This window comes from Pollachius pollachius, assembly GCF_949987615.1.
Source record: "Pollachius pollachius genome assembly, chromosome: 3".
Lineage (NCBI taxonomy): Eukaryota > Metazoa > Chordata > Actinopteri > Gadiformes > Gadidae > Pollachius > Pollachius pollachius.
In genome coordinates, this window is record NC_136936.1 from 18,848,406 (window position 1) to 18,920,061 (window position 71,656).

Sequence of the window (71,656 nt, forward strand, 5' to 3'; positions counted from 1 at the left end):
CTATATTAGTGAAATGAAAGGCAATCTACGCAGTTATATATGCTAGGTGACATCAACTGCAAACAATTCACGATATTTAGGTTTATTGCATTGGGAAATTAAAAATAAGGTAGAAGTATATGTTTTTTGACTGAGCTGGAATGTTTTGGGCTGTAGAAGATCAAAGCAAACCATTAGTGATGGTGACTGATATTTATCTTATCTCCACTTGAAAGCCCGACTAGAAGGCGACCAGATGCGTAGACACGTGATGCGTAGACACGTCAAAATGAACGTGAAACTGGCTTCTCATATATATATTTATTCATTTTGATTTGCAACAGCAGTGTTTGGGATTTTAAAAAACATAACAAAACAATATTTAAATTAACAAAAAAAAAAGGTGGTGAAAATGTGTAAACGTGAAAGTCTGCATTAAACCATTACAGTGGAAGTTCCTCCCCTTGTCCACTAGAGGGCGCACCGAGCGACTCACCCCGCACACACTGATGCTGCTTCCGAAGGAGCAGCGTTGCGTGGTCTGCCAACCATAACTCAGCTGGATGGAAACGGAGGAGGACTAGGAGCTCAATCCGTTTCCCTCTTGACCAAAAAAAATGTGTAGTTGTACTTCAGAAATGGAGTAGTTAAGCGGGGGAAAAGGGCTATTGGCTACCGAGGGTCAGAAGACTGCTTAAAGTGTATGATCCAGAGCATGGAAGCGGGGTTGTGCCGTTGGGTAAAGTAACAACGAGATGACTGTCCGGCAGCAGGCGAACCGACTGTAGGCTCTCGTCTAACTTTGGGGTAAGTACTTGCAATCGAAACGTCCAAGAAACTAACGCAAACTGGAGTAAACTTGTTTGTCTGGGTTTGTCTTTTTTTTCCCTAAAGCCACTGAATCTTCGATCTCGTAGTTTGGAAACTACAGTCAAACTTCATAATCCTCTTGGATCATATTTCAAATTTGCTGGTTTTTGGAAAACGCCTTTGGTTTTTGATCTTGATTAAAAAACAAAAACAAGTAGGCTAGTGTTTAGTTGTTTGACCACATGGATCTAGTCTTCTGGATTATTATTGTCATAAACAACGTATTTTATTGTTTGATTCTTCCCTAACTCTCCGTTAACTCTTCTGAATGATGCATGCAGTTGGGACAAGCGAGTAGTGACTGACAGTCAAAAAGGGGCGGAGATCGAAGTACTAGCCACAATGTAGTGTCATTAAAACCTATGGTAATTTGTTCAACTCATTTTAGGTTTTATTTTTTTATTTTTCGCCCCACAAAGTTAGCTGCAGTGTGCTCTAGAGGGATTGCCACGGCTGCAAAAGAAATTTGATCTGTAGAGGTACCCGGTGTCTAATTGCCCGCCTCCAACTTCCCAGCGCATGGCAGGGGTCTAGGGGCTCCTGTTGTTGGAGGGGGGGGGGCGTGCATTGATTACACATGTCTGTCGCTTATTTATATTCAAGTTTCCAGTGATTCAATCTTTTTTTAAAGCTCAAGCGAAACCACGAAGCACCCAAGCCTAATTGGCTCAATCACTGAATTATGAGCTCTGCCTGAGGAAATGCATGGACATGCAAACACACCGACAAATACTTGTTCAAAGGTTGTGTAAGAAAGAGAAGAAAAGAGAATGAAGTTGATTGTTGTTAATTGTTTTTATGTTCAGTGTCAGATTCATGAAGCATTTAAGCTAAAAGCAGGAGTGTTCCCTTGCTGTTGCCCAAGGTTGGTGTGCCAGTCCTTTATCAGAGACCATCATATCTTTTGTTGCCTTCCCTTATGGATCAGGTTAATTACTGAAAAAAAAGAGAATTGTGATCTAAATTCTAAGAAAGAAAATCGTGATTCTCATTTTATCAAGAATCATGCAGCCCTACCTCCATCCCTATACAAATAAAAAGTTTAGTGGATAAAACAAACCTGTGTTGTCTGTGCATGGGGACCTTTCTAATTGTACTAATTTGCCCTTAATTTACTCAGGGACCCATTGAGACCAATGTCTGGTTTTCAAGGGTGAAAACTAATCAACCAACAATACATAATAGCTTACATAAATTCAAACAAGGCTCTGATTAAAAAAAAAAAGGCAACCCTTCATGAAGATAGAAGCACCTCTAAAGTCTGCTGTGTAGGCCTGGTATGTCTGCTCTGAATCGATAACATTGACCTCTGCCTCTTCAGGCACATGACGTCAGCTTGTACGGAAAGGCATGGCAAAATTACAAAAAGCAAATAATGACTCTAATCCTTCACATTAACTGTTGCCTAGCTGAAAACAAGTTGGGTGAGTGTTAAATGGATGAGCATTGTAGTTCACCACACTATTGCCTCACTCTCGACTTATCAGGCTGTTCATCCATGTAAACACATCCATGGTGTAATCCCCGGTAATGCAATCCCCGGTTATTCGTGCACGGCCAGGACGTTAGAGAGAGTCTTCCTGGGAGTCTTTCCCAGGTGTAGGGTGGACTCCTGGATGTGACAAGGTGTTGCGGTGCAAGTTTCTCAGGCCGTCGCCAATTGTTCACTTAGTGGGGGGCTGGCCTTTCCCGTCGCTGGGGGCTCTGGCTAATTACAGCTGTTTAGGGCCGGCCGTGATTTGAGGTCGGCGCTCGCAGCACTTCACAGTTAGCTGAGATTTATTGGTGATGTAGTCTGTGAGGAACACCTGGTGCTGTAAGTTCACAATTATAAAAAAAGAAACATAGAGAGCAGATGGTGCCGTAGCTTCAGAGGGGGAGAAAGAGAGAGGGAGGAGGATCTCCCCCCGCACCCCCCCCCCCCCCCCCCCCCCGATCCCCGAATGCCATCCAAGCAAGGGCCGTGGACGTATTAAGCTAATGACTACTTGGGATTCGACCAACTTGTTCCCCCGTGGTTAACCTCTGTATCGTTTGTCAGGGGGCTCTGTAATGAAGGGGATAACACACTTCAAAGGGCCCTGTGTGCGCCACAGGAACTGAGGGAAAGTTCCGTTGGTGGGGCTCCAGAGGTATGGACACTTAACCTGCATGAATGGTAGAGGACTTCATAAGAGTCGACTTATCCAAACGCTTAACGCCTGGAAGCATCCGCATACACACTCACGTATATGTTCATGCACGCACCCTAAAAAAGGTGGTGTCTAAAATGTAGGCATAACAGCCTTAAATGAATGAAAACTATGTGGCGTTGGTCTGCAACCGTTTTTCCTTCTGTGTTAACCTAAATGTTGCATACCTCAATGAAATGTGCTCAGTTTAGCGACCGAAACATCATCCATCAGAACACACACGCATAAAGGGACAGATAAGTGGGCCTGTTTTGATAACAGCCCATGCATGTTTAACTTACCCATCACCTACTAAGTCAGCCTTTGGTCAGAGCGACCTGTGATTGCCAGGGCAGGTTTATTGTGCAAGGCCTGCACGAAAACACTAGAAAGGAAGGAAAGGGTCACGGCGCGGGAAAAGCGTACAAAATGTTCCGCTAATTCGACTTTGAGCTTTGGAAGAATCCAGCTTTTTACCACATGGTCACTTGGTTACGCCATAACCTTATCTTCTTACATCAACTAACTGATCTGTGCTCAGGGCAGGGCAATGCATGACATATCAGAAATGTCTTGACTTTAAACAGTGTTTTATGATTTTGTTATCTCTCAACTTTTTAATTAGTCTAATGACTACTAATTTTGTGTTTGGCAGCTTCAGGTAATAGCTTTCTCCAGATAATACTTGTCCCTATTTTGGTGCACAAGGCATTGTGATTTGCTGTTCCTACATATTGCCTCCTTGTTGAACATGTTTTCTGTTACACGATTTTTGATACATAGTTTGAAGGGTTGAGCAACGTACGTGTCCTGGGGCTTGAAAGGGCCTGTTTATACTTTATCTGATCTTCACATTATATCTTGAAGATTTATTTTGCTGTTTTATTAACACACACACACAATGTGTGTGTGTGTGTGTGTGTGTGTGTGTGTGTGTGTGTGTGTGTGTGTGTGTGTGTGTGTGTGTGTGTGTGTGTGTGTGTGTGTGTGTGTGTGTGTGTGTGTAGCTCTGATTATACATGTTTTGATGTAGTATGTCAAACCCCTCAATAAATGATAATTGTAAATGGAAGAACCTCTGCCGTACATCTTTAACATAAGCTGTTTGCAATCTAAATAGTTGTGTGATGCCTAAGCCTTTTGAATAAGTGTTTATCTCGAAGATATTTCTCGGAGATCAAGAGTATTTTTTCTCTGTTGTTGGAATACAAAACAACCTAGCGCTTATGTTTTTAAGGTAAAATAGATTTTTCTAATCCCTTAAGTAGTGACGCAAATCATGTCATATTTATAACCCTTGGTCAGAGTTGAAAGTTATGTGTTTGTGCTAAGGTCCATCCCTGGGTCATGTTTCCATGCATGCTAGCCTGTCTGTATATTTGTTTGTGTTGATTGGATGATTAATTATACTTTTTGCATGTTTAAAGTGTGGGTGTGATCCCTACTTGACAGGTGGCAGCTAGGTTTAAAAATCAATAGTGGACCACACCTGTTGTGGTCCAGGTGTTTTGTGTTCATCTGAGTTTGTGTCCTCACAAGTTCCGTTCAGTTTATTGTAAAATAAGTGCCTAGCTGTCTGTGTTCAAACCCTGTTTGGGTGGCTTTATTTATGGGAATCTGAGAGTTTATTTAAAAGAAACGGTTTATTATAGACTTTTCACTTTCACTTAAATTTCACACCCTTTCACGATATATATTGCCAGTACATTCCAGTTGTATCTTACTGGCAATCACGCATGATTATAATGAGTCCGTTTATTTTTGCTTTTTTTTTGAAAAATGAATGTATCATCTACTTCCTATCTTGAAGCTTTCCGGTAGTTAAAAAGGGTGAAAATCAATTATTTATCAAGTATAAATACCAAAATTAATTTAAAAAATAATCATGAGTCGAAGCCGTAAGCCGTGAATTATCCTCGTATCGGCCCAGTTGGAAGCTAAAAACTTCTGTGCCTCTCCCCCCCCCCCCCCCCCCCCCCCCCCCCCCCCCAGGCAAGATGCTGCGCCTGCTGTGCCATGTCCTGTCTCTGCTGGTGGCGGGGCACTGCACTGCGGTCAAGAACTGCCACCCCGGGTGCCGCTGCGAGGTGGAGAACTTTGGCCAGTTTGACAGCTTCAGCCTGACCAGGGTGGACTGCAGCGGGCTGGGCCCCGCCGCCTCTGTGCCTGTCCCCATCCCCCTGGACACCACACACCTGGACCTGTCGTCCAACGCCATGGGCCCGCTGAGCGACTCCATGCTCACCGGGCCGGGCTACACCACCCTGATCAGCCTGGACCTCAGCAGCAACCACATCACCGAGGTGAGGCGCCAACATGGCTGGGCAGTGGGACGACCAAGCCAACAAATGGAGTGCTAAAGTCGGATGCAAGGTTCACTCATTGTTTATGTGACTGGCTGGACTTTCTAGTGGATTCTCCTCGGTTTCTCCTCTCACACTCCTTCCATTGTTCCCTGATCTCCAGGTCAGCCCGAATGCCTTGCGCAGGCTGCGTTACCTGGAGAACCTGGACCTGAGGGACAACTCCCTGGAGAGCCTTTCCTCCAGGGCCCTGGCCGGACTCCCTCTGGCGGAGGTGGACCTCAGCTACAACCGCTTCCAGAACTTTGACATGGACGTGTTTGCCACCAAAGTCAACGGCGAGCCGGTCATCGTGGATCTGTCTCACAACCAGATCCGCAGTGTTACCCGGGGCGACCAGGGGGGCGTGCCCTTCATCCAGAGCTTATCTCTGTCGGCCAACCACCTGGCGGACATCCCCGCGCTGGGGGCCCTCCCGCTGCGCTACCTGAACCTGGACGACAACCCCATCGCCTCTATCCCGGGGGGGGCCTTCTCGCAGCTCAAGGACCTGGTCCACCTGTCCCTCAGCGGGATGGGCCAGCTGCGGGACATCCAGCCCTATGGGTTCGAGGGCCTCCAGAGCCTGCAGGTGCTGGACCTCTCGGAGAACCCCGAGCTCAAGACGCTGAGTCTGGCCGTTTTCAGCGGGCTGGGGTCCCTCCAGGAACTGAACCTTTCCTACTCTGGGGTGCTGTCGCTGCCGGGGAACATGCTGGCCCACCTGCCCAGCATCAAGAGCATCACGCTGGGACAGGGCATCCATTGCCGGAGGACGCAGAAACAGGGGCAGTTCCACTGGCAGCTGGGCCAGGTGTCGCACAATGATGTGCTGACCTGTAATGTGGATGGTGTGATGGTGTGAGGCGGGGGAGGAAAGACGAGATGTCACAGAGGAGAGATTTCGGTGGTCAAACACTTTGACATTGAACAATGTCTTTTGAGATCGATGAAAACCTCCCTCTCTGTAAATGTTATAGGTCTACAATGCTATAGATATTTATTTTGTTTAAGAAAAAAGTATCTCTCCCTGAAATCTGATGAAACAGTGTTGCAAAATAGATATATTTAATTATGTTGAAATTACACCATTTTAGATGCTGGTGTTTAATTTTTTATGATTTTGTAATTTGCACCTTTATAATTTATCCGGGATTTTATTAACCCACACATTGCCAAAGAGTACCGCAATGTAACTTCGGAACATTGCTTTAAATATCCACATTGGGGAATGTCTACACATTTTGACCACTAAGGATTGTTCTCAATATCCATATTTACACTGAGACACATTTACACATAGACCATGAGAAAGTTACATACTCCGTTGCCACACATTGCCAAAGAGTGCCGCAATGTAACTTCGGAACATTGCTTTAAATATCCACATTGGGGAATGTCTACACATTTTGACCACTAAGGATTGTTCTCAATATCCATATTTACACTGAGACACATTTACACATAGACCATGAGAAAGTTACATACTCCGTTGCCTCGACATTTCACAGAGCCCGTCATTGAGGATTTCTGACGCACAGGATTCTCCAAATAGCTGTCATAGTTACTGCAAACATCAAACTGTATGCACATGTGTCGAATACAAGAATCTTCTTTAAATATGTCATCTGAAGGCTGATACGTTCTGTGTTGAGCGCAATTCATATATGTTACATTTAAAATGTTCAAATGTGTACTCAAAACTAAAAGGTTGTGCCCAAAAGCGTATTATTACTCTGATATTTGTAATTGGTTGGGAAAATCAGGAAATACTGGTATGAAAGTACCGGGAATAATGGCATGGAAATACCTCAAAATATCTGTATTTTCAATAGAAACACAATGATAAGCCTTTAAGACTTTAGTTGTTCAAATACTTACCGAATAATAATTCAGATTTCATTCTGCCATAGCATTGCATAACAAAACGTTGTTAAAGAGTGTAGTCTAACACTAGAAACAAAGAAGCATCACACACCAATTCGAGCCAATCAAAAACTGCTGTAGCAATGAACCGTGTTCACCGGAGAGTGCCGTCCTTAAGGTTTTATATCAGTGTTTGAACAATCTTTAACTACTGTTTCCATTTCTCACTCATCAGTTCAATTGGAAATTAACTAATCTCTAATGTGGTGTAAACTGTTACATTTGCATTGTGTTCTTAAAAATAAAAAAATCGAAGTAATAAAGAGACTATTGTCAACACTTTGATCTTTGAATGTACATCAACCATTGGTTGGTAACTGAAAGAAAGTAAAGATAAGGTTTGGTTTGAAACTAATCATAGACAATATAATCTGCTTGATCTTCGTATTTCAGACAAGATATTTATCGTACTGGTGACCATCATGAATCAGCAGGGTGACCTTATCTTACAGCACATTGAGGGAAAAATAAAGACCAATTTAGCCTTCGGCAGCTAATTTAGGAGACACAATTCACAATTGTGTATGAACACACGCATACATGCATACTATCCCTGGGATCTTAAGATGGTCCCTTATAAATGAAGTGTGAAGACACACGAGGGTTTGGCAGGTTGCTGTGCTTTGCTGGTCAGCGTGGTTATGGAGAACCAGTTGAGTAGGAGAGCAACGGTATCAAATTAAATGGAGAAACACACAAACATGAGCAAAGTGCAGAGCCTGTACGGCCATCTTGAAGATCTGTGTGTGTGTGTGTGTGTGTGTGTGTGTGTGTGTGTGTGTGCCTGGGCGTAAGGGTCCCATTGTGTATTCCCTCAGAGACAGAGACGCATTCACATTAGCCCCCCTCTCTCCCGCTCCCCCCACCTCTTCTCTCCCTCTGTGTCTTCTCTCGATGTGGCAGGGCCAATTCTGAGTTCCTCTGAAACTTAGACGACCCTAGTCTGAAAAGGGGGGCTGAATAAACAATGTGTTTTTTCAGGGATTGCGCAATGGTGATACGTGTTAGACGGCCATGTTGTAAGGGAGACATTTACAGCTCAAATTCAACTTGGGTTGAGAGGGAGGGGCAGGGGGAGGGCAGTTGTTTGGGGTGTGGGGGGACACCCCAGAGAGAGAGAGAGAGAGAGAGAGAGAGAGAGAGAGAGAGAGAGAGAGAGAGAGAGAAACCGAGAGAGAAGGGGGGAAGAGTGAGAGAGAGAGAGATAGAGAGAGAGAGAGAGAGAGAGAGAGAGAGAGTGAGAGAGAGAGAGAGAGAGAGAGAGAGCGAGAGAGAGAGAGAGAGAGAGACTGAGAGTAAGAGAGACAAACAGAGAGACAGAGTGAGAACCATGCAGAGAGAGAGAGAGGGAGAGACCCTGAGTGAGTTTGACTCGGAGCCATGTTCTTTAGAAGATGACCCTTGCGAGTTAAAGCGTTCCAGATGTCTCCACTAGCTCGTGCGTCTGCTGACGCGCTGCCATGTTGTGACGAGCAGAGCCAGCCATCCATCAAACCTAGCGCTGTTCTGTTGCGCTAGGATCAATGCTTAACTAGACTGTGAAATTGCAATGTCATCCATGTCATGCAACGGCACCGCAAAGCATAATCAGATGTGACCATGTCCAAAGATCTAAATACTGTGGCCTTTGCCTCCCTGTTGGCAAACGTAGAAATGTGCTTCATTAGAAGTCTTCTGGTCGCCACTGGTTGCCACTCAACAGCGGCGTAGCTAAAGAGATCACTTCGATAAGTGGAAAAGTTTCCCACTTGCAAGTTGCAACCTTCTTACTTTGAAATATGAACAACTCTCCCATTGGAGTCATCCGTTATACGTAAATAAAGATGTGTATGAATCGTCATTTACCTTCTTGCTTTCCTTAGCTTTCGGAGGGGGGGCATTTTTAGTATTCCTCTAGCTAAAAAGATAAGAAAATCTCTGAACAGTACACTGCTGTTTGGTACTGATTTGTTTTCTATTACACATATATAAAAAACCGTGATAATATATGAAGCTCCGTAATCATTATTTTGTACACATTGATGTTAAGAATGTAAAAGAAACGACATTAACCGGGGTTGTCAAGTTTATTCATATTTAATCTCATCTACAGTATGTTTAAACCAAGGTGCTGGTGGAAATAGTTAAAATGTGATCAATATACGTAACTTCAGCAACTTTTCTTGTTAATTTTCTAAAGTGGTGCTGATTATATCTTTCCTCGGTTAGTTCCCTAACTGACGACAACAAGAGTTAATCACTTGATTTCTCGGCAGTGGTCTCGCCCTGAAATGTAATTACTCAACTGCAAAGGGGAACGCTTTGAAGTGTGTATAATAACTTCAGGCAACCAGAACCAGGGTTTCTTTATTAACTGTTCAATGCTCACTTGAAAGGCTATCACACAAATGTAATCTGACCTTCCCAGGCCCAATTTCAGAGGATCAAGTAATCCAAGCGGCTACTATACTTTATTTAACTCACCTCCACACTGACCTTATATTTCTTTGCCAAGGTTCATGTCCCTTTGCCAAGATGAACCTAGAATAAGATTACATAATGTAATATAACTTTTATTTTTTATTTTCTTTCTTTCTTTCTTTCTTTCTTTCTTTCTTTCTTTCTTTCTTTCTTTCATTCTTTCTTTCTTTCTTTCATTCTTTCTTTCCTAGGTTCTTCTTTCTTTCTTTGTTTCCTTTTGTCTGATTCTTGCCATGGCACAGATTACCCTTTTTCTAGTCAAACAAAAGTCACATTGTACCTCTTGTTGAAGAGCCTGGTCATGTGCAGAGTGCGGTCAGGTAGCTTTGACAGACAGGTGGGCCATCCAATAACTTGTTTCGGGCCGATTTTATTACAGGCCTGCAGCGTTTGATTTGTTGATCGCTGGCTGGATGTAAAGAGATTTTCAACAAATATTACCAAAAGGCTTCTCAACTGAATTGGCTATCCTTATTTTGGACCCACATGAACCTTTTGGTATAGTAGTGCCATTAATGTACTTAACTTACTTCCCGTTGCTGAAAGTTACACTTGAAAAGGACATCACATAATAGAGGAGGGCGTACAAAATCTCCCAAATATTCCTGCGCTTTGAAACTATGATTTTTCTTTTGTTTATTTCTGTGTATGATTTGTTCAAAAAGTGTGTGCATGGTAACATGAGTCAGCAGGTCTCCTTGGTGAGCATGACTTTCATAACACTGTCAACCCGTCCCTTGGGCTTTTTGTGTCACTGTTTGACCACAGAGAGCTGGATATCATGGAACTTCAAACAGCTAGGAAACAAACAAGATTTTTTCACCCATCCATTGTATTCTGTTCTTTTATATCCTGTTGTACTCTGTTCTGGTCTCTGATATGAGAGAATAGAATGGCTATGGAGATGAAGGGATATCATTTATTCCTCTTCCTATTATCACACACACACACACACACACACACACACACACACACACACACACACACACACACACACACACACACACACAGAAACACATAAACCACTGATTTGTGTGTTTCCTCTTATTTTGAATGCTGCATCACCAGGGCATGCCAGGACATGTTCCTGGTCCATGTGTGGACTCTGCTTCATGCGGCAGCATGCTGGCCAGTTGGTGAAAGTATACAGGTAACCAGGAGGTTACACTGGGACAGAACTCACACACACACACACACGTAGGCATGCACGCACAAAAATGCCTGCTCACACGTACACACATACAAAAAAAACACACATCTGCCCCAGGGACACTGCCACTGATTCACCCTACAAGGAAATGTGTCTGTGCTTGTGTTGAGAGCAAGTAAAAGTAATCCTTTTTAAATGATAAATGCTCCAAATGATCTTAAACAAGGGAGAAGTTGCCTGAAATCAGCTTGTGGATGATGCAATGGTGGATTCCCAGCCGAGGCAAGAAGGGCTGATTGCTGCTGGAGTGATTCACCCTAACAACTCACGTAACTTATCCACACACACATCCGGCGCCCTCCTCCCATAGCGACGCCAGCCGCTCTGCCCGGGCATGGGCTGCAGCAGAGAGAGGGGCCTCACATCAACCCCTCCCGGTCCCTCCGTTTCCTCCAGGGAAAGGGATGTATCTTGTGATAGGGGCCCACGCTGAATTTCTCCAACATCTGGTTCTCATCAGGTCCCGCCCGCCCCCCCACACACATGGCCTCCTCGTCTTGACCTACTTCAGGGAACATTTCTTGTTGTAAGCCTTGACCCATCTGAACAAGAAGGTTGTGGGATTTTATTATTTTAAGCATTATCCCCATCATTATCGTGTCAATAATAAATATAATTGTTTGTGTCCATCCATGAACAATATTATTGATTTACAGTATATCTTATAGTAGTAGTAGCAGTAGTGGAAGAAATAGCAATAGTTATAATAATTGTATACAAAAAAGAATATAGAATTGAATGTAGTACTGGTCAGGTCTGTCAGCATTGTGCAGGATAGCTGAAGGTTCAGACCTGGTGGTCTCTGTGCTTGTTCTGCTCCAACACAAAGAGCTCTCTTGTTCTTTTCTTTAAGGCCTTCCTGGGGGGGGGGGGGGGGGGGGGGCAAACTTCTCTTTGTGGGGAAAAATTATGGTTCATTGTGGCCCTGAATTGGACATGTTTATGGTCTAAACAATACTACTGTTAAAAACAAGTCAACTCGGCCACTTCATTATTTCTGCTGTCGCCCCTCATTGAGCTCCTCTTTCTTTACAAGGGGACCTGTACAATGCCTACCAACGCATTCTCGTCCTGAAGGGTAGTGAGTGGAAGACGGCATTCAACGCCCCACTTGGAGACTTTGAATATCTAGTAATGCCTTTTGGATTAACAAACTGCTTCAACAAACAAATTATTTGTGAAGACTCTCAGGTGTGAGTTTTATGTCCCCACTGTGTCCGTTCTTGTGGTACGTTATCACCCCAGCCCAAGCTCAAACGGACCCTGTCAGGTTTCTGCTCTGACCGGGTGGCCAACACCATCAGACCTAAATCAATTGTGGCAATTTCTTGATTTTGCGAATTTCTATTGCAGGTTCATCCGGAACAACAGACGCTTTGCTGCCCCTCTAACAAATCGCACTCCAAAAAGCGCTGGAAGCAAAAGCCTCCCTCATTGAACTAGGGCTGATCCAGTCCTGCTGTTTATTGTGGAGGGGGACGCGTTGGACACGGGGGCAGGGGCCTTTCTCTCTCAGTCGTCTTCTAAGGACAACCAGCCATGTCTCTTTTATCACCCCAAACTCTGATAAGGCCCCCAGGCCAACCTCCACCGTGGATGGATTTCAGTCTCGAAGGCACGGTATGAGCAGGGTACGATAGGTAGCCTCATAAAAGCACAGATGCACCGACCTTGTTCTATCATTTGGTATTTAATTTGTAAGCAAATCTTTTTCTTTACGACATACTTGATTTATGAATTTTACCCATAGGATGTCGACTGGGATTTATATCTAATCAAAATATGTATTGATATTGATGATATTTTCCCATAGATTTGTCCTTTCTTTAAAATTGTATCACACATAGATCAAATCTTAAAAATGGGTTCTGAATACGGCTAGAATCAATCTTGGTTTAGATCTGAATCAAAAAAGATACAAATTATAATAAAAGAGAAATGAAGGGGATGTTTATATTGTTTTATTGTGCTGTTTCTGTCTCATCAAATAATAAACTATAAACTTAATAATAATAAACTTTTAAATTTAAAAGACTGCCACTTTTGTTCTTTACATATTACATAGGCATAGGCTGCATTGTGATGTGTAGCCTAGTCCCATTTAGAGCACTGTAATCCGGATTTGGTAATGCTGAAAAGAAACTGGGATGCCTTTTCCCCAGGTGGAGTCAACAATTGTATCTCATAGCAATGTTTATTAGCAAAGATTACAATCTCTTAGGCGGAGGTACTGTGTAGAGGGCTAAATGGAGTTTCTGCTGACTCAATCTGAAATACTTAAGAAGATTGCCTCCTAGTGGGGAACATTAAGTAACACATCATAGCAAACGCCCACACCATTACCTCAGGATCAAAATAATCATTAAAGGCTATCATGTTATGATAGCTATAATATATTTTTTTGTTTTCCTGAATTGGCAGTTCTGACAGGAACCAATGAGGCAGTCTTTGGAAGATTAAATACATTCTATATAAAGAGTTGTGCGTGTCTAACATTTTACTCCTTGGCACAACACACTCAAACACTAGGATTACCGTATTTCCCGCACTATAACGCGCACCGGATTATAAGGCGCACCTTCAATGAATGACCTATTTTAGAACTTTTTTCATAAATAGGGCGCACCGGATTATAAAGCGCATAGCATAGAAGATACTGTGAGTGTGATACTGTGAGATACTGGGACTGTGAGTAAGCGCAGTAAAATGCTGTGTGCACTGACTACGATAGCCGTAATGCTGCAAGCGGTGTGGCTTTATCGTAGTCGTAGTGAAACATTTTATTATTATTATTAAATTGTTTTTATTGGTTTTTCATACTGAAACATTTTGACAGAGCGCCGTTTACAACCAGTATGGATCAACCAATTAACCAATTGATCCATATATAAGGCGCTCCGGATTATAAGGCGCACTGTCGTTTTTTGAGAAAATTACCGGTTTTTAAGTGCGCCTTATAATGCGGAAAATACGGTATTTAGAACCTTATAATTTGTCGACCTTGATGACTACAGAATCATGTATTCAGAAACAATATTCAAGATTGCCTAAAAAGTGTTTTTAAAGTACTAAGCACTCGTTTCTATTTCCTTACTAATTCATACAAAGCACACATCATTTGTTTTTGTACCTTTATTTTGTGTTACCTTTTTCCAAGAAACAAAACAATCTTCCTTAGCACAAATGTCACAGCAGGGTACATATAAAGGGGTATGTTCTTTTTTCTGTAAAGCACTTTGTAACTCTGTTTAGAAAAGTGCTGTATAAATCAAGATTATTATTATTATTATTATTATATATATATAGAAATAGACATATATATTTAAAACATCTTAAAATATCTGAAATAAATAAATAGCTAAAAAGCATTCAGCAGTTGTAGAATTGACCAGAATTCTGTGTCTGACAACATTGACTTTACAAGTGTCCAGCACAAAAAAACTAACAAATTAACTTAACAAATTAAAAATAGACTTTCAACTATTGTATATCATATTATTGTATTTAACAAATGGTTTCTCAAGAAGGCAGGGAGATTCTCTTAACGTTGTCAGCAGTTGAGAATGGAGTTGGCTCTCAGAATAGAAATTACCTTCCTTGACCTGTACCTGTACTCAAACCTCATGTAGTCGTGGAAGAAATACAAGGTACCTGTGAATGGGAAGAGAACAGATTCATTCAATAACTGGCAAATGGAATATGTGCTCTTCAATCTTGGTAATCAAAATCGAAGGACAATATTATAGAATTGAGGTTTCTTCACTATAAACTCATTTCTTTATTAGGATACATGAAATCATAGAGCAGGTAGGACTATGATTTCAAGACATTGGGAATTGAACACAGAACCTTTCGGCTGGGAGTCAAAACAGAACTAAGCACTAGCAGACTATGCGTCCCCCTTACCAGATTCATAAACCGCTGCATCAACCTCCTTTCCTATTCCAGGGAAGTCGGACTCAATTGCTCTCGGGAAGCCAACATCCATGGTGCTGGTTCTTTCATCGTAGCTGTGTTGGATGGAACAAGCACAAACCCGATATAGAAAAGATGCATAGAGGCGATGTCCAGGGGAACAACTAACCCTCAGGTGAAATCCCAGAAATCCCACAAACCTCCAGTACTGTTCGTCGGTGAAGAGCAGTGTTTTGCCCGTTTCGGGGATGTGCACTGCAGCGTCAATCTCCCTCACTTTCTTGGGAAGACCCAATTTGTGGATGTACTTCGGATAACCCTCCATCACATTGTATCCACTCAGTGCCCACATCTTGATTCCTGTCGGGTAGAACAAAACCAAAAAAAGGCCCAGCTGAGCAAAGACAACACGTTGCTTTCTATTTTTTGTAACGAGGACTCACACTCATGCATGTTTTCCTCCTTCCACGCGAAACGACCAAACACTCTAGAGAGCTTGGGGGGACCCACCACTGAATATGACGACCATGTCCTTGTCAGAGTTCTCGTAGGCCGCGTCCACCTCCTTGGGCAGGGAGGGCCAGGTGGAACGGATCAGCGACTGCTCCGGCTCTGCCATCTGGGGGTGGATACGCCAGTAGAACCTACCAGGACACCACACCAAACCATCAACACACGTGACTCCTCTAAGGGACGGGAAACACGATACTTGGACAAGAGGAATCGTTCATGTCGAGTGTCTGCTTATCTGTAGCATTGTCATGTAAGGCCTGAAGTGATTATATGGTTAGGCTAAATGACTCACAGTGATGCAGTTGGTTTGGTTTCAGACCGACACACACATTACGTGGTACAGATAGGCTATTAAGGAAGAAATGTTTGGACAGTTTCACAGTTTGGAATGCGTAGCAGCTTTAAACATCAAAAGAAAAAGATTTAATCCAACTTCTCCTAAACAACATCAGCATAGTGGTGCGGATCCTCAAAATACCTAAATTGTATCACTTGTTTGAGTTTCCAGCTCAACGTTTTTCTTTCTTTCATTTTGAATCATGGTTTTCATTTTTTCTTTCTCTACCTGTCTTTGAAGAGGATGGTTTCCCCTCTCAACTCTGTGATGGCATCAAAGCTCAACATGGGGTCACATCTCTTTGGTGTGTCAGGTTTGGGCTTCACTTTCCTGTTGGGGTTTGGCCCTATATGGTTGGATACAGCACATGTCACTTGTCTGACATAAATCATAAAATCAACATTGACAAGATCTTTACGGATAATAAATACAAATACAAGTAGTATTTGTATCTGACTGATATGTCATTTTAAAAAGTACTCACCATAAAGTTCTTGAATACCATCAATATCGTCCTTAGACAGGGGGAATCCCGGGCTGTATGAGTAGGTGGGAAACATCAATGACCCTGTGTCGCTGGAATGTTCCAAGCCAAGGGCATGTCCAAACTCGTGTGCCGCGACCAAAAACAAATTGTAGTCTATTTTAGAGAAACAAAAGGTACATTAGCTCAACAGTAGATTAGCTAAAATACAGCATTGTGACTTTGTTTTGACCGGGACATTCATATAATAGTGTACAGCTGAGGGCCAAAAAATAGGCTATTTGTTGTGGTAACGTTGGTGTTTAACGGATGTCTCATCACTTGCCGTTTGAGTCTTTGGTCCAGTTTTCATCCTCGTCAAAGTGTGTATCCCCGCCGATGCCCTTGCTAGGGGCATAGGCATGGGCCAGTAAGCCATTAGGCCCGTCAAAACTATTAAAATCTCCATGTTCTGGGGAATCAAGAGTAGGACAAAAATAAATACAAAAAGCCTCCATGTCGCAATCGCCATACTAATCCCTTATATTAAACACAACTATAACATAACACTAAAATATAACTATAAACACTTTGAGTCAGCAGAATGATATTGATTAACTAAGATGCATTTTTCAGTTCTATGGGAAATGCAAAAAATGCATCACTAACACACACTGAGCCATTTAAAAGCCAATATCACAGATTCTCACAGAAAATTACAGGCTCAGAGCTACAGTGGACCCCAGTTGTGAAGACACGTACCACGTGCTGCGAAGCTGATCATGATGTCAGCGATACCACTGTGGAGCCTCTTGAAAGTAAGGGGGGTGACTGAGGACCACACGTTGAAGGCCTTCCGGATGGCTCTCTCAACGTCCGCCTTCTTCATGTCGGGGGTGAAGTTTTCTATCCTGGATCATGGGGAGAGAATATAACATTTGAGCGACAAGACAAGAATCGTAGAAACATATGTCTTGCTTAAAAACCAAGAAAACAAAGAATGAATCAAGACTTATTTTTACGGTTTTGCCAACCTGAAGGTGAGATTGTTGTTGGGCCACTTGAGCTTCCTTGGGGAGTGGTTGTATTCCCCCACATCTGGGACTCCACATCTGGGCAGCTTCATCGTGTCAAAGGTTTCGGCATCTAGTTTCCCAGTCACCTAAAATATGCCAAAATATTTATGTACTACTATTTAAATTACATGTTGTGCCTCTTTGTGTGGTCTAAAAATAACTTAAACACTATTTTGTACAACCCCAATACTGCTTGGTTTACCTTTAAAGTATGTATAGATTAAAGGTGTTAAACTATGCTAGACAGTCATAGTGTAACAGAACAGCCTTTTACCTTTAGGTTGAAGAAAGCCTGCATCTGCTTTAATTTGGCCTGCAGAACGTCTGAAGATTTCCTTGCTCCAAGCAGACCAACGGGAAGATTGTAGAAATGGCGAAGGTATTTCTGTACATTTAAAAGAAGTGAGGCCATTCTTAAACAACAATTTCCTGCAAAAATGTGTGGAAAAATTGCCATCACATTAATAATATTACACATAAACACTTGAATAGGTTTAAATGAGTTCTAAGTGAGAATAACCTTTTTAGCAATGGCAATCATGAAATGACAAAGGTAAAATAATGCTGCAAAATACAACGCCTTAGTGTTGGTGTGTTACCTCTGCTTGTAGCCTCTTGTCCGTCTCGTCGCTGGGCATAGGCACAGCGATGCAGTGAGCGACCATCACCAGGAGCAAGAGAGCAGTCATTGTCATGTTGACTCTGTGTTGCCCAGACCAGTGATGGGAATAGAGCCTCTGTGAGGGGTATTTAAAGCATTTTGTCTTTCCTTTTTTTCTACCTCAACTGGCCCTAGTGAATCATGTGTAAAACCACGTATAACCACTTCCTCCTTGACCAATTTATTTCCTTAGAATTTCAGTCTGGGATTGTGGTTTGAGCGGACGTGCGATTTCCCAACAAAATCTGCTCACAAGATAGCTAAGGTAGGAAGTTGATTGACAAAGCCGTTTCCCAGCAGATTTGTAAAACAAAATCACCCACATACACATGGACATATTATATAGTATATTTTAGAATTGCATTATGCTGTTTCTCAAGGCATGGTTCCTGTCTGCAAGGTAAAGGTTTAGTGTTCACTTTTAATCAATCAATTAGGAAATGATGAATTAAACAATACAGTAGAAAATGGCAAACATTAGGGGACACAAACTCCTGAGTTGTTAAACATTGACATGTTCATTTTCATTCACTGAGGTGCATTCCCCAATCATATGCACGCCAGATGGCATTCTAGGATGACACATGTTGTGTGACAGACCCATAGACACATCTGATGTGAGTGACCGAGTGACACATCTGATGTGAGTGACCAAGAGACACAGCTGTTGGGACGGACCAAAGGGAAGTGATGCATAAAAGACAATTCAATCGGAAATAAATCTAAATAGAAACCAAATTGTTTTGTCTATTCATGATATAGGTACATTTGTACCCATTCTGTACGAGAAAACCCTTAACTTATGGGTGGTGGTCACAAATGTTAACCACCACTCACAACTGATCATTTGTCCACAAAACCCCCGTGGAATGTTGGAGGAAAAAGGCGTTGTGCTCCCACTCCATGTTCAGAAGAGCCCTTTGAAAGGTTTGGTTTGTAACAGTTTACCTATGGATACATTAATTAACCATTAATTACCATCAGTTAATGTATTAATAAACATTATTATATGGCATTAAGGTTAAGGATATGTGGGTTCAGATTAAACCTAACCCTAATAAATAATATATCAATTAATACCGTAGTTAACATGAGTGTATTGAAGAACAGTATGAGTTAACTGTTATTTTACTGTTAGTTAATTCTTATTAATGAATTAACCTTTATTACTTGATAAAAGTTTTAACTTATGATGCATAACCTATGTCAGGGCTCTGATATCCACTCATACCCTGTTCACACGATATTATGCAATGTCAAAATATTTCATCATTTAGAGGTTTCAACCTTAACTAGGAGCGGGTCTGTCCTAGCAGGTCAAAATAATACATTTCTTTATACAGTGCATTTAAGGTGCTCAAAGACACTTACAAAACATAGCAATTTTAAAACATTAAATAGGTCAATATAACATCACATTATAATCGTATTAGTGTGTTATTTATATAATACTGGCTCTAGTCTTTTATTTACCTACTTGTTGGGCAAGAGTAGAGCAGCAAGATGACTTCCCATTCCTGCTTAATCTGCATACAAACTTCAGAAATATTTAATTGTGGGCCTTTTCTGGATTATCGTCATGACAATATGTAATTTGTTGTGATGAATAAATGTCTCTTCATCTTAACTCCATATCTGGAGTTAAAGCAGGCCGGGACATGCTGTCTGTAGACGTGCTGTCTGTAGACATGCTGTGTGTAGACATGCTTTTTTTTGTGTGTGTGTGTATGTGCATGTGTTTATTTGTGCTTGTGAGACTATTGTTAAATAGCATTAACAAGGAATTCCTCAACACAAACACACACACACACACACACACACACACACACACACACACACACACACACACACACATTATAGCATTCCATCATATGTATCTCACAGGACCCATTTTGAAATACCTTACAGACATTCCTAAGTATTTTCCACTGAAAACCAAAACAAACTGCAAATGGGTAAGGATGCACAAAACAGATTGTCAAGTTAGACAAACGCTATTATCATTCCCTCCTTCGTCCGCAGCAAGAGAAGAAAATTACATCATAATGCTTTTGTTGACTAAAACAAACCACTAATTAGTTCAGGCTTGTCTGTCGGTTAGACACTGGAGGAACAGCAAAAAACGAAAAAATCCCCTCACCCCAAACTTCCTGTGAAATGACTCCGGAGTCGTAATCTCACCCCCATCTACTCTCAGTAAGGATGGCACTGCAGGCAAATCATTTTATTTATTTTATATTAAAAAATAGATAACAATAGTAGACATTGTTTAACTACACAGATGCATTTTTTACACTGCTGCTTTCATAATGATTCGTTTCTCATCATTTTTCATAATAAATCTGAAAACAGTTTTCTGGGCTATGTTTAGGTTTTTTTAAAACAGAAATAGTCGGTTCCCTGCTGGTATCCAGATGCATTTCCCGGAACTTTTCCACAAGTAAATACTGGGATGGGATAGAATCACTTTATGATTTTACATGGAATGTTTGACAGAGACAACAGTGAGAAGGAAGGAACCGTCTTTCTAGCTATTGATTTAATTGACCTGTCTCTAAGCTCCACCCAGTAACTATGTTGCTTTTTGTGTGACTTTGGATTTTCTTATCCTAATATCGTTGGTCCCAACATGAATTACAATGTTGCTAAAACTAGTGTGTGTTGGGTTTCTCTAATCCCAACTCTGTGTTTGGTCTGACCACATGCCAGCACCCTAAGATTAGTTTCCATGTCATTTGATAATAGCCTACTTGATAGGCCTTCTTGAATACATGCAACAACACACATAAAGCTCCTACACAACAAAAATTATCACAAATGGGCTATAGCCATGGATGTAACACGCCCAACACCTTCCTAGAACTCCATGAGCCATGGCTGTGCAACATGGCGGCCTCCATCAAAGAGGACCCGCTCCCAATGAAGATATAAAGGCCTCAAAGTAAGGTAATGAAACCACAAGGATTTCTATTTTCATGGGATTGTCAACTAATTAAAAAAATTACTTCTGTTATATTCCATTTCTGCCTTGTCTGTTCCGCCAGATGATACTAAATTCTAAACGTTGAACCTTTAAGAAGTTGCATTTATTAAGGACACTGATTGAGCATTGATGCGACACACCTGTCTTTAATTTACCTGTCCTTTTGCATCGGTGCCATCAACCTAACTCACATGAAATAAACCTGAGGCAGGTCAGGGGTTTGGTTTTCTTTTAAATAATTTCCAGTTCCAATGCCCATATAGTTAAGTGGGCTACTACACTGTTTAGGCAGCAGTCCGACCCCTAACATGGAAAGACATTTGTCTACTTTGAGCCACACTTGGAAGGAGGGAGGAGATATTTCCATACAATATGCAGTAGGCCCTACTTAACAATATCACTGGAGGGCAGCAAAGCTTCTATAAGAACAAGAGCAATTGCTCCGTCGTTACATTCCCCCAAACGTGCGTTTGTTTCCAGAGTTTGACTTGGCAACATGACGACGTATCACGGTGGATGTTCGGGATAACCTTAGAAAACACAATTACCTTAACGAAAGTCTTGCATCCAGTGTCCAAAAGAGATACTTTCACAACCTGCGATTCCTCTTGTTTTCTGATCCCCGGGCCACACTCAGTATGTGAGAAACTTGAGGTTGTTTGTATTTTTCCTTTTTTCATGTTTAAAGGTCCCATGGGTACTACTTTATGAATGCTTTTATATAGCTTTTAGTGGTCCCCTAATACAGTACTTGAAGACGTTCAAGAAATTTAGCCTTGGTGCAGAATTACAGCCACTACGAGCCAGTCCCACGGACGATATTATGAATCCCAGGCGATATTATGAATCTCATACGACTGCGTCGGGTTCTCCGACGTCTCTGGTTCTTTGGATTGACTCCCTGAAGTACATGAACCACGACATGGAGGAGAAAGTTATTTCTCCATCATGCGGGCGCATGATGGAGCCCATGCCCACCGCCTCGGCAGCGGACAGCAGGGCTCCGGCGGGAGACAATCGCGGGCAACAATCCCTTTCTCCTGGCGGTTCATGTACTTCAGCGAGTCAAAGCCAAAGTTCCTTTGCACCTTCTCAACCATGGCTGAGATAACCCCCACTACAAGTCTTGTTGTGGAAATACCAGAGACGTCAGAGAACCTGACATGTTATGCGCCATAACATCAACAGCAGAACGGTTATCCAAATAACAAAGAACACTTGCGCTACAGTGTGTGTATTCACAGACACACACACACACACACACACACACACACACACACACACACACACACACACACACACGTGGTGCACGCATGGTCGTAGCTCAATGTCTCATTGGCGGGCCAAATTCTCTAGGCGGGCAAGGCAGAGAAAGCGGAGGTAACTTGGCCCCTTATGACGACATATGGGGCCAAATTCAAAATCGGAGCGTCTGAGCTTTCATTTTTCAAAGGCGGAGCAGACACCTAACACCATTTCTAGCTACTGGGGGATGAAAGGCAGGCTAAGGGAACTCATATTCATGTTAGAACCTCATAAAGTGAAGTTCATGTGAAGGGCTTTAATTGTTTTGTGTTTTGTTTGAGTGGGGGGATGAGGTGAATGAATTGAATGCCTTTCACTAGTTCTTACGAGTTGTTTTGATGGCAGAAATAAATAGAGAAATTCATGAGGAAGAATTGTTTTTTATTAAGGAGTGAAGAAGTGTTTGGTTTTTTGTCACTATATGTTTTGATGTGTAGACGTGAAGATAGGTATGTATACATGTAATATATATAGACAATGATTTTATTGCTTTTCCTTTTCCATACAGATGTGTAAATAGAGAAAGGGTGCTATGTTTCCTTTTTCCAAAAATGACTTTAAGAGTCTTGCTTCATTTGGAATGTATCGATGTATAGCCAAAATCCACTCCCTCTTTTATTCAGCAACATGAACTGTTACGTATTAAAAGTGGTGAGTAGGTTGAATATATATATATATATATATATATATATATATATATATACACACACACATACACAGACACACAATACAGGCACACCTGGAGAAGCACTACAACCTCAACAAAGAAGCACTCATGGGGTGTTTGAAGCGTGGCCTGCAAAACATGTGTTTTTTTTTAATTTTCCCTCGTATAACATCAATGTTGCATGCTCTTAAATTTAAAATGTAGTAGGAAAGAGTTCCATTCAACCTGCTGATTTAATTAGGTGGACACATGATTGTTTTGCATCACAGAGACGGTGTTTAGGTAAAATTATGGATATAATAGGATGTTTGGGAATGCTCTTGCCCATGCAAAGCGTTCAATCTCCTCCCTGGGGTTTTGTGCTGCAGCATTTGTCGGTAAACCAGGGACTTGCCATGCATTTCTGGAATCAATGGTTGACTCAGCTCTCAGGGTTTGGGCCTGTGCCTTCTGGTCACCCGTGGTGGGTAAGACTTTTACTTCAAATAGTGAAAAACAAAGGTAGGAGGTACTGGGGTGATCTCTTAACTTTCTATTTGTGTGTGGTGGAATAAAATAACATGGTTTTTATCTTTTTGATTGACCCAGGGGCACCCAGAGCAGGAGGTGTAATATTAGGCCTAATGAGATTTCCTGAATGTGGGTGTGGTGATGGCTGGTTCAACCTGTGTGCATTGATTAGTCAATTCACAACAGGTGTGAAGCCCCACCCAGCACCAGGGTCCAATCAGTCTGACCTGGGCCAGGTGAGGCTGCTTAGACCAGCCATAATCCACACACATTCCACAATTGTATTGTCTTGTTCTTGCAGGATTCAATTGGAACTTAGTTGATGCACACAAGTTCGGTCATTCATTGGGTTTGAAGAACTCAAGACACCCTGATGCATCCGACCTACACACACTCTTTGCAGGTCAACCCTCAGTCCACGTAGGATGTAGCAAATATCAACACACTTTACCGTAAACCCGTTCTGAATCACGACTCACAAGTTAGTTTTGACACTGCAGGCACGATGCCTGAAAAAGCCTTGTTTCGTTCAAAATACTGACTTTAGTTTCGAAACAAAAATCTCTACCGTGGCCTCCGCCTACTTATCACCACTTCCATACAAAAGAATTTGACCATGTCATTTACAAGTCTTAAGTGCTATGACTGCAGGCATAACTGCAGCGTTTGGAAACATATACTTAGAGTGAATCCAAAATGGCATCCATCGTGTTTCTGCCGAGATGAGATAACCTTTGACCTTTTCAACATGGCGCGAGCAAAAACAAAATACTATTCATGATCTATAAAATATAATAAATCCTCTTCTTGCTGTAGCAGAAGACTTAGGCAGTCTCAAATTGTTTTTTTAAGTAACAGGTAAGGATCTGTGAGTTTGCCATGTTTCATTTCACTACGACAACAAAACCACACAACGCACTCATAATTTCCATTTCACAAATGGAAAGGAGCAGTTAACGCAGCAGTGGACGCAGCCGTGCACATCACCAACAACAGTCGCACACTCTTCTTCATCCATGACGTTTACTTGAGGTGGGTCAGCAATTAAACATCACTTCCACAGAGCCAATGCAACGTATTTTTGTCATATAGTCATACAAGGTTTTTATGGCAAATATCAGATGTAAAATACAATTTAACACAATACCATATAGATTACTATGATGCTGGCCTGGTGGGCCCTTAAATGTCCCTGTTTAAATCTTGTTAAAACAAAAAGCACGAAGAACATGTGGCCACCATATAACTTCCACCATAAGAATGAAACATTTTATAATTTAGTGTGGCTTTGGTTGTAGATCAGTCTACTAGGATTAGTCTGACCTTAGCTTGGAACATCTGACCACTTGAAAGATTGTTTATTTGCTTGATAACTCAACACAAATACATCTATTTATAAAGCTATATATATATATATATAGCTTTATAAATATAAACATATATTCAACATATATTATATATACATATAAAAAACAACTATATATATATATATATATATATATATATATATATATATATATATATATATATATATATAAAGAGCACATAAGTATACTGTTCTTATATCTACATCTTCATTGTATGTCTTGTGTGATCGATTGATAACGTTTTTGGTTTACTACCTCCATCAGATAATTGGCATATAACATTTTGATGATATCACTTTTGCATTAGTTGTGCGGTCATTTGAAGGAGGGCCTTCCATACAAAACGGCTTTATGGGAAATTCGGCAACAAGTCGCTTGTCTACGTACATCGATGACTATTTCTGACGTTGAAGGATATTGCAGGGAATTTCAGAGGGGAGGATTGCAACCAACGAACTAACCAGCCAAAAATAAGAAATATAGATACCATATAGATTACTATGATGCTGGCCTGGTGGCCCTTTAAATGTCCCTGTTTAAATCTTGTTAAAACAAAAAGCATGAAGAATATATTGCGGGGCGTCACGAGTGCATTTTCATTTTCCCGTTGGGCTAAGACCAGGATGTTCGAGTTGTCTTGAACGCGCCGTCAGTTTTCAATTCAAGTTCCCATGACTCGTGAGACCATCCTGATCTCGCGAGTTCAGATGTCGGTTTCTCGATCCTTCCAGATCCGGACTTGGTGAAGGCAAATGTCTCCCGTTGAGGATACAGCGCCCCCATGTGTCCGAGGATAACGATCAACTATTATTGCTCCAATAAACCGAAAAGGAACTTTGGCCGTAAGGGATACCGTACAAGGAAGTACTGACGAGTTTGGATTGTACCCAGTCCGGTTTGGATACGGCGAATTAGTAAAATGTATAAATCCTTTATTTAGAAGTGATTACGTTTATATACTTTTAAAACAAAAGGTGTCTGCTGTTTGGACACCATAGTCCGGTTTGGATACGGCGAATTAGTAAAATGTATAAATCCTTTATTTAGAAGTGACTACGTTTAAATACTTTTAAAACAAAAGGTGTCTGCTGTTTGGACACCATATGCTTTTTAGGGAACATGACAACTTGGTACGGAAACAAACTTCCCGCTTGATCGCCTGACGAAACAATTCAACTTAAATATAAGACGACAGATAAGGGAAAACGGCCAGTTTACTACAGTCCGGACAATAACTCAAGTTCAGCCCACCTTCTGGCAGCTATGGACTCGGATTCAGAAGTTGAAAGGTTTGTCATATCGGGGTTGGCCTTCATGTCAACTCAAATATTTGAACTCGTTCCAGACTTGTTCTATATTAGGCTATTACATGATCAAGATGGTTAATGTAGTATATCAAATATTTTTCAATTTATACTAGACTCACTTCACCTGAGTTCACCTGGATTCTGCATGGCCTCCTCCTTTACCCCCTACTGCTCTTTCACCTCTGTACTCTCACCTCTCTTACGCACATTATTGTATGTTCTACGTCCTGGCACTTAAAAAAGGACTTAGCATTGTGTAGAATCTTATCCTAGCTATTGTTGGGGCAAAATAACCTGCTGAGCACATCACATGTACATTATAAATATAGCTAACTCCTACCTTAGCTTAATGAGCACATCACATGGCAGTCACCTTATAATATAGTCAACTTTTAACACATAACACATACATGAGAATATAGTCAGGTCAGGGCCGGAGCCAGGGCCCCATATCTCCTCCCGGCAGATAGTAGACACTCAGACAATGCACCAGTCATCCTCAAGGACGGGAGGACCACAACGGGTGAATGCTCTGAAGCTCTCCCCCGTAAGGAGGAACACAAGAAGATATACATGCATACACTAGTGCCTGGGAACCAAGGTCAAGTAAAAACACACAGAACCACACACATCTAAAACGCACACACCTCATCACGAGGAGATACAGCATAAAACTATCACTCTGAGACTCTTCACTTTCTTCCGAAGCAGACCTTCCACGGAGGCGAAGCTCCGGACGAACCATCAGCGCTGATTAGGGACTTAGACATATTCGATTTCTCACGCTTATGACTCTGTATAACCGTTGCCACTTTACTTAATAAATCCAAGGTCCTCGTGCCGATAGACTTTATTACCTCTCCGTCTCATTTCATCTGGTCCAGTAACTAGCCAGACCGTTTTTCCCAACACTATCTTTGTTGTATACAGGGAATGGGTTAACCTAGCAATTCTTGGTGCTTGGCACTTGTTTCTATAACCATCCTTACTGTACCGAGTGATATATTGTTGTTTCCATTTCCTCTGACAAATGTACGTATTGTAAGTCACTTTGGATAAATCGTCTGCTAAATGCGCTAAATGTAAATGTAATACCTTGTATCATACGTTCTGGTTATTAGAATACTGCATGGAACAGGTCGTCCCCCGTCAAGTTATGGATCAATGAGAAGCGATGAGGAAGAAGAAGAAGAAGAGGACTTTGAGAGGGACTCACCTATCACTTCCAATGAACCCACCGGGTAGGTTGGAGTTATACTCAAACTACTATCCATGTATACTTGCATATATATCATGAAAGGTACTCTATGAGGAATATTACATCAAAAAAAAAGTATCAACTGTACGCTGGTCAGTAGTACTGCAGTGCCTTTCGATAGTAATTATTAGGTGATCCACTCTGTGAACCTTCTCTTGATCTAATTCTTGGCAGGTTGCAACTTATACGTCATGACTATCCAGAGACAGTCCACACCCAGGCCACACAGCAGACCAAACAACAAGATGCCTGCATCATACATAGCGGGTTGGTACATAGGCTAGCATGCTTATCAGTGCACTCATGTATCACATGACAGAGACTTAAATACGTACTTACGTACCCGGGGGTCTCCTGCACTTTTGTCGCTCCCTCAGAAATGAGGAAGTGGTTGAAGAGAACCGGGAGGAGGAGGAGGAGGAGGAGGAGGAGGAAGAGTACTATAGAATTAATTCTCCAGAACCGCCGCCACCTGTGGAGGATGGAGATCAGATGGACTATGACGAGGCCCAGTTAGGGATTCTCCACTCAGAGCTTGGAATGCCTCACGTATTCAAGGTGCCATGTTGTGCTGTTTATAAAAGAAAGAAAAAATCCAATCCTTAAGATTACAAACAGTCCTTCCTATTATTCTCTGTACCATCGTACAACACGGCACAATTACCTCACCAGTCTGTCTTTGTTCTCCTCACTGTGTAGAACATCATGGGGGTTCTGTCGAGACTTTCTCAGGAAGACATAGGAAACTTAAAGATCCGCCTTAGTCGAGAAGAGAAACTTTTCAAGCTGCAAGAACTGTTTCAATGGGACATTCTGAACCTAGTGGACAAGATGATTGAAGTACTTGGTAAGAACACTTTCAGATAGTTATTATTAATTAATAACTAGTTAAATTATTATTATTATTATTAGTTAGTCTTCACTGTCAGGAGTAGTACATCCCTTTATATACATATATATGTAAAGCATATAATCAAACATGATTGTATTGGCTGCTGTAAACATTGTCATACTGAGCAACCTATGCCAATTAATCATTGCTCACTTTTGTCATGCAGGTCATGAGTGTGCCTTAAAACAATCCATCATGGGCTTAGACAGCATAAAAAAAATTACTGAAGCCCGGGACCTGGAGAAAAAATGCGAGAGAGGTAAGGCCGTCAGCTAAAGAGAAAAAAAAAATACCTGCATGTAGATATAATAGTAATGGTTGAAATAATGGTCGCAATGTAAATAATCAACCATTTGTTAAGCTTGTTAATTCTTACTTTGGAACACGACTAGCCAGCCAAGATGAATTCTGAATTTCTCGTCATCAAAGTGCATATTTCCCCCTCACCTCCTCTCCATCCTCTCTCACCCCAGTGTTGCTCCGGTTCCAGCTGAAGCAGCACATCCTGCGGAGGTTCAAGGTAATCTACGAGGGCGTGCCCCGGCCCGGGAAGCAGCAGCTCCTGGACACTGTCTACGTCCAGCCCCAGATCTCCAGGCGCCCAGGCAACGGGATCCATCTGGCACCCGGCGACGGCGGCGACGGCGGCAGTAGCTTCCTGGACGTGAAGGATCTGCTCCGACTGACAAAGGCCAGCGGGGAGCCCGTGAGGACGCTGGTGACCACAGGGGTCGCGGGGATCGGGATGTCCGTAGTGGCGGCCAGGTTCTCCATGGACTGGGCGGAGGATGCCGCCAACAAGGTCCGCTAAATGCAGGAACTCGGCACTCCTGAGTGTACCACTCATTTTATTTTTTTACATTTCATCAGTGGGGAAGGGAGAAGTAGCTCTATTTGGGAACTTTTATGCTGCTGAAATGTTTTTGACAACATCATGTAATTGGGGATTTTGAGCATATGGATATTTAACAAAGGGGGGTATCTTAACCTGCGTTGAGTGTAGGGCTGTCCCCGACTCTGATTTTTCTGAGTCAAATCAGATCTGCCTTTTCAGTCCAGAGATTCGACTATTCGGCGGCCGTGCAGGGCAGGTGTTTTGGAGGTTTAAAAAATGAATTTTCTTTCTATCAACACTCTGTTTTGGTAGGCTATAGGCCTTTTATATATGCTTGCGCGTTGCGCTCATTACGTTCTCACCTGAACAGTTTTCTATCAATCAAACTCGTCGGAATTGTAGCCAACTTATTCCTGTCGGGTTTTAATTAGGCTCCTGCCCATAATGCGGTCCGATAATGAACACGGGGCTCATGTATAGGCTACTGGATAATCCATTATATGAGCCCTGTGTTCACGATCTGATTGCATTTATTGAGCCCGAAAGAATACACAGCGCTTTTTCGCCACACTGACTGCGCTCCTAGAGAAAATGTAGCAATAATGTAAGGGGAGACAGCCGCTTCCCACTGCGAGATTCTGTCTAGCAAACAAAGTTACAATGAATCAATCGCCACAGTGACATGGACAGTGTCTAAATAAAGCTTCTCTTTATTAGTATCATTCGAGCTATGATGCAAATGGTGAATATTAAGCCTGCGTGGCATCTGTACGTGCAGTTTGCAATTTATTTTCAGCACCAACTGCCGCTGCAGATGAATAATAAAAAGTCACAATAAATGTCTCGATTCATGCATATGGTCTGGCACGTCTACACTATAGTTTGGGTCTTTTAAATAAATAAAAGAAGACGATGATGATTCAAATCATCGACTTTCAGGGGACAGCCCTAGTTGAGTGTATTTTATTGTTCCATTGCCAATGTCCCCATGAACAATCGTATCTGTGTAAAGCTACAGCAACCAGTATGAGGTTACACCATGTATAGTAATTGAGTTGTTGAATCTGTGATTGTGTTTCTTTTGTTTTATATACAGGATATACAGTTTGTGATCCCACTCTCACTCGAGAGTCTCTGGTCTCTCCAGAAGTTCCAACTTCCTCCAACTAAGAAGATGTCCATCATGGAGGTGATCGAACATTACTACCATGGGTTTGGTGCCGTAGGCTACCTGGAAGATCTCAACTGCAGATTTCTCATCCTAATGGACTCCTTCGATTATTACCTCGATACGCTGGACTGGAAGGTATATTTCCCAAAGCAGAAAGTGGCTCTATGTTTAATGCACACCAGGTCCTAGGAGGATCGAATTTTAAGGGCATTTTTGTTATAGAGCATTTCTAGGCATCTGCTATACTTATAAATTGTCCCTATGTAATTCTCCCTTCCAAAAGCAACAACCAACTGCCATCTGCTTGCTCCTTACTCCAGAATACTCCGGTCCTGTGTGACAGCCATACTCCTGCACATCTGGATGTTCTGATTGTTAATCTAATCCGGGGTAAACTGCTGCCCTCTGCCTGCATCTGGATCCTTGGCAGACAAGCAGCCGTCTCAACCATCCCACCTGAACTCATCGACGCGATCACAGATATTCATGGCTTTAGGTCTGTCTTTGTGGCGGTCGGAGCCCACTATCATATTCTGCTCTACAATCCTATCTTCTGTCTGCCTGTCTTCCCGCCATGCTACTATCTCCCCTTCCTAACCGTTGCCTCAGTTTTAATGTGTGCTGTGTTGAATCACCACCACCACTAGGTTTCACTTACCTTTCCCCCCTCGCCGATCAACAGTGACGAGATGAAGGACGATTACCTGAGCAAACGCTTCCAGGACAAGGAGCTGGCGGAGAACATTGTTTCCCATTACAAGCGCTCGCCGGCCCTCAGCGCGCTGTGTCAGCAGCCCTTCGTCTGCTGGTTGGCCGCCACGGCCTTCGAGCGCTGCTTCCGCTACCAGGGCTACGGGATGCAACCCCCCAGGCTCACGCCCTTCTACATCCACGTGATGGTCATCCAGACCAACCGCAAGCTCCAGCGCTACCGCGGCCAGTCGGAGAACCACCTGGTGAGCTGGTTGATGCATGCATAGAAAGGGTTGATAGCATCATGTTAGGGTTATATCCTGTCATGGTTATAATGCATGTCATGTCATGGTTACGATGGCCAAACCGGCATTTTCCTATGACATGGCGACGTTAAATGACAGCATTCTATATGAATCACAGGGGCGATTTACCTGATAATTTTGTTCATATAAAACACGTACACAAAACTAAAATCAGCACAAGGGTAGAAATGTAATGTATTGAAGTTTCAAAGTCTTAACCGTTTTTTTCTGTCTCCTCTTGTGTGTGTCAGAAATGGTCCGAGGATGACATCGACACACTGCTAAACCTGGGGAAGCTTGCCCTGGCTATGGTGGAGAAGCAGGTGTGGGTCTTCTCCCAACAGGACCTCAAGGAGCATAGACTGGACATGAAGGAGATAACTGTCTTCTCCGGCCTCTGCGTTGAGCATCCCTCGCTGGACATCACTAAGAGAAAGCAGTTCAGCTTTTTGCACAAAACCTTCCAGGTGAAAACCAACGCCATTATTTATATCTTGGAAATATGTTCTTTGTAGCATAAACCACTAATAATCAGACGTTTCACTATATATATATATATATATATATGTGTCTTCTATGTAGTGTAAAAGTCAGATTGTGTGAGACTGAGCCCCTCCCAGTAAGTACATGGGAGAACTCACAAATCAGATCTAAAGTATTTTGGCAGATGTGCTTAAATCTGCATGAACGGGGTGTTTTGATTCAAATTAGTTTAGACCAGTGGTTTTCAAACTGTGAGGCGCGCCTCCCCTGGGGGACGCCAGAGTTCCTCAGGGGGGGCGCGACGTGAGAAAAAAATATACCAGAAAAAGTAACGCAAAAAAAACGCAAAGACGAAGATGCGCTGTGTTCGAAATCGTTCCCTATTCACTCACTCACTATTCCCTATATAGTGTTTATGATATAGTGCACTATATAGGGAACGAACAAACGAGAATTCGGACACTACGCTGAACGTTTCTAAACGTCATTTGCGTCAGTAAATGCGCCGGGTATTTGTGTAACGCAGACAGCTGCGTTGAACATGTGAACATGTAAACAAACCGGGCAACCACGAGGAAAACTGGAGGTTGTATTGATGTTGAATGTTACATTTCCTTGATCAAGGTTCTTTTAAATTAATTTTGAATGTTACATTTTCTATGTTAAATCCCAAATAAATTGTTGACATTTCTATTCGTTTTCGCGGTTATTCAGCTTCTTCTCCGGAAAACACTGCATTGAATTGTGGTATATGGGAGTAACATGTACGGAACATCGTATGTTGACTCAAATTTGGGGTATTTTAAGTCCACTATATAGTGCATGAAATTTACCACTGAGAATTCGAACACCACAAAAAAATTATAGTGCACTATATAGTGCACTATATCTGTGATAGGGAACTATTTCGAACACAGCTTCGCAAACTCATTGCCACCACTAAAGTTGAGGTGAGCTAAAAAGGAGGCTAAACTGGCAGTTTATAGATTAAGATGTTCAAATGTATTTTAAAAACGTTAAGCAAAAACTTGCTTAGATAAAGATGTTAAAATGTGTTAAGAAATGTGTTTAAAAACGCACAGAGATGTTTAGAACGTTTCAAAAATATATGATCAGAGATCTTTAAAATGTGTAAAATAATTAAAAGATCTTTCAAAACACAGGGATTTAGAAAAAAATAAATTGTGTGTGGGGGGGGGCTCAGCTGAAATTTGTTCTCTGGGGGGGGGCTCACTCTCTCATACTTTGAAGACCCCTGGTTTAGACCAATCATGTTCCCAGGGACCGGGATGCGTAAGCGTGCGGTTGTCTCGACTGGAACCTAAGCAAATGTGAAATGAAAAAAAAGTGATCTTTAAGTTGCCCCGGCCCCTAACCCCACTTGACTTTGAATCTTCTGGATTTTTGACTTTACCTTGACATCTGTATTCCCTGGAGTGTTGTGTTTTAGTTTTTCCATATACCTAAACCTGTAATGTATTTATCGACCTTAGATGTCACAACACCTTTAGCGCAACCTTAAAATGTTATTCTTCTGTGCCTGTGAAGGAGTTCATGGCCGCCGTGTACGTGTTCGCCATGTTCAACCTGGAGGGCCGGGTCCTCCTGCCAGAGCCCGGGTCCCAGGCCCGCACCAAGCTGCCCAGAGTAGCGGAGTCCCCCCGGTCAGCCGAGGACCTGCTGCGGGGCGCGGTCCGGGGGACCATGGGCTCGCCACACCTGGACATGGTGCTCCGCTTCCTGTGCGGCATGATGTCCCGCGGCAGCCACAACCACATGCTGAGAGTGAGGCTCTTCCAGGCACCGCACCCCCCGCTGGCCAAGCCGGAGAAGGCTCAGCAACTGCTGGAGCGGGAGTTGGAGAGTGTGCCGGCGGACAGGCGGGCCAACCTGCAGGAGTGCCTCAGGGAAATGGTGCAGGAGGACGAGTGAGGTGGATCACGGACGAGGTGTTTGCCTGGTACCCAGTCTGAGGAATGTTTTAAGATGACTTTTTTTGTTGCTGATGAGACATATTTATCCAGAGACCTACTGTGAATTCGGATACATGTCATTTAGCAGGTAGAGGTTGCACAGAGGTAGGCTGCCCGTTACTGGGGATGGAAACTAATCCGTTTGGCTGGTAGTCTTAACACTTTAACCCCTATACTGTCCTTTTAATACATGTGCTTTTTATGTTGTTTTGTTTGGCAATTATTGTGGATCAAAGAAAATAGCTAACTGCTTCTCAAGAATGTTTGGAATACATAGGGACTCTGCACTACTGTCCTCCTGAACGCCTCAGCCCTCCCTAAGCCCAAAGGGTGAAGAGCGTGTACGCTTGTGATTTGTTTGTCTCATATTGATGCACAACAAACAAGAACAAATGATTGATAATAGCTACTGCTAATAGCAAGTATATAGGGCTGTATTAGCATGGTCCTACCAGAATCTCGTGCTTCATTTCGTTTACACAGAGTCTGGCCTCTCTCCATTGACACACGTTAAATCACTTGAAGGCGGGTGTCTGTTGGAGTTTCAAACTATTGGATCTGCCCAGTGCCACTCTGGATCTGCCAATCAATCGCTAACGTTTGACTACAACTCAAACTAGTGCACGACCTCAACGTCGTTGCTCTCAGCCACTCCCTCTGTTCGCTGATTGGACCAGCAAAATTTGGCCGGAGAAAACCCACGAATATACAGCAAACCCAGTACGTATGGGGGCAGAGCCAGGCTAGGGCTGTATGGTATTTGCATGGGAATTCTAGTACAAGTATAAAATAAAAATATTGTGTTTTTTAACATCTCCCTCGTTACTCATGTAATTATTGGAAAACAAATATTCCAACAAACTAAACATATAATTGCAATTTGATGTCTGTAGAGTCAGTAAGATACACCATGTCCTTTATAGGTTTAATCAAGTTAATCAAGTCAAAGGTTCAATTGATGTTTGTCATCTGAATTACACTACATTTCCACATTATTTCATTCAATAACATGTAGATTTACAGGACATTCAGAATGGAAATTCAAACCAATTATATACAGACAGTGAATTATTTAGTGACTTATTAAATTCAGTCATATTAGTTGAGAACATTTCTAGACAAATTATTGAATGAAGGCCCATTCTTTTCTAATATCTACAAGTAATTGTATTCTTTAGGTAAACAAATTATTACCACTGTATATACCTCAAAAGCGATCACATTTCTTGTTATATAATTGATTGCTTTAGTCAAAAATACACCACAAAGTATCGTATTGTGTATGTTTCATTATCTATACTTTCGTGGCTGCTTTCAAAGCCGACAAGCTAATTTAAGAACCAGAATTCATAGACATATTCATATTTATTTGACTGGAAAATGTAAAGTCCTCCTCAAAATTACTAAAAAAATTACTAAAAACTAAGCAGGTTTAGGTACGCTGACAGATAAAAGGTAGGTGCTCGAAGCAGTGGGCGTCCGACCAGTTTGACTGAATTCTCATAAAGGATCTTGCGCAGTGGTAGTTGTGTCGCCAGCACTGATATTAAACCTGTGGACCCCCTGTCCACACCCAGGGGGCGCTGAAGTTAAAGATGGGTCGCTCCAGGCCAATCCACACGCTTTTGACCAAGGGTGCCTGAGCAGACAGGAGTTCATCCACATAGCGTCCCAGTGTTTCATTGGTGGCGTGTAACAACATAGTGCTGTGGCTGAAACAGAACTCCAAGGCCTCGATCCAGGTTTTAGACTTGCTGTAGAACGTGAGACCTGCATCATGTCAATGACAACAAATCAACAACAAAAACAACACACACATACAAATATAAATACTGGGTTCTGATGATTAACAAGCTGTATATACTGTATTTAGATAGCCTGTTATACATGAGTAAGTCTTAAAATAGTAACTATAGGTTTACTAAACTGCCCCAGTAGCATCTGCCTTTTAAAAAAAACATTTCCTTTTAAAAATCCACAAAGATCTATGAATCTATCTCTTTTGCTGTCACTTTTAAGTCTTCCAGTACTGAATGTCATGCTTTTAACTCACCATTGACGTTGTGGAATATCATATAATCGTTGGGGACGTTGAGGACGTCCCCTACACACACACCCTCTCTTTGTCAAAACGTGGTACATCTTTAAGCTAGAGTACCCCTACTCTACCTGTCCCGGCTGAACTCCTGGGCTCATCTGTGGTGCTTGATGCAGCATCCTGACCAGTGGTGACTGGGAAGGTTGAACCTGGTGTCTCAGAGACTGCCAAAGATACAAAAACACCTTTAAACTTAAATGGTTATATCAAATACTCAAATATAAATACTGACGACTCATGATCAGCTAGGTGTACATCATGTTTTTAGATAGCCTGTAATACATGTCGTTCTAGGGCAACTAAACCGTCAGAAAAGCATCTGCTTTGCTCTGGCCCAAACATATTATTTTGAATTCCACAAAGATCTATGAATCTATCTTTCTCCTTTGCTCTCACCTCAAGTCCTCCAGTACCTAATGATTTATACCCACCATGGACGACCCCAACTACACACACCCTCTTTTTCCCAAAAAGTGGTACATCTTTCACCAAGACCTCTGCTCTACCTGTCCCGGCTGAACCCCTTGGCTCATGTGTGGTCCCTGATGCAGCATCCTGATCAGTGGAGACTGGGGGAGTTGAGCCAGTCACCACTCACATTCCGCGCTGCCCATAGGGCAGCAACTGCTGGAGGCGGAACTGCACCACAATTAGGATCATCGTCATAATAATCACATTGATTCATTATTCAAATTTAAGATCAAGCACTACTACATTCGGAATCATTGATTACATGATTAGAGGCATTTGGCAATACAATGATATGCATATTTCCTCCAATAATTATATTAATTATGCTGCCCTTAGTTATTCTTACTAATAGCTCATCTTGGCTGGCCTCAGTGTCAATCGCTCCTGCTTCAAAATAACCATTGGCTTGCCGACCGATCCAGATTCCCTTTTTAGAAAAGCATTTAACGTTACACAAGTTTACTTGGCGTATTTATTTCGGAAAATAAATAACTATGTGACATGACAAATTAACCATCTAGTCATTACACCTTAGGGGCACCACTAAGCAATCATGCATTGGGCACCCAAATAGCTAGCAGCAGCACTGTCTCTCAGAGACTGCAAAATATTTCAAAATGCCTTTTTAACAAAGCTGTTCATGTACATGTTGTTTTTATAGTCAAATATTTTTGTCTGCTAGGTGTTTATTTTCTTTTGATAGTCTGTACTTCATGAAGAAGAATGTAAGGCCATGTTTAGTCATGGTTCTGAATGCACTGCTTGGTGTTTTTGAAGAATGTCATGTTTAATGGAGACATATTATGGTGTTTTCCCAACAAGTAAACATAGTATATGAGTTCCAGAAAACATGTTTTTGAAGCTGTTTGTTAGAAATAGCTTTTAGGAAAAAAGAAAAATCTCGCCTACCGCTATTCCCCTCTGTTTCAGTCCCTTCAGAATACTGTTTCTGGTGTCTGTAGCTTTAATGCAAATGAGCTGCTGCCCATTGACCAATGAGCTGTCAACAGTGTACCACAGCATGGAGGAGAAGTGATTGTGGCGTTTGCGGACTCCTGGAGCTCTTATCTATATAATATAATATAATAATATTGTATAATATATAGGTATTTATATAATATTATATCTAATTTCACGGCCAAAAACTATGCGTCTCGGATAATATTATGAATCATAAAGACTGCGTCTGACGTCTCTGGTACTTCCACAAAAAGTAAAGACTCGTAGTGGGGGTTATCTCGGCTATGGTTGAGAATAATTGTGGGAAAGGAACTTTGGCCTTGACTCTCTGAAGTCCATATTGAACCACGACCTGGAGGAGAAAGGGATTGTACTCCCACAGCTGAGCTGCCGGACTGCCGTCGAGCTCCCCCCGCCGGAGCTGCCGCCGAGACAATCCCTTTCTCCTCCATGTCTCCACCGCCGGACTCGCCGAAGCTTCGGCGGCAGTCTGGCGGCTCCGGCGGGGGGAGCTTGGCGGCAGTCCGGCAACGCTCGTCTGCTGGTCCACAAAATCATAGCTATGCTCTGATTGTAGGGGGTGGGGAAGTGGGAGGTAATATTCAAATGCGCCGAAACTGACTCGCTCGTTTGCTAACTGTAGGCGGGGTTCTTTCAGAAATGCTTATCTCACTCAAAAAAACATGTACAGACTTTTTTCAAAGTTTGTATGCGTCTGGGAACACCAGAGACCCAAAACAACACCCCAAATCCCAGGAAAAGTGTTGTTTTCATAATATGTCCCCTTTAAACCATCTTGCTAGCGTTTGCCTGCTGGTCCTTAATAAAAAATGAGCATGGCTCCTTTGTATGAATACATTCTTCAGATACTTACTTGTACCACTGCAATTGTGTAGAGAAAACCCAGAAATTGACGCCTTTGTATAACGAATGACAGGCCTGTCAATCTCGCTAAGGTAACAGGTTTTGAATCTGTTGGGGGGAAAAATACGATAAGGCTAGCAATGATATATCACACATTTGTATGCATTTTTAAAATTATTTATATTTGTGCAAGCATGATCAAGTATCAAATATTAGGACTTACTCTGTGTCGATTGAAAAATATCGACAGCTGATGTTGGTACATCTCTGGTGACAGATCTGCTGGTCTGGACTGGACACTGAGCTTCCTTTGCTATCTCAAAGAAATCCTCTTGTTCATGCAAATTAAAATTGCAGCCTGATGGATCTATAGATCGGATATAATTTGATACATAATATGATTCATGTAGAAATAAATGTGAAATGTAAATTCAGGAGATTATAATACACAATTATATATTTAAATTATTATGGCCTACACAGCATCTGCTAGTGTCTTATAATATAGATTACTCCTAATTAGGAATATTAGGCCTTCATGTGGACATCCTTAAATTACCATGTAGCATTTTCAGATGACATGAAATACTATCAGCGTGACCAGCGGATACACAACAAGTGTACTCCCTGATGCCGCTGGGCCTTAGGTCGTTAAAGCTTAGGTACGCAACGTGTCTCCACATCCACATAAACGTTGTATTTGCTCTTGTTGTTTGTCGCTGTGATCTCATCATCTTGGATAGATCCCATTTGGTCTTCTTCAATACAATTGCACCCAGTCAACCACTAGCACACCTCCATGACCCATCCCTTTGTGCGTGTTTGGACTCCAGATCCCTCTGGGACAGATATCTGCATTCCATAGTGCAGGCAAAAGAGGCCTGCTGCGAAGGGAGAACATAATTATTGTTAGAGAACATTATTATAATTATTATTAGAGAGCATAGGTTATTATAAGAGAAAAACATATATTTTTTATTGATATAAAACAAAGCTAATGCATGTTTAATGTCCCGCACAGGAAACATACCTAGCAGCAGTAAGGTAGTGCACAGTTGGTCCATGGCTTCCTAACAAATACAAAATATGGTTGGAATATTTAAAGGAATATCTTAATACTTATTTCGTTTTCATACAATCACAGTTGACAAAATGTAGATCCATCATTGAATCTTCATATTAACAATGAAACACATTTGATTGGCCATCATATCTTGTAAAGAGTGAGGGTGTGGCCACACCAGACTACAACTACTGCCATTCAATCATTTTTTATGAGAACAAAGATAAAGAAGGAAAAATAGTAGGTAGTAGTTGGAAAAGTGGAACCACTCTGGATGTGGTTCGTGAAGCATCTCTCAAACACAGGTAAGAATTCATTTTATATTGGAAATGGGCGGAATGGTTAATAAGCCACGCCTACAGGTTTTAAATTATCCAGGTAAACCTTCAGTCTTTCTTGGCTTGGGCGGAAATGGCAGGAGGCCATGTTTGTAGTGTCTGACTTATGTTGTAACACATAAAACTTAATTTGTTGTTGTGTCGACCACTTTATGTGTAGAAGCTATTCAGGACTGGTGTTAGCACTACAAATGTGTTTTCCAATGAGGTACTGATATAAGCTTGACTTAAATAATTTACATCATAGGTTAATTATTGAAATTGCCATGCTCTGATTCCCGAGAATGCCGCTAAATGCTTAATTCAGATAGTGCACACTGTCAACTAAATGTAAGATAATTTATTCTATGCCGTTGCAAAGCTTACACAATACATCAATATGTTATGCAGAACAGAGACCAAACTCCATGTAAAGTCTGAGCTCCACACATGATCACAAACACAATATACTGTTGGTTACTCCTCCTTCGACCTGTCTCCTCCTGCTGTTCTTCTCCCCTGTCCATGCCGATGCCTCAGACACAGCTGAGTTGCAAGAGTACTACATTGCAAGAGTAAATGGGCCTTCTAAGGCCTGGTTATTCTATGAGTTTAGAACTCCTTATCTATCTATGTTAACCTTACAGCAAGTAAAAATGGAAAATATTATAAAAATATTATGACTTACATGACTTACATACATAGATATTGCTATAGCATAACTTTTACTACCTGATTGATTTTACTTAATACTTAATAAAAGTACATTAAAATATAAATCTCACAGATACCATAAGGACATTGAATTTCACCAGCCCGGTGGTGCCTTGACACAAAATAGGGTTGACTGTGGAACATATTTTATTTAAGAATCATCATTATCTCATATGTATATTTTTCGAATTTTCAATCAATTTATATGAACATAATTTTGACATCCTTGAGTTGCAGATGTTGCAGAGGAAGTCTTATATCTGCATTATCCCATTTATCCAGTCAGTGTGTTCTTTGGAAAGCAAGGTATACACTCCAGGTTTGGTCCGTAGAGCGCAGCGCCTGCCAAAGGAAGTTATTCCTACTTGCACACCGTTGCACATCAGAGGTCCTCCAGAGTCTCCCTGTAGAGAAAAATATGAAATCAGGAATGCTTTTCAAATCCTCTTTTAGCCTACCAAATCCGAAACAAGATATTGATAGAAATGATAGATCAATTACCCTACAAGTATCCTGATCTTTCTCGTTCTCTCCTACAGTTCCGGCACATACCATGTTGGCAGTGATGACAGGGTCAGAATTGTAATATGTGGGCGAGTTGCACGTTTTTCTTTTGATAACAGTGACGGTGGCCGACATCAGATCATCTCCCATTATTAAGTTTGAAGCATTGACGGCTCCCCAACCAGCCACCATGCATTTGGTACCTTCCTGGGGGTCTGGAATATCATTGGCCAATTCCAAAAACTTTACGCAATTGTTCAAATTCACCTCTTGGTCGAGCTGCATCAAAGAAAGTACAAAGTAACTTTTATCATCAATAGTGCAACAACACTTATGTTGGATGTGATATGAGTATTAATCACACAGTAATTAGCTCACCTTAAGCAGCTGGAGATCATGGATATGCGTGGTCTTGTTAAAGGCATGATGGGGGTGATACTCTGCGACATTCCGGACCTGAACAGATTCATCCGTCTTGCTGTTTTTAATGGTGTCCACCCCAAGACGCACAGTAGATATTCTGTTGAAAAATCCAAAATAGGGTTTACTAATGAATACCAAACAACAGCATGTAATAGTACACAACAAAGCTCAACAACATAAATGCTTAAGGTAGTGTAAATAAGATTTAAGACTTGTAAGGAGAGCAGAAAATAGCAGAAGAGGGAAGAGAAGGACGGATTTGGCTGGGAGTGTCTATTATCTAAATAGTCTCATACAGAGGAAGGCCCCCAGTCAACCAGAAAACATCTTCCCAGTGATTCACTCATTAACAGCAGAAGGATCGTTATTTCATCTCTTACAAATGACTCCCAAATGATAGGTCTTAAATCGTGGCTACAGCCCCTTGCCTAAAGCTTCTTACCTACAGCTAAATCCAACAACAAAAACTGTTCATGAGATTATGAGCAGAAGTGTATTGTTGGATGAACGATGTGATGAAATTCCTACCTAGAACAGTGGGCCGCGGTCAGCACCCATCTGGAGGAGAGGAGGGCTCCTCCGCAGATGGGCTTTCCTGTGCTATTTATCAGGAGAGCCATGTAGGGCAGAGAATGAGCCTTCACCTTCTTCCCTCCGATGATCTCTGCCTCTCCACAAGCACCTGTGGTTAAACACAGCACAGCTGAAAGATATCTGTTATCCGTACAAAAACAATGCTAGTTTGTCCAGGATTATTCGTATCTTAATAGGGATGCTTCGCCCCCGGCTGAACGGTTTTTGGTTCAAACCCCTGCTTGTGTCCATCCTTGAGCAAGATGCTCCAACTCAATGAATAAATAGTAAATCAATCCAAAATAAATGTAACACTGAATATTTTGTGTTCTACTTACATGACTGCACATGGAGGACCAAACACAAGGTATTAACAAGAGCCAGCAATGAAGACGCCATAGCTTGTTTCTAATGCCAAAAGATGGAGGTACTGATACACAAGATGCAGCATGAGTTGCTTATATGGCCTGTTCGAAGGATGTGGGTCAACCACAAAGAGATAAACATACTCACACTTGGATGGAAAAATGCATGCACCTGCAAGTATCATTTTACAAAGAAACACACTAACAATGTCGATGCTAAACTCGGTGACTTTTACTGGGCTCCTCAAAACACAAGTGTGGGGGGACGTGCGACGTCTGGCCTGCAGGGGGAGTATGGACAGGTTGGGAGCGCACGGGATTGGCCGGGGGGGGGGGATTGAACCTGGTGGTGAGCAGGTGTCTGCACTCAGGTCAATCAGGGAGGCTGTACTTTTGTGCCTGCTTTCTGTTATAGTGAAGCGGGGACCCAGGAGCGAAGGGACCAGGGAGGTCCGGAGCGAGCGTGACACTGACAGAGATCCACCGCGAGACGGCTAAATGGACCCTTTTGTTACATTTTGATATTTCTGTTCCGTTTACAAAGCAAATAAACCGATCTCCTGCGGAGAGAACGACAACCCCGCCTGCTCTCATTCCTCAAACCTGCTACAACAAGGTTGTGGGGTTGAAAGGCTATTTATTGTACGGGATGCAGATAATGATAAATAGCATTGATTGACATTGCAAAAGTGTATTATTGGATGAACGATGAGATGAAATTCCTCCTTATGACAGTGGGCCGCGGTCAGCACCAATCTGGAAGAGAAGAGGGTTCCTCTGCAGATGGGCTCTCCTGTGCTATTTATCAGGAGAGCCATGTAGGGCAGGTAATGAGCCTTCACCTTCTTCCATCCAATCATCTCAGCCTTGCCACAAGCACCTGTGGTTAAACACAGCACAACAAAAACAATATAAGTTTGCCCAGGACCATTCTTATTTCATAACCGGGGTTGTTTCGCTCCCAACAGAGAGGTTCTGGGTTTGAACCCCTATCTGCAAGCATCCTTGAGCAAGATGCTCTAACTCCATTATCAGTGTTAGGTGGTTAGGGTTACAAAGTGACTAAGGGTCAGGGCAGCAAATAAAAGAACACTCAGATAGTTTTCTTGTTGTGACTCGTAACGTAAGGTGTTCATTTTGCAATTCAAGTTATCAGTTATTTACTGGACTGACAGTTGTTGTGAAAATAATCAAATTAATTTGAATTTGTGGGGGAAACTACTAAACTACCGCCACCTTTACACCTCACCGGAGAGCTCAACGGGGGGGTCATCAATAACCTCCGGTGCATTATTGATTAGGCAGTACTGAGCTTTTATATAAGAGCATAAACAACACACCTCGGAATATCTTCTTACAGATGTTTTTGTGGTTTTATTCTAGAAACATATAGAATATCCAGACATTAACTATCCAATACATAATTCTTTATGATTTAAAATGAGTATTTGTTCATGATCTTAGTCACTAATTGTTATGTTCCTTCTTCTCTTCTGTAATGCATTGGTGTATTTGCAAAGATAATTTGTTTTAATAATCTTTGAGCTGGGAGTATAAACATAGCAACAAAATCAATATGAACATCAAATTAAGAATTGTAAGAATTACGAAAACTGATGAAGCATTTCCAGGAAATGTTGACAGTGAGAAGCAACCGAGAACGCCTGATGTTAATCTTGTCTTATCTACTCATCTGTGAATCTAACAGAGAGAAGGAAGCTGTTGCATGTCCTCAACCAACCACATGCACCGTTATATGCAGTGGTAGTCTGGTCGTGGTGTTGGGAGGTGATGTATGCATCATTTAGCAACACATCTGTTATCATCACACCAGCAGCATGTTTTTTTCTTTTCTAAAAAGCATTTCCTGGACTATGGCACGCAAGTCACAATTGGATACGAAGAGCAAACAAAGATGTGCAATGATATAAGACAAGGCAAAGCTGTAGCCAGGCAGGTTTATTTATATAGCACCCTTCAAACAAAATTTTTATTTACGTTTGAAGGGTGAGTGCTTTACATTGTCAAACATCCAAAACACAATATCATAAGGTTGGCCTCATCTGTTATCTGTTTACGATCCCTAAATCTTCAAATTTAGTAGGGATAATCCACTAATATGCTTACGTGCACATGTTAATTTAATTCCGATGTTCTAAACACATTTTTCTAACGTTGTACCATTCCATACCGCTACAACTCTACTGCCTTGCCTTGCAGAAGGCTCTTGGCGTGTGCAATGCATATGCAGCGTGTGCGCAGGTAGCAATGTAGGTAGGTAGACTAACAGGTCAGCTGTCCAATTACTTCATCCGGGCTTAATGAAATGATTGGACGGGCTTAACACGGACCTGCAACAGCCTCAAATACCAGATGTTTTCTCATTTTATTTTGTCAGAGCCTTTGAATTATTGTTTTCTGTATTGATGGAAAGATCATTTCAACAAATATGACAAAAGTGCTACTACAATAAATTGCCAACCCTAGCTTTAAGTTCATAGGGTGAACTTAAAGCTAGGTAGATTGATATGAGATATGCATTTATTTTGACCGCCTTCTGGTTTAAAGGTACATTAAGTAAAAATGTACGCTACTAAATCATAAACTTACCATAGTAGATAGATAGATAGATAGATAGATAATTTATTGTCCCCTTGGAGATTTTTTTTTCTCAGTGAATGAGACAGAGACACATGACCGTTAAACCACGATACATATATCGTGGTTTAACAAGACCCCAAAATCTTTTTTCCCACATAATACAAGGACACATATAAGGACATTAGACTTTAGACAGACATGACATCAAAACAGAATCCCCTGGCTACAGGTCGCAAGTGCATAGTGGCCAGTATTTCACATGCCATCAGAATAAATAAATTCAATGGGTAAAAAAAAAGTCATGTAAGACAGCTGGTCAGACCCGCTGAGAAGGAGAATAAAACCTTCTTTCTAGATGTTGGTTTATAAAGCTGATGGATTGTGGAATGAATGACTGCTTTGTCCTATTTTTGGAGGGCTGGGTATCGAAACCTGCCACCTGAGGGTAATAGTTCAGAGGTGGTGAAAAGTGGGTGTTTTGTATTTGCTCAAATTTTGTCCGATTTTGTCTAATATGTTATATGTGAGAGATTAGGGAAACAGGTTAAATCGAAATCCTGGCTTTCCCAAAACAATAATACAGCCAGTATGTTCTCCTTTGAAATCTGTTCCTGGCCGGTGTTAGTGATTCATATATTCTTCTCGGAGTACCCTTGGTTGCCAGATATAAAGCAAATCTGCACAGCAGCCATGAAAGTAAGCAAAAAACTGTATGAAGTAAAATTGTACTACATTTAATGACACCCTACCTTAGATGACTTCCCTATATTAGTTGGACCCAGGAGTATTAACACTTTATCAGCTTTATGATGTATTAACAAGCCATCTAGTGGGGTTGACAATCATTCATTATTTAAAGATCTCCAAAGCACAGTTAATGGGAATGATACGTCTGCTGTAGGTTAATTAATTAAATCCCATGAATCCACCAACATTGTTCTTGCATACAATTCTGAATGGGATTTTATTTGTTCAACTGTACTAGAGGTTTTAAACAAAACCATTATCATGTTTCACAGACCTTCCTTGTTTTATTCTACGATTGTGCAAAATCAATATAAAGATGTGGCATAACAAGGTATGTCCTCGATGGTGCTGGAGGACGTAGCACTATTCCAGGAGGCGTATTGTCCATAATGTCTCTGGTTGTTGCTGAATGACATGTGTTGAGCTGGGAGACATGTGTACCAAGTGTTAAAAGTCTCTCTCTCTCTCTCTCTCTCTCTCTCTCTCTCTCTCTCTCTCTCTCTCTCTCTCTCTCTCTCTCTCTCTCTCTCTCTCTCTCAGGCAGGAAGTGTGAGTGTCATGGCTGCTGCGTGGACGGTGAAGGCCGCAATGCTGATTTGACGCTTGACTTCCTGCCACGCCTGCTGCTGATTGGCTGAACTCTCAATGTCGAACAAGGCATCATAGATGCCCGGGAAAGACTCGCCTGCATATTTGTTATGGCTGCTGGGAGCAAAGATCAGATGCCTGGAAAAGAGAGAAAGGAATTTCATTCGTACAATACATCTTTTTTAATCGAAACTCTCAATTCGTTTAAATAAAATAACATGGCATAATTACGACCAATAAAAATAACAAACAGTAACTCTTTATATTATAAATTAAATAGAAAACATTTTCAGTTGCGACGAGGAAGAAGTATTTGGCACTGGCTAAGCTCAGAGCAGACCAAAGGCTCAGCGTACTGGAACCATATTGGGTGGGACGGACCTGTAGAAGGGTCTGCCAGGGAGGCCCAGGGGGTCTATGAAGGCTCTCTCCAGGTACATGAGCTGGTCATTCACCATCCGTACCTGCAGTGAGCTGGAACACACATACACACACTTGTTCAACCATCTCCATATCTCCAGTCCATGCAGCAGCAAATCACACAACTTGCCTGACACAAGCATTATATATATATATATATATATATACATACACACACACACACATATATACATATATACACACACACACACACACACACACACACACACACACACACACACACAGAAATACTCACTCTGCTCTGTTGAGGTTCTGCAGTCGTACATGGAAATCTCTTGCCGCAATAGTAAAATTCACCTCCGCAGAAAACAATGCATCTGCAAGACAAACAACAATGCAACAGAAACATATCTCATTGTTTGATCCTGCTTATTCAAACAACTCCAAACACATGTCACTGTTCAAACAATACCTAAACTTTGAATAAAAAAAAAAAAGTACGGTTTCAAAACATCCCTATTTCTTCAAATGTGGAAATCATATTACGTATTATGTCAGAGGTTAGGATTACTTAATGTTAGGAGGATACTTATTGGATTGTTAACCCCACACTTAAGCAAAGATATAAGGAGTTACGTTTGATGACCTACCAAATGTGACTCCGTACGTCTTCATCTCCTCGGGGTGCTTCTCTGCGCGCCCCGCGATGCTCAGCACATATCTCCTCAGGGACCCTGCGTATTCGTTAGCGTCCAGGGGGAGGAGCTGGGAATCCGCCAGCCGGAATATGAGCCCGCCCCGAACCTGTGCCACCGCCTGGAGTCTTCTGAAGGTGGGGTCGTAGAACCGCTCCACGAGCTCAAAGGTCTCATACACACTGTGATAGACTGGGTAACTGCTGTATCGCTCCGTCTTCTAGACGAACACACGCACACGCACACACACGTTATTATCATGGAGGCCATCATTTGGATTATGAAATATTTTCATGCTGGGCAAAAGTTGACATGAATGCAAAAATGTAAGATCAAATCTTAATCAACCAGTAATGCTGAACAAACAAAAAGACACAACACTACTCAAAGACAACATGAATAAATATATACAGTCTGTAGGGCCAAGCTCTCTCCCTTTCTCTCACCCGATCCTTGGTGTATCTGGCTCGACCAGCAGCGATGCCCAACCGGATGAAGTAGGCCTCGAAGTCACTGCCTGAACCTAGCTTACTGATCCTGGAGGGAAGACACAGGGTGAGGATGGATGGACAGAGACAGACAGACTGACACTTTGATACGCACACCAATCCACACACACATACACATAGGAACACGCACATATAAACACACACGCACACACACACACACACACACACACACACACACACACACACACACACAAGAACAGTAACATGTGTGAGTTAGTAGATCACCTGGGGGCATCGCGGTCACTAGTCCAGTTGTCTCTCTTGTGCCAGCTGTCATAGAGAGACACTCCCTCCTCTCCCTCCTCTGGGCTGGCTATCTAGAGCAGAACATGTGCAGGAGAGCAAGCAACACGTGGAGGAAATAGAAAAGGTCAGAACCAACAGAAGTAAAGACCACACTGCACTGAATCCCCCTCATAGAGGGAGAGAGACCCTAAAGGGCCCATGTCAACATGGCTTGTTTTTCTGATCAGATAGCCCCTGGCATGGCACTGGGAAACCCTGCCTGGGGTGATCGCTCAGTACAGCTGCTTCTCTGAGTTTCGTAAAATGTATCTATGAAAGCTAGCCATGTTAGCGTAGCTCTTTAGTGCCTAGCTCAACATTGTAGTGATTACTTGTTATCCATCCGTGATTGATAAGCAGCAGATGCAGATCCAAATATTACAGGTTTGATTTGTGAAATGGCCTGACTGTAGAGTCAATCATTTATATGCAACAACCTACTAATTTCTTAATTGACATTATCTGTGATTGGTTTACTGGGAAAAAAGTGACAGTGCTGGGTAATTTTCTGAAAAGTCTCAAAAAGCTGAAACACTAAGAAAAAAGACCCTGGCTAATGAACTTTTTTGCCGCATATTCTCTCTCCTCTTTGAAGAAAGGAACTCATAAAAAGAAGCTATGTGGACATGGGCCATAAGGATATAATATATGTGTATATGTGTGTGTATGTGTGCGTTTGCGTGCGTGTTCACCTCTTTTGTGAGGTCATATACCAGGGTGTGTAGCGATGGAGTACAGTCTACCCTAAGTGTATACATACCTGTAAGGAAAAACACACACCAAAAAGAGATTATTAGATATCTGAGTGACATTTATTTCGGACATCTGTGTGTATATATCTGAACACAAACCAAACACACGCACGCAAACACACATACCTTCTATGGCAGAGTCAGCATTGATGTAGGCCACTGCTCTCTCTTGTAACAACTTGGCATTGTCCTGTCAAAAGGGAAGATTTACGTGTGTGTGTGTGTGCACGTTTTTGAGTGTGTATTCGTCTGTCTCATTCCCTTTGTGTGTGTGTGCGTGTGTGCATGTGTGTGTGTGTGAATGTGTCTGTTTGTGTTACCTCGGCCCATTCGGTTGATCCCAGCAGTCCAAACTCCTCTGCATCCCAACTGGCAAATATGATAGTTCTCCTAGGCCTCCAACCTACACACACACACACACACACACACACACACACACACACACACACACACACACACACACACACACACACACACACACTCACAATAACTTCTATACAATTTAACCAATCACACACAAGGCAAAATATGTGCTTCCACTGTTGCACACACTATGACCCACAGAGACAGCCCTACTGAAAGCCACGTTGCACACACTATGACCCACAGAGACACAGCCCTACTGAAAGCCACGTTGCACACACTATGACCCACAGAGACACAGCCCTACTGAAACCCACCATTGCTGAGCAGTTTCCCGGCACTCCGGACGGTTTCATGGACCACGGCTGCACCGGACATCGGGTCAATCCCGCCAAACACCCAGGCGTCCCGGTGCCCCCCCAGGATGACGTAGCGGTCTGCGGACAACCCAGAGGCACAGTGAGGTTAGGAGTCCTTATTAAGATAATAACGTCTTCATCACTGATGCTCATGCATGCCTGCTCACTCCCTGAACACCTGACTCGCTGTAGTGGAAGATTCTTCCTCATTGTGCTATGTTTTATGATGAACATTCAGACACACAGAACATACGGTTGAGGACAATAATAATGAGTCAAAAAAAGAAACTCTTAATTTCTCTCAACATAAAAAGGCTGGATTGAGGGCTTGCGTCGTACCTGGTTCCTGAGCTCCTCTGATCCGACCAATCACGTTGTAGATCCTGGTCACCTGGTTATTGGTGTGGATGTTCATGCGGACTTTCCTGTTGTGGACAAAAGAGGTTTTATTAAGAATATATGATAAATACATTGTTGCAACGAGTGCCTCCAGCTGAGTAAACTACAACTGTACAATTATTTTTGTCCGTATAATCATTCCCAAGTAATGTTCTAAAGGCAGATCACTGGGCGAGAGAGAAAGAGACAGAGGGAGAGAGTGTGTTCTCTAACACAGGTTTCCTTAACCTGTTTATTATTATTGAGGTGCCCAGTATGCACCTTTTCTTATTGTATTAATTTAAAAAAATGGCGCCCTGACTAACCAGTAGGGGTCGCTAATGCAAACTGTTATATGCCTGCCTCATCTAAACTAATGATACTGTAAGACCATATTATCAAAATAACAATAATAATAACAATAACTGTCAAACAACACGACTATGATATACTGTGTAAACATCAAGCCAATAAAAACTTACAAAGGTGAGCTTGTCCATCATCAGTTAGCAGTATGCAATAAGCATGTAAAATCTATATATTTATTTATTTTTAAGCTTTATTTATTCATCTCTACGGCCCGGTGGCCTATGGTAAATCTCTGCGGCCCGGTGGTTCAGAACCCCTGATCTACCAGACATGCAGAGAGACGTGGAGCAATAACAGTGAGTTGGATTTGTTTCATCACCAGCAGGGCCTTGCCCTATATACCGCTTGTTGTTATTAGAGAGGGCGTTGGCTCTTCAGTAACTCTACACCAGGGAACACAAAAGGAGCCCTCATTCTTTAGCATTTATCTCCCCCCCACACACAGACACACACACACTCTCTCTCTGACATAGTATGAGAGAGCTTGTGTTAGAGAATGCGTTTATATTATGGTTAGACACACACGGGACATACAAGGACCTCTATGCTCTTACTGGCTACTGGCCAGCTGATCATTAAGGCTGAACTGGACTAACAATGTGATTGGAGGGAGGGAGAGAGAGGGAAGGAGAGAGTCGGCGGGACAGAGGGATGGAGGGAGATTCCATCATTAGCCCATCAATGCAAACATTGTGTGCAATGATGGGCTAAAAAACAACATTATTTATCATAAAGTATTTCATCCCGACTAGTGAAGAGACAGGCAGCAGATAAGGGCTTACTGTGTTCTAAAGGTGTCTGTGAAGCCCGGTCCGATACTGTAGGAAACGTTCAGGGCTCCTTTCCAGTTGTTTGGTGGCAGCCTACCTCCCATGTTCCTACGGTAACAGTAATACACACTGTGTCGCTGCCAGCACTGGAGACTTCAGTTTCAACGTAGAGAATGGGGAATATATATATATACGGTGTATGTACTTCAGCAGGTGCATGGCGTCATGGTAACCAATGGGGTGCACAGGAATCTTGGGGAGACCCACCCCGTCTTCTAGGTTGGATCTGTAGGTGTATTCTGTAACAGGGAACATGGTGATGAACACACACACACACACACACACACACACACACACACACACACACACACACACACACACACACACACCTTTAGCGGGGTAGCCTGGTGTGAGGGGGTCACCAGCTCCATTCAGGTTCAGTACATTTCCTCTCTGGGCACCTCCCCCGGGTAAGTTCCAGCCATCAGGGTAGGGCTTCGAGCACACACACACAGACACTATTAGTATGTAGATATACAAAACTGAGGCAAATTCAGTATTTTTCATCGCTTTGTAATAAGCCAAAGGCGATACAGTAAATTTGAATAGAGGGTATATACCTGCACCCCGACAGCGGAGTAGTCGGCTGGGTCCGAGAACATGATGATGCCCTTGGCTCCTGCTAGCATGGCGTTCTTCACCTGGCAGAGAGGACCACACAAACAAACACACACACACGTTTGGTATTCATGTATACCAAGCACACACAGCTATGCACATGTATCATGCACACAGATATAGTATAGTATTTAAATGGCAACGACAAACAAATAGCATGTCATGGACCTTACAATTTAAAATGTTACACTGCATAAACACATAATTAAACCAATTATTGATATATCTTTAGAGGATGATCCATGTGTGTATCTTGGTTATGTGTGTTGGATTTAATCGGCTTGGTATTCATGAGATGTCGCTGAGCTGCTTTACCTTGTTTCCTCTGAAGATCTTCCCATAGCGCACGATCACTATCTTCCCAGTTACATTTATTCCCATCTCTCTCTTGAGCTGGAAAAAGTCTTCGGTGCGGCCATAGTTCACATACACCAACTCCCCCTGGGAGGGAGAGAGAGAGGGAAACAGAGAAGAGAAGAGAGATCATTGAATGTATTAGTATCATGACATTTTCAGCAACCCGTGGAAATACAGACTATATTATATACACTAGATAAAAAATGCATCGTAGTGTCTGTGTGTGCATTGATGTGTTGGTCTGTGTGTGTGTATTGATGTGTTTGTATTGATGTGTTTGTCTGTGTGTGTGTGTATTGATAGGTTTGTGTGTATGCATGGATGTGTACGCATTTGAGTATGTGTGTGTGCATGTGTTGTGGCAACCCGGCCCGGGCCAATTAAGGACATGCAGAGCACCTGAGGAACAGGTGGAGAAGCAGGGCTTAAATAGCCTGCTTCTCCACTCATTCAGGGCTCTCTTAGCCATGTGGCTCGGGCAAGGAGAGACTGGGATACGACCGTCGATTCCTCCCAGGTTTTCCGTTCTTTCAGTGAGAGACTTCGTTTGAGTTTGGAATAAAACGTGCCTTTTGGTTTTTGCCCAGCAAAGTTGTGTCCTGTTTGGGGAGGAGGTCGTTCGCTCACCGTGCCGGGTTATCACATATGGTGGAGAATGCAGGCAACTCGACCAAGCTACAGAGATTTTTTGAGTGAACGCCAACCAGCAGCCGCGACACGAGGCAACGCTATCCCTTGGCGAACCCCAAACCAGACCATGACGCAGCCGGAGACGAGGCCGCGGGAGACGAGGCCGTGGGAGACGACGCAGCCGGAGACGGGGCCGCGGGAGACGAGGGCGCGGGAGACGAGGGACAAGGCCGCGACAGACAACGCCGCGAAACGAGCCACGCCGGCAGCAGAAGCAGCCATGCTACGCGCCGGACCGCTGCTCCTCCGAAAGGCCACCCGAGGCTTCAACAAAGGGTGGAGGAGTGTGGCAACCCGGCCCGGGCCAATTAAGGACATGCATAGCACCTGAGGAACAGGTGGCTCGGGCAAGGAGAGACCGGGATACGACCGTCGATTCCTCCCAGGTTTTCCGTTCTGTGTTTTTTCAGTGCAAGACTTTGTTTGATTTTGGAATAAAACGTTCCTTTTGGTTTTTGCCCAGCAACATTGTATCCTGTTTGGGGAGGAGGTCGTTCGCTCACCGTGCCGGGTTATCACAGTGTGTATGTGTTTGAGCGTGCGTGCGTGCGTGTGGGCACCTCAGGTTGTCCTTTGGGAGAGAACGCACTGTACGGAGGTATAATGTCAGCAACACCTTCATACCCATCAGGGACGGGCTCTGCCAGGGAGGTGTTGAAGACCTGGGACAGAGGGAAGCAACCACATGAGTCTTCAAGTATCAGGGAGACAGGGAATGAGTTGAGGCGAGCCAAAGGAACAACACAAAGACTATGTTTAAACTGAGCAGAAAGACAGATAAAGGTGTGTGAATTCCCACAGCTCTCTCAAACATCTGTCTTGATATGCAAGCTCTTTCTGGACTGCCTTGGAATTAGAAGTGACTCACTCTGGAGTGTTCTTACTTAGAATCTTGGAACAGTAAATAAAAACTGCCTATTTAATAATGACATTAAGCATCAATCCGGTTAGCTGGCAGAGCTTCCCTCTAACTAGAATATTGTATTAAGGTGCTGATTATTGCCAATATCTCATCACCTTCCCCCACCGTTAGATTATCACCCTTAGAACTCAGTCTCATGGAGGCACAGACACCACCGTCGTCCACACCCTTTGTGATCCGACGCCTTATCTCGCCAACTGACCATGCACTCTTTAACAGCTCACCTGTGGTTTTCACTGGGAAAATAACTAAGTGGGGTGCACAGGTGTCTACGGTGTGTAAACAGCCTAATCACACACTGCAGCACACACGCTTGTGTCACCTTATTACCAGACAGACTGGATCCTCTACTTCAACGTGACTGTTCCACGGCTAGGGCTTGAAATAGCATAAGTCACCACTGTAGTATGAATCCTCGTACAGTTTATAGTTAACACTGGCTTAGTCATTTGTGGCAGTTTCTCTCTGTGTGGAGAAGATAACAATTTTGACAGAGTGGCCGTGGTGAGACAAGGTCAACCACATGTTAACAAGAGATACAAACCGCTTGAAGGGGAGCTGACCATACGTTATTGTTCCTCTGATCATAGGTGTGTTTCTGAGGCTAGAGCATTGAACTACGATAGAGTCATCCTCTCTGGACTCTCTGCGGTATATTTAAATGTTTCGTCATATCCTGTTTTATTTTGTTATAGGCACCTCTGTCCTCATTTCAGAGACATAATTTCTGTTCCCAATTGTCTAACCTGCCCTGATTAATTCCAGCTTATTAGTTATAAAAGAAAAGCATAAAAACATATGCTGGTTTATTGATTAACCTTTGTGATTCACCCTTTGAACTTACCTGATCGTTTGACTTGTGGTGCTTTTGGGTTCTCTTCTGTTTTGCGTCAGTTAATGCAAGTGATAGACGGAAGCTCACAATACTGCCATTCTAAACGAAGTACACCCTTCTCAAATCAGAAGATGCTAAACACAATACATGAACAGAATACACTTAATAATACGCATGCATATCTTGCCTGTGCCTCAGAGTTGTTGACTGCCAATTAATCAAGTGTTGTGAATTCTGACCTGCATTCCTGTCTATGTATTGTGCGTTTTAATGTTTTGAAAAACGTATGCATACATACAATTTCAATGCATCCCATGTGTAAGTATCGTTGTGCCTAGTACCGTGCACATATACCTCATTGCCCAGCTGGTCCACAATGGAGATGTAGTTGGGCTGCGACTTGTTGGGGTACGACAGCAGGACGTCATAGGGCACCAGTTCAACTGAGTCCAGTCCAAAGCTAAGCCACTCCTCCCGGATTTGTTCTGCGTACACCAAATTCTGCTTGGTGCCTGCTAGGTGGGGGAGTCTGGTGAACTTTCTGGGGAGAAATGACACATAAACAGCTCATGGAAAAAGAGATTTGGTTGCTTTGGTCGATTAATGTTGACGTTTAATTAATGTTGTTATGGAATGATATGTTCACTTAAAAACCCTCCTGTAATATGACCATGTACCACCAAAGTAGTCTGCTCTCAGTTCTCTAGCTTGTCCTTTGTGGGATACAAATATTATAGCCAGTTTTATAATACACATGGGGGAAATATATACAAATTTAATATAAGACTCCAGCTAGTTTTGTGTTTAAGTAGTAGGAGGAAGTCATACTGCATACTTGCTAGGTCAACACTATGGCCATTGACAACGGGTCAAACTTTATAGAGAGTAAAAAACAATTGTAATTTATCTCTTGTATTTGTCCATGTGCATCATACAACTAATTCTGTTTTTGGAGTTGAAGTGCTTCCGTTAAGAGCCATTGTTCTTACAGAAGACCTGAGGCAGGCCTTTCAGTATTTTGCCAGTACCTAAGGTGCTCTCTGATGTTGCTTGCTTTCATCTCGTCAAGAAACTTCCTCAGGTAGTGGCTGGAGGTCCCATCTCCTTGCACGTGTGAAGACGTGGGCCTTGCGAACCAGCCTACAGCACACACAGACAGATTCAGCTAGTTAGAAAGGATAACAAAACCATTTCTGTATGTGTGATGGAAATATTACCGTTATGTGTAAACATTAATGTAGTAGTTAATACAATTATTGATTTACATTAATAAAAGTATCTGTGTCATACTTGTGCAAGAAAAGCCAAAAAGATGCTGATTAAGAATAACTCATTTTTAGGACACTTCGGCCAGCAAAATATTGGATTTAATTTAAGAGCATGATCATGGAAAGATATGGCAGCAAAGTTACCAAGAATAAATTCAGTAAGCAAACGGCTTAACAAGATTCTTATAGGAAACCTTTTGCATTGTGGGTAGATTATACAAAGGTTACAAAGGTGAGTGGGAGTGATCATCATGGAGAGTTTAGGATTGGTCATGGCTGAAGTCAGCCATGACGGGAGAGGCTAAGATAAACTGCAATACACTAAGGGTGAAGTGGGTATATCTGCAAGTCTGCAAGCAAGGCTGCAAGACAATTAAAGAAATCTACACAACAAAGCAGTCAGTTGTTTGGCCTCGCCTTAGTATCAGAATTTGTTGCTACAGTGGCAAAGCAAATGGCAACTATCTTAACACCTCTCAGTTAGATAGAGGAAGGAAGCTATCTTTAGGTCCAAGCAGAATGTATACAGTTCCTTTTAAATTAACTAGTAATTATACAAACAAGGTTGATATAATTTGCATATAATTGTATATTATAGTTTTGATAAAAATGTCCATGACAGATGCAAACTATACAATGTGTTCCCAGAAGATAAGCACAAGGACAACCACAGGGCTAACTCTTTATATCCAAACATGCTTTAGTTAACTTGACCAATGACAAGATAATAGAAAATGGACATATAGTGAGGGATTGCCAACTGTGTCCAACATTTGCCTAAACAACTGTATAATCACCCCACGAATCTTAAGTTTGGGGAGAGACACATGTTCTCTTGCTTAACTGCATTGCATTGTTCTCTATAATAAAGAATTTCCACAACATATGTTTTATGTTTCGGAGGGGAACACAATATATTTTTGTTCCTTGTAGCTTATGCCTGTGGAGTTATGTTAAGAATGATAATGTTTTTATAGGTGGCCTGTGGGACCTGCTGCAAGCACAGAGAAGGGAAATATTGCAGCCCAGTGACATTATAGCTGCACACAAACACGCACATGCACACACACACCACACACACACACACACACACACACACACACACACACACACACACACACACACACACACACACAGTTGTAGTCTAAACATTGAAAGTCAACATGATTGTTCTGAAGAAATGATCAGGGTTCCCCACCCTTGATGGTGTAAGAGTAATGAATGAATAATTTTACCCAAAACAGAACATTAATGAAATGCCCCTCTTGAGAAACAATAAAGATACAATATTTAAACAACGTATTTAGCTATGATTGCTTTCAAATTACAACTAAGGATGCATCTTTTAACTCTCAGCTCCTCTTACACCACTCATTAACTCACCTATGACAAAGCCCACCAGCAAAACAGCAGTTACAGCAACAATCCAGCGGAGCCACCTCAGCAACGGGCTCTCTTTTCGCATGCTGAAGCCGTCCCGGTCTGGTTTTGCTGACCACGGTCCGACTAACACACTGCAACACTCACACCCACACACACACACACACGCAGGGGCAGAGCTGTGTGGTGAGGCGGTACAGAGCGGGGGCGTAGCTGTGACCTCTCGGCTGGTGGGGAGGCAGCGAGTGATTGAGAAAGAGAGAGATATAATTGATAACAGAGATAGAAACAAGGAGGTGTGAAGCGAGACGCTTTTATACAGATCAATAGATGCAGTTACGTGTCTCGGATCGGACGGCTGTAATTTCGTTGTGATTAAACCCGGGACAGTTTGAATATTCATGAGTTAACGACGTATGAACGCGCCTTGTTTGCACACGTTTGTTGAGTTGTGTAGGCTACAGCTCACATTATGATCTTGATATGGCTACACATTATGAAAGACAACACATAATGTGTAGTCCTGGAATGCTGTAATCGGATTACTCGACTATTATTAAAGCGCACACCTTGACCGCTCTTGTGCCTCCAGCATGTATAGAGGGTTTTCACCGACGTCACGTCTTGGGCAGTAACCCGGATGCGCGGCCATGTTGGAGGCACTCGATGTAAACACTGCGCTGTAATGCATGTAAACTCTGCGCTGGATAAACGAAAACGCTGCGATGGATAAAGGTCATAAACCCAAGAAAAGCTCGTCAAAAGGCGTTATAGATGCAAAGGCATACAGGGAAGGACTTGGACCGGGCGAAAAAGCACGATATTTGAGGAAGTTAGATTTGATTGGTGGTGCAGATCCCTACGAGTTGGCTCCCTCGTCTTGGATCAATGACGACCCGGAGAGTCTTCCGTCTGTTTGTTATCCTGACATCGTCAACTACCTGGTTTTCTCGCCAAGCCCATACACAGCGGAAGACCTTAAAGCGTACAAAAGTTTGGAGGCCTATAACCAGATGGTGTGTGGATGGGTGAGGGAGATTCAATACCAAGTCATCGACGACAGATGTGTTGCGAAGGCCAAAGTAAGTAATGCAATAATGTCTTTAATCAACCTAACCATAACTGTATGATATCATTGCAATACCCAAGGTGTGGCCAGGTGATTCTCAACCGTTTTTCATTTCAAGGACCCTCAGTTTGATATGCAGTCCACAGACCACAGTCTAGATTGCTATGTACACTATACACTATCAACTTTATTTATAGTGCATTTATCACTATCAGAGTTTATAACCTCTGGGGGCCTGTGTGGCCACATTGTGAACAAGTGATGCAGATAAGCCTAACTGTTATTCATTTTTTTAAAGTGAAACGGTGAGAAACTATTTTGTTATTCTTACTTATTTGGTTGTCATGTCTTTTATTCAGGTTCGCCATTCTCAATCAATCCGAGAAACACCCCTGGAACCCTGGATAATCGCTGAGAAGTCTGGTCCGGATACTTGGAGCCCACTGCACGTGTATGGCTGGCCTCGGAGAGACGTGCACACATGTTGCTGCATTATTGTTTCTCATAGAAGAAACAGTGAAGTTGAGGGACTCAAAGACAGTGACGCAAGAGAAGGCGTATTGGCTGTTACCTACTGCACTGTCTAAGGTGGAATACAGGGAATGCCGGAAGATTGACTTCACTGTAACCAAGAGGTCTCAAGTAAAAGAGCTGGCAGGATGAAATGTGCTGCTCTTGGACAGCCACTTGAGGACCCAAGTGATACTTCCACTTCTTCTACTGTTACAGTTGGGAAACCGCAACAGCCAACCAGTGATGAACTGTCATCATTATTCAGTGCTCTTAGCGCGACTGGATCAAAGTCTGCTATTTTGTCCCTGATTGAGCCTTACTCTGACAGTTTTGTTCCAAAATCAATTGGAGAAAATTTACCTCTTGTGTTGACGGAATTGCGAAAAGACGAAGCAGTTCACATGGACTATAGTGAGCTATTGTCCACATGCAAAGATGTTGAAATTTCTGTTTCAGAGGAGCAAGCAAAGGCAGTTGAGGCCGGTACAAGGGATCAAGCTTCCTCTAAACTGTGGTTTAGATTTCGCGCTGGTCGAATCACAGCATCTAAAATGAAAACTGCATGTTGCACTGATCCAAAACAGCCAGCTCAGAGCTTAATCAAAAGTGTATGCTATCCTGAGTCATACAGATTCACATCAAAAGCCACTACCTGGGGATGTAATCATGAGAAATTTGCACGTGATACGTTTATAGATGTACATAAGGAATCTCATGAAAATGTTAAAGTACACGACACAGGTTTTTTCATAAATCCAAGTGTGCCATTCTTGGGTGCTTCTCCCGATGGCCTTGTTTCTTGTGATTGTTGTGGTGTCAGTGTAATTGAAGTGAAATGTCCATTCTGTGTGAAAAGTGACATGTTGGACAGTGTATCCTATTTGGAGAAGGACAGTGAAGGGAAACTGACACTTAACCGAAACCACCAGTATTTCTACCAGGTGCAAACTCAACTTGGGGTGTGCAAACTGGAATCTGTCTATTTAGTTGTTTGGACAGAAAACGATTTGCATGTTGAGTGCATTTTATTTGATGAAGAGTTTTGGGACACAATATGCCAGAAAAGCAAGAATATTTTTGACACAGCCATTATGCCAGAGTTAGTTGGCAAGTTTTACACAAGGCTTTCATCTACCATGGCCAATGTGTCCTCGCAACCTGGAGTATCTACCTCGGCTGAATCACATGGCTCTGATTGTGCTGCAAGTGCCAGTGGCCATGAAGAAACCTGGTGTTTCTGTGGCCAGGTTGAGTTTGGAAAGATGATTTTGTGTGACAATGCAAAATGTCATATTAAGTGGTTTCACTACTCGTGCATTAATGTCATGGTTGCACCAAAGGGAAAATGGTATTGCCCAAAGTGCCAAAAGCTACCTAAGTTTGAGCCAAAAATGGGAAAGAAACCTTTGAAGTAAAAAAACAAAACTGTATTTTTTAGTGGACTGTTGTGACGTTACGCACTTCCGCCACTTTGTTTTAATGTTGGTTAAAACAATATTTAATTTATTTAGAAACGTGTACCTTTTTTGAAACTGTTCTTTAAATATTTTTAGCATTTGATTTCAAGTTGGTGAGATTTTTCAATGCTATACTGACAAAAAAAGTTGTAAAACTCAAATTACATACAAAATTATGTTCGCACTATAGTATACTGTATATACTATAATTTATAGTTATGTATAGTTTATAAGCTATCTGTTCTGATAACTGTGTGGTTTTCCTTTAATAAATCTGTGTTCTGATGATAGTGTTATGATGTGTTCTCTTCCACAACAATACATTAACAAAAACTGTAAATTAACAACCATTTATAAATAATTTTAGGCTATATAGTCTTTTTATTGACAAAGTGCATATAAAAATATTCTTCAGTCAAAATCAACAATGGATGGGCAAAGGTTAACCAGAGCACAACAGACAAGTCCAATCTTATCAATGGTACAATAACCATCACTATCTTTGCACATCAAGAAATCAATTGGTAATATCCCCCCCAAGATGGTATATTTCTGGCGCACGCTACCAATTACACGCTCAACATGAATCCTGACATGGGCAATTTTTCTTGTGGTTTCTAAGTCAACAGGAGCCAACTGTGACTTTCCACGAGTGAAGGCTGGAATTTTTACATGAGCCATTATACAACCCAAAGTGGCTTGAATATTAAAGCCACGGTCAGCAAGGACAAGATCACCAGGAACTATGTTGTCCAAAAAGCCACAGTTTTCAGTTAGGTATTTGTCACTGACTCTTCCTCCCCATGCATTTGAAATGTAAGACACTGTGCCCTGTGGTGTAATTCCAATCAAGAATTTAACTGTGTTATGGTGCTTGTAGGAAGACCATGTTTCTGCTCTGGCTATAAGGTTAGACGGACGTTCTATAAAAACCTCAAAACAGTCAATAATAACAGCACATTTTTTCCCAAAATGTTTCCTGAATTGCATTGGCATAGTTTTTTGTAAATGCTCTCTTTCTGGCCATATGATAAGTGGTTTCATACGAATAAACATGACATCAATGACATCAGTGACTATCCTAGAAGCAGTGGCTATTGATACGTTAAATGCATATGACAGGAAGGTCGTGGAAACATTAAGCCTAAGGCGCATCAGTGTCAGCATCAACTGCTTAAACTTATCAAGTGACTTCTTCACAGGGAGGTGGGGACTAAGGAATGTGAAGACTACCAACAGTATCTGGTATGTAGGTAGGCCAGTGAAAAATAAAACCTTTTCATCATTATCAACAAATGCACTTTGGTCATAGGTAGTGGACAAATGTGCAACATCAGAGCACAACTGGATGTTTTCAGTTCTAAGATTTTGAAGTTCGCTGGTCATAGCCTCAATTAAATCACCAGTCAATTCACTTTGAGTCTCTGTGCTGCACAAATTGCTGCTGATATAACCACTTGTAGTAGGGTCATCAGTCTCAGAATCATCAGTCTCTGTAGCAACTCCAGCACCAGCAGCAGCATCAGCAGCAGCTTCTCTCAGTCTCTGCTGGGTTCTATTCCCACGACGGCTGTAGCGTGATGATGTCCCAGCTTTTTCAGGAGACCTTTGCTGACCTGTCATTCCGACAGATGGCACCCAATCTGGGTCATCCTTTTGATAAAGGTCAGACCTTTTACCTGGAATACAATGAGAAATACAGCACATTGTAGCTCTACATTTTAAGAACTGTGTTGCTACTGTAGCAGGCTATTAAATATGATCCTAATCAGATATTAAGTCAATAATGCAACATAAAAACATGTCACTTACCTGACAAGAAATGCGCCGAACAAATTCGGACGTTGTCCAGATTTTTGCCACGTAGATCCTGGTTCAGCTTCGCTAACCACAAGCGCCTCCTTTCCTCTGACAACTTTTGGCATTGTTCTCCTTGATTAGTTATAACTTTTGGCAGTCTGTAATACTCCAAATGTTTTTCGCGGTCTGACCGATTGGTACAGCCAAAAACACGGCAATAATTTACCATTTTCCACGAAGATATTCGGGATCTACTGCGGCGTGCGCTTTATTTACCTTGGCGTGCGGTTTATTTACCTTGCCGAGTACCTCCAACATGGCGACTGCCGGATTGATGACGGGCTGATGACGCGCCGTGAAAACCCTCTATGAATGTGGTTACTACTGATAAAATAACAAAATCGCTCCGAAATGTAATCAGTTTAAGAAAACGTTTCAGAAAAACAACAACGTGGCAAATATTCAATTAGTTTCCTCTTAAAAGACTATTTCTCGCAGATAAATAATAATGTGGCGAGCAGCGCGGGAAGGAAGAGACGGGAGCCGCTGTTTTCCAATATCTTTACTACCCGTACTTACTAGCCTTAGTTTGAGTACGTAGGGCGTTCAAATTCAGATCTGGCTAAAATAAGTGTACTGAAAGGACCCGGATGGTGTACTCAAAACGGTCAAATCGCGAATTGTAGATCAATGTAGACTTTTCGTACTCAACGGCAGCCATCTTGTAGTTTTTATAGCTTTTTATAGCTGCCAGGCTTAAAGGTGCGTTCACACCAAACGCGACATTTGCCGCCCGTTCGCGTTATCGCCGAAGTTTTGTCGCCCGACAAATCATAATCTGTGGCTGTGCAAGTTAGTCGTGATTGTAATTTACGGTTAGTGCACCACAGAGTATTCGATTTGGGACAACACTTACATCGGAAAATTAGCGCACTTATTGAGTGCGGTACTTACTACGTTTAAGTGTACTCATTGAAGTATAGATATTGGAACTCAGCAGGTTAAGCGGTTATGCAACTCTCGCACCCCTTACACCGCACGACTACCATGGACATTAAAAAAAAATTAAATCCACAAACAACATATGTGTAATAGAGGGCATATAAAGACTTGGACCAGAAAATAATGACTTTCTCTCCATTGAAACACATTCATATTTTACAATCTCAGAGATCGAGGTCTACCGGAAGGGGTGGGCTCACGAGCACTATAATTTAGGTTATGACGAACAACGATTTTGATTCTTTGAGGTATGGTCGGCTCGTGCTAGGTATGACTCGGAGAGTGCCGGTAAATGTTCAACACGTGGTTTATTCTAACTGAGACTACAAGGTAAACAAGCTTGCGTTCTGGAGGTGGTTCATGAAACATCTGCCGAACACAGGTAACAACTGTTTATATTGGGAGTTGGCGGAATGATAAATAACTTATCTACAAAATCATAAAACCTTAAACGGTGTTGTCCATTTCGTGAAAGAAGAAACCATTCATAACTGCTGTTAGCTTGACACATGTCATCAGAAACAGCATAGACTAAAATAATTTACATCATTTCCCCCTTTGAGGCTGAAAGACTCACATAATGTTATGTAAACAAAATGCACATAAATTGCCATAGGACAGCAAATGACAATGTAAGAACATCATGTACAAAAATGCACCCGGGAGAGGCAGTCGGCTACAAAATTGTCTTTGCTGGCCACGTGCAGAATGTCAGTGGTGTACTCGGAGATGGTGGAGAGCTGACGCTGCTGTCGACCAGACCATGGCTCCGAAGACTTGGCCATGGCGAACGTCAGCGGCTTGTGGTCAACGAAAGCCGTGAACTGACGGCCCTCCAACAGGAAACGGAAATGACGGGTGGCGAGGAAAAGAGCCAGGAGCTCCCTGTCAAAGGCGCTGTATTTCCTCTCGTTGTCACGGAGCTTCCTGCTGAAAAAGGCCAACGGTTGCCAGGCTCCGCCCACCCACTGTTCACATACAGCCTCCATGGCGTAATCAGAGTCGGTCGGAGATAGGTGTGCCAGCAGAGCAGCGTTGGCCAGCGCGGTCTTGGCAGCATCGAAGGCAGCAGTCATCTCTGGGGACCAATCCAACACGTCCGCCGGCCTCCTGCCCCGCAAGGCGTCGTACAAGGGTTGCATGAGTTTGGCCACATGGGGGGGGGAAACGGTTGTAGAAGTTCACTATGCCCAGGAACTCCTGCAGGGACTTCACAGTGCGAGGGCGTGGGAAACTGGCGACGGCGTCCACCTTGGCAGGGAGGGGAACAGCCCCCTGCGGGGTGACATGGTGGCCGAGGAAAGTGATGGACGACCGACCAAACTCGCATTTGGCCGGGTTGACGATGAGACCATGCTCACTGAGCCGACCAAACAGCTGCCGTAGATGCATCAGGTGGTCGTCTGTGGACGCACTAGCCACGAGAATATCGTCCACTAAACAAACAGCAACGGTATGTCCCGCAGCACAGAGTCCATGAGGCGCTGAAATGTCTGCGCCGCACCCTTGAGGCCGAAAGGCATCCGCAGAAAATAAAAAAGGCCAAAGGGTGTGATGACTGCCGTCTTGGGGACATCCTGCGGGCGGACGGGTAACTGATGGTAACCGCGCACCAGGTCCACCTTCGAAAAGATGGCGGCGCCTGCCAGGTGGGCGGAGAAGTTCTGAATGTGCGGCACTGGGTACCGGTCGGGGGTGTTGGCATTGTTCAGGTGACAGAAATCACCTCAGGGACACCAACCGCCATCAGCCTTGGTCACCATGTGCAGGGGGGAGGCCCACAGACTTTTGGAACGGCGCACGATACCGAGGCGCTCCATGTTGGCAAACTCCTCCCTGGCGAGCTTGGCAGAGTCGAGGCGCCGGGCTCGTGCATAGACTGGGGGGCCAACCGTGGTGATGTAGTGCTCCACGCCATGCTGAGCCACCGCCGATGAAAACGCGGGCGTGGTGATGTCAGGAACTCAGCAAGCAGGCGTTGATACCGGTCCCCGGTGGCAAACGTGTTCCACAGACAAAGCGCCCCCACCCCTCCCAACGTGCAGCAGTATGAAGCAAAAGAGAGAGCGTCGATCAGGCGGCAGTTCATAACATCCACCAACAGTCTGTAAGCGCAGAGGAAATCTGCCCCCAGGAATGGCGTAGACACAGCGGCCATGACGAAGTCCTAGCCGAAACGTCACCCGCCGAAACACACTTCCACATACCTCGTGCCATAGGTACGAATGGGTGTGCCGTTGGCGGCGTCCATCGGGGGGCCACGCCCGCCAGCCATGGTGGCCACAGGCTTCGCCGGCAGGATGCTGCGCTGAGCCCAAGAATCGACCAGCAGCCGCCGGCTGGACAAGGTGTCAGTGACAAACAAAAGCTTGCAGTCACGGCCAGCGCTCACAGCCGCTAATGAGCGGCGGCCCGGGCTTTTCCCAGGGACCCAAAACTGCAAGGCTGACGACAATGCTTGGCCTTGGCCCCAAACCTGGAATGGTAATAACACCACCCGTCGTCACGCTGTCGGCGGGCCGTCATAGCAGCTGCGGTGTCCGGGTCATACCCCGGGGGTGGAAGCGGGAAGACGTGTGCTGGGGGGGGCAGCAGCGCATGGACAAACTGCTGCCTGTTGGCGAGGAAAATCCTGTCTGCCTCCACATCCAGCGTCTGGTAGTCCCTGGAGGAAAAGAGGGGGGAGCTGGCCAGTGCGGTGCGCACGGGTGCTGGAAGCTGCCACAGGAAAATGTGGGCGAAAAGGAACGACGGATCCGCCGAGCCCAGCGAAGCCAGCATCCTCTCCATTAACTCGGACGGCTTGCTTTCGCCCAGGCCGTTCAGGGAAAGCAGGCGGTCCACCTTCTCCAGCTCCGACAGTTCAAAGAGGTTCAACAGGAACGTTTTGAGTGTGTCGTACTTGCCGACAGCTGGAGGAGCCTCCAACCGCGCCATAGTCCTGGCCGTCGTCGAGGCATCTAAGGCCGCTACAACGTGGAAATACTTTGTAACGTCCTGTGTTATTCCTCTCAGCTGGAACTGGGCCTCGATGTGTTGAAACCACGGCCGTGGGTTGTGCTGCCAAAAGTCCGGTAAGTTGACGGTGGCAGCGTAGATAGCACCGACATTAACCGCGATGTCAGCCGCGCCGCCAGCAGCGGCCGGCGCCGCAGCAGCTGCATGTTCACCACCATCAACGTGAGACATAACCCAGCCGTATCCAACTCGTGTCGGGGTCACTAATTGTGGAGTGCAATAAATGAGGAGACAAGAGACGGATATGCGTTGAGTCGGCTTTACTCTCCACTTCAATATAAAACTTCACATCAAACGCGAGTGAGGTCAAAACGGGGACACCAGGTTAAAACCGCAACTCTGTTACGTAACCCTTTCCCTTAAAGGTACAGTCCCTTGGTGAATGTCTCTTAATCGTACTTGTGGGTCACCACATTCTCATGTTTCCCAAAGCCTGTGTTTTGAAACTTGTGTGTTGCTACTTTTTGACCTCACCATAGTTTATCACCTACTTTATCCTGTTGTTTGTGGATTTTACAGTGAGGCATTTCTTTGTGCAGACAGGGATATTGTTCTTTCATATGATTTTGTATGCTATTTTGTATAGATTTATGCAATAAACACTAAGTGATGATAGGGCTATGATGTTTGTCCATGTAGGCCTACAGTAAACTAAGAAACGGGAAAGTAAAGTAATAAGTAGTGAAGTTACTTTTCAAATGCAGTAACTAGTAAAGTAATCTCATTACAGAAGTAACTAGTAATAAGTAACTAATTATTAATTACTTTTTTTGAGTAACTACCCCAACACAGACTGTAAGTAATCATACAAAATGGGCACAGCATCAGGGTTGGGGAATATAAATTACATCTGAATTGCATCATCAAAACTAACTACTAAAAAAGAATAGTGATTCCAAGTTATTTGTTAGTTATATTTGTGTTATACTCAGCTTTGATGGTGTTGTATGGGCACCGGTGCCAGGCTGGCCCTTTTGACCACAGTCATAGCAGGAGTCATTATGACGTGGTGATTGGCCTTGCCGTGATTTTTGTCTTCTTCCGCCTCCACTTGGGTGTGACCAGCCAGGATACTGGTGTGGAGGTTGTTGGTGGCACTGGTTCCAGTAATGGCCCTTTTGACCACAGTCTTAGTTAGGGGTGGCATGTTGACGTGGTGATGAACCCCGTCCTCTTCCACGTCCACCTTGGTATGACCTGCGATGATACTGGTATGGAGGTTGTTGGTATTGTCGGTTTTGCCATTGTTCAGGTTTATTCTGGGTATTGGGATAGGGCTCTTGAGGTTGCAGCTGTTGAGAGTATTGTGGTCCGTTGTTCAGTGGGGGCAGAAGTGCACAATAGGGGAGAAATTGCGGCCTCTGCTGTTGAGGGGGCGGGGCCTGTCGTTGTTGAGTCTGTTGATGTCTGTTTGAACCGTGGATGACCCCTGTGGAGAGCCTTTCCTGTTGATTATTCTTGCGTCGGGTTGCTGGGTCTGTTTTTCCAGGGTTGATGTGGAGGTCAGGAGGTTGAACATTGGTTCTGGTGTTGCCGAGCTGGAGCTGGACCTCTGCGCCCAACATGGTCATTCGTCCGTGGAGGGTACTTTCCAACCACCATGATGGTTGTTGATGTTTTGTTGGTCTTCTTTTGTCACCTAGTAGCGATGGGTGAGTTGGAGCAGTGGGGGTAGGAATGGTGGATGGGTTTTTAGGGTTGGGAACATATGGAGGGGGTTGGGTTGATGATTGTTAAAACAATTAAAGTTGGTGAATCAAAACACTGTAATTAAAATGTATCCATAATACATGCGTGTTCTGCAGATCTTAACTAGGGAATGGCTCCCCTTATCTCAGCATACACACACAATCACTCAAACTTAAAGTCACACACACTACACAAAAACAGACCATCTACTCCTAACACATACAGTATGCCTCTAGAGACGTTTATGTGGATTAGGTTACGTCTGCTTTGGACAGTCACACTCCCACAGGGTCCTTTGGGCGGGCCTCACATCCTCAGTTTGGTGAAGTGTGAACTTCCCTGAACTCAACTATTATAATTATAAAATATAGTTATATTATACCCCACCGCAGAGCGTCTAATCACATTTACATCATGAAATGAAACCGCCAATGTGAACGTCTTTTGAGACGGACCGGTTTTTATAAATTAACAGGTGGATGGAATCTTTGTCTTTAGTCACCAAGCAGATGTGTACAATTGGAATGGTGCTATACTAAATGTTTTACCTCATATGCATCAGCAGATAATGCATCAAACAAAGTTTAAGTCAGGCATCATACGTTATTTAATTTAATGTGTGTGTGTGTGTGTGTGTGTGTGTGTGTGTGTGTGTGTGTGTGTGTGTGTGTGTGTGTGTGTGTGTGTGTGTGTGTGTGTGTGTGTGTGTGTGTGTGTGTGGGGGGGGGGGGGGGGGTGTCTGGGTAGTGTCCCCACCAAAGCTCAGACCAAACCTACGCCCTTGGCTAAATGAATTATCAAGAGAGAGAGAGAGAGGGTGAGGGTACAGACGAGGTGTGAAAGGGTGGAAGGAATAGTGGGGGAGAGAACAATAGGTGTGAGCAAATTGAGCGGGGGAGGGAGGTTCGGGAAGGTTGAGGCCCCGTCCACACAAAGCCGATTTTTTGGTGAAACGGCATAAGTAGGTAAGAGTAGACATAATTGTGGCGACCGTGGGCGTGGTCGCCAAGTTCACGGTGCCGCAAAGGACCCCTGCGGGGGGGGGGGGGGGTTAGGACCGTCGCAAGTTGGACCTCTGGCGCCCTCCTAGGTCCATTGTGGCAGAGACATTGTGTGGGGTTTGTTTGTCTATGGGTGGGTTAGCGTTGCTGTGTGGGTTGAGTTATTGTTCTCGACACCGTCACCAAGACGTTTATGTTGATTAGTTATGTTGAGTGTGTTTTGGTGTGTCGTGTGTGTGTTCATTAAAGGCAACTCTCGTAGTCGTGTGGTGTAAGGGCTGCGAGAGTTCCATAACCGCTTAACCTGGGCTCCCATCTCGTTCTTCCCGCGCTGCTCGCCACATTGGTGTCAGAAGTGGGATTGGCCTGCGCACGCGGTGGGGGACTCGAGAACGACGGTCGAGCCCATAGAGAACGATGCACCCTGTGTTATGGGAGCGCAGCGCCCCCCTGTGGCCACGACTGAAAGGGCCGGAGAACCAGCAGCTGCCTACCGCCCCCTGGTGGCAAGGACAGCGGTTAGGCTGCCGAAGTTCTCCGGGGCAGCGGCACTGGAGCCATACCTGGCTCAGTTCCGTCTTGCTGAGTGGCACAACGGCTGGGGTGTCAAGGAGGCCATTGTCCACCTTCAGGCCCTGACCAGAGCGCTGGCCTGGGAGGGTATGGCAGCACGGGTGCTGCTCGACCTGGACCAAGCGGACCAGCGAGTCCTTCAGGCCCTGATCAGAGCACTGGAGAGGCGGTTCGGTGAGCGAATCTTCAGCAACCAGAGCCGGCAGTTGCTGGCTTCTCACCGCCGCAAGGAGGAGAGCCTGGGGGTCTACGCTGCTGATGTCCAGCTCTTGACCCGACGCGTCTACCCGGAATTCCCCGCGGCTGCACGGGAGGCCCTGGCGTTCCGCGCCTTCCTGCGGGGACTGGTGCCGGAGTGTCCGGGGCAACATGTCCGCCTCGCCGAGCCCTAGACCCTCGATGCAGCTCTGGACCAGGCAGAACGGGCTGAGGTGGAGCTCGGCCGCCGCTGTGGTGGTGCATCCGTGGACACGGCTGGGGCAGCCCTCCCCTCAGCACAAAGGACGTGGGGGTCAAGTCCAGGCAGTGGAAGGGCCGGGTCCGGACGGCCACCCTTCCCGCCACCGAGACGGCTGAGGCTTCCCATGCACTGTGGCTGCACGACAGGCCTGACCGTGAGCCGCAGCAGTGTCAGCAGCTGGGGCTGGTCGAGGACTGCGGTGGACGGGGCAGCGTGCCACCCATCCTCATCCCAGCCGCCGGTGTGGCCGTCGAAGGGCCAGACGTCAGAGGGCGGCGGAGGACGGGGTGCCCAAATGGCGCTCCAGAGCCCCCCTACAGCGGAACCTGGTGGGGGCCCCGATGAAAGTGGTCCCCAACCACACCCCCGGGGCTTCTGCGGACTGTTGGAGACGGGCGTCCCAACCAGGGAGGAAGGCTGCGCCGCAACGGGGCCGCCGCTGGCGCCGGCCCCCTGAACCCTCGGGACTATGCGTTGGGTGTTGGGGTCGTCGGGACGTCTGACCCCTAAGGTGGGGGGTGTGTGGCGACCGTGGGCGTGGTCACTGAGTTCAGGGTGCCGCAAGGGATCCTGGGGGGGGGGGGGGGTTAGGGCCGTCGCAAGTTGGACCTCTGGCGCCCTCCTAGGTCCATTGTGGCAGAGACATTGTGTGGGGTTTGTTTGTCTATGGGTGGGTTAGCGTTGTGTAACCAATTTTAGGAGTGTAAAAGTGAATTACAGTATAATATAAGTTGGACTAACAATAAGACCAGGACCAGAATCAGAAGAGACCAAATTCGAGAGGAGCCACTATACTGAGCAACAACAATGAGGCAGACACAAGAGTAACAATTGAGTAGCCACTCTTATATTTTACAGTGAACAAAGTAATTTGTCTGGTTCGTACAAAATGCAAAATATTATACCAAACAGTAAGAAAAAAAAAAAATAGTGTGCACACTTAAAACAAAAATGTCTGTTGGGGCCCTTAAAATAAAAGGAGTTGTTGAAAGTTCACCTGATTCCAAGGTTCCTTGTAGTGTAATGTGAGTGTGTTATTTGTGTGAATGAGTGTGTACGTGAATATCTCCTCGGTGCTAATCTTCTATCAGGGTAGTTGGCTCGCCATCTTTCACAGCAGGAAGTTGTCCTGAACCTCAGACTCTCAGTCCTCTAAAAAACCTGACCTGTAGACAGGGTCACACAATACATTCAACACTATCCATTCTCAGATGCATCATTAGGGATATCAGATGTCAAAAGATGCACACAATTACATCTTATTCTGACAAATCTTCATCTCTATTCAATTCTCAAATCTCTATCTTTGTTGTACAACGTTCAATCTTTAGTGTATCATTCATGAGAACTAAATATTAAAGTGCTCACACATTTACCTGTTCATGTGAACAGTTTAAATAATACTTATGGCAAGTAACCATTAACATACAAAACCATTAATTATAAACATCTGAACCATGTGCAAATAACATAACAGTACACATTTTGAGGTAAACTCAGAGGTATTAAAGAATTGTGCTTAGTTCACTCTTACACTATAGGCCTTTTCATGTCCGAGATCTGCACCAAAAACTACCCTCTAATTGCTTTAAACTCAGTTGGAATAACATAAATGTCTTCAATAAATTGCACAATACAAAATAAACTATTGTTTTATATCCATCACATTCACAACATATCAAATTACTCTTTTTTCCCAAATATCACCACTGCTTTCTTTCAGCACACAGAAAACAGGAAAATAGCACCAGAGCAGCTAAAGAGCAAATTTCTCACCGTTGCTCTGTGTATCAAGGTGGAGCATGCCGATGCCGAACCTCGTAGCAGCTCTCCGGAGGACAGGCAAGCAGTTAGCCTGCTAAGCACAGAGCTAGCATTAGCATGGACACCGACGGTAAGCGTCAAGCTATCTTTTCATCGGATAATTAACACGTCTTACCGACGTAACTCTCCTTCGTTCAGCCACTTGTCTCCAGACCTCCACTGGGTAAGTGCTCCGACTCTTTTTTCCTTTTTCACAGGTTTCACTCTGGGTTTTTTTCTCTAGTTTTCCTCTTCTCCTTAACACACAGCTGCCCTCGCTTCCCGGGCCGAGATCCGAAAAGACCGGAAGAGCAACGCGA

At 43.4% G+C, this 71,656-nt stretch overlaps 5 protein-coding genes across 5 annotated transcripts; 2 read left to right on the forward strand and 3 right to left on the reverse strand.

The window, feature by feature from the left end:
* The first annotated feature begins 550 nt into the window (after positions 1 to 550).
* Positions 551 to 7,489, forward strand: tsku (tsukushi small leucine rich proteoglycan homolog). The gene is made up of 3 exons (XM_079731352.1): positions 551 to 786; positions 5,013 to 5,323; positions 5,487 to 7,489. Exons 2-3 carry the CDS (start codon positions 5,018 to 5,020, stop codon positions 6,225 to 6,227), a joined length of 1,047 nt encoding a protein of 348 aa, XP_079587478.1. The 5' UTR covers positions 551 to 786; positions 5,013 to 5,017; the 3' UTR covers positions 6,228 to 7,489.
* A 6,654-nt stretch (positions 7,490 to 14,143) lies between these two features.
* mmp13b (matrix metallopeptidase 13b) lies at positions 14,144 to 17,957 on the reverse strand (the record flags this gene model as incomplete). The annotated part of the gene is made up of 11 exons (XM_079733495.1): positions 14,144 to 14,609; positions 14,865 to 14,968; positions 15,074 to 15,233; positions 15,384 to 15,517; positions 15,952 to 16,069; positions 16,208 to 16,363; positions 16,533 to 16,658; positions 16,949 to 17,097; positions 17,221 to 17,348; positions 17,537 to 17,647; positions 17,862 to 17,957. 11 exons carry the CDS (start codon positions 17,955 to 17,957, stop codon positions 14,509 to 14,511), a joined length of 1,383 nt encoding a protein of 460 aa, XP_079589621.1. The 3' UTR covers positions 14,144 to 14,508.
* A 7,651-nt stretch (positions 17,958 to 25,608) lies between these two features.
* On the forward strand, positions 25,609 to 34,450 carry LOC307072069 (protein NLRC3-like). Its single transcript, XM_079731234.1, has 12 exons — positions 25,609 to 26,044; positions 27,184 to 27,303; positions 27,495 to 27,587; positions 27,698 to 27,878; positions 28,020 to 28,167; positions 28,379 to 28,471; positions 28,686 to 29,014; positions 30,144 to 30,353; positions 30,539 to 30,714; positions 30,901 to 31,174; positions 31,468 to 31,683; positions 33,248 to 34,450. The coding sequence occupies exons 1-12, from the start codon at positions 26,019 to 26,021 to the stop codon at positions 33,629 to 33,631; spliced, it is 2,250 nt and encodes a 749-aa protein (XP_079587360.1). The 5' UTR covers positions 25,609 to 26,018; the 3' UTR covers positions 33,632 to 34,450.
* Positions 34,451 to 39,807: 5,357 nt separating this feature from the next.
* LOC307072075 (granzyme K-like) lies at positions 39,808 to 42,084 on the reverse strand. Its single transcript, XM_079731244.1, has 5 exons — positions 41,998 to 42,084; positions 41,615 to 41,768; positions 41,042 to 41,183; positions 40,661 to 40,942; positions 39,808 to 40,563 (listed from the first exon to the last, which is right to left on the reverse strand). The coding sequence occupies exons 1-5, from the start codon at positions 42,056 to 42,058 to the stop codon at positions 40,414 to 40,416; spliced, it is 789 nt and encodes a 262-aa protein (XP_079587370.1). The 5' UTR covers positions 42,059 to 42,084; the 3' UTR covers positions 39,808 to 40,413.
* A 2,542-nt stretch (positions 42,085 to 44,626) lies between these two features.
* naalad2 (N-acetylated alpha-linked acidic dipeptidase 2) lies at positions 44,627 to 57,040 on the reverse strand. The gene is made up of 20 exons (XM_079733698.1): positions 56,955 to 57,040; positions 55,332 to 55,443; positions 54,658 to 54,844; positions 53,107 to 53,208; positions 51,815 to 51,940; positions 51,442 to 51,522; positions 51,211 to 51,316; positions 51,027 to 51,120; positions 50,834 to 50,929; positions 49,644 to 49,729; positions 49,263 to 49,382; positions 48,903 to 48,985; positions 48,709 to 48,772; positions 48,523 to 48,590; positions 47,771 to 47,862; positions 47,483 to 47,573; positions 46,992 to 47,256; positions 46,637 to 46,718; positions 46,342 to 46,434; positions 44,627 to 46,098 (listed from the first exon to the last, which is right to left on the reverse strand). Exons 1-20 carry the CDS (start codon positions 57,034 to 57,036, stop codon positions 45,909 to 45,911), a joined length of 2,220 nt encoding a protein of 739 aa, XP_079589824.1. The 5' UTR covers positions 57,037 to 57,040; the 3' UTR covers positions 44,627 to 45,908.
* Between the last annotated feature and the right edge of the window lie 14,616 nt (positions 57,041 to 71,656).

Excerpts from the sequence above, each read along its gene's own strand:
- tsku (XM_079731352.1), top strand. The coding sequence starts at position 5,018 with ATGCTGCGCCTGCTGTGCCATGTCCTGTCTCTGCTGGTGGCGGGGCAC. Across the intron at positions 5,324-5,486 it reads GCAGCAACCACATCACCGAG|GTCAGCCCGAATGCCTTGCG; the intron begins GTGAGGCGCCAA and ends CCTGATCTCCAG.
- LOC307072075 (XM_079731244.1), bottom strand. The coding sequence starts at position 42,058 with ATGGCGTCTTCATTGCTGGCTCTTGTTAATACCTTGTGTTTGGTCCTC. Across the intron at positions 41,184-41,614 it reads ACCGCGGCCCACTGTTCTAG|AATATCTACTGTGCGTCTTG; the intron begins GTAGGAATTTCA and ends ATTTTTCAACAG. Across the intron at positions 40,564-40,660 it reads AAGATCAGGATACTTGTAGG|GGAGACTCTGGAGGACCTCT; the intron begins GTAATTGATCTA and ends TTTTCTCTACAG.
- LOC307072069 (XM_079731234.1), top strand. The coding sequence starts at position 26,019 with ATGGACTCGGATTCAGAAGTTGAAAG. Across the intron at positions 26,045-27,183 it reads TCGGATTCAGAAGTTGAAAG|AATACTGCATGGAACAGGTC; the intron begins GTTTGTCATATC and ends TCTGGTTATTAG. Across the intron at positions 31,684-33,247 it reads TTTTGCACAAAACCTTCCAG|GAGTTCATGGCCGCCGTGTA; the intron begins GTGAAAACCAAC and ends GTGCCTGTGAAG.
- naalad2 (XM_079733698.1), bottom strand. The coding sequence starts at position 57,036 with ATGCGAAAAGAGAGCCCGTTGCTGAGGTGGCTCCGCTGGATTGTTGCT. Across the intron at positions 51,121-51,210 it reads ACCAGGCTACCCCGCTAAAG|AATACACCTACAGATCCAAC; the intron begins GTGTGTGTGTGT and ends TCCCTGTTACAG. Across the intron at positions 46,435-46,636 it reads CAGAACCTCAACAGAGCAGA|CTCACTGCAGGTACGGATGG; the intron begins GTGAGTATTTCT and ends TGTGTGTTCCAG.